Raw genomic sequence first — 72,089 nt, forward strand, 5'->3', positions numbered from 1 at the left:
AATAGTCAATTGCTCCTTCGAGGTTATACTCAAGCGACACATCCTTACTCATATTTAATAGCTCTACGAGTTCATTTTCTTCGTCTAAGACTATTGTTTCTAAGTCGCTAGACTCTAAAACAGCATTTTCGGAATAAACTCGTTCCTCTAAAGCATTATCGGCTTCGTAATCAAAAGGAAAAACTACATCGTCTAAAACGGTGGTATCCCTAATCAAATCCTCTTCCTTTTGAATAGGTGAATAATCATAAAAATTATTTGGATTTGAACTAGAATCATTATAAAGCTCAATTGGATTAATAGATTCCTGATCACTATGCCTAGACATTTCAGATTCTTCATTACTACTATCCTCATCATAGTAGTACGAAGATGATTGAACCTTATCTAAATAAGTAGTGTCTTTTATTCTAACCTCGTCCTCTAAATTAGGCAAATATTCACTATTGATATCAAGGGTAGAATTAGAAACACTATTTTGGAAATTTAGATCATTTCGAGCAGCATTAGCTAACTGTTCATTTTCTGCCTCTAGACGTGCCTGAATTTCACTGAGCATAATACTTATACGTTCACTACTCTCGTTTATCATCTCAGAATACCGTGTACACTCTTCTTTTAAACTATTCATTGCAATCAAACGTTTATACGTCCTTTTAATCCGTTGTTGGGTTTCTTCTAGAGAAGGAACCGGTTCAGAAATATCATAATCAGGACTAGTTTTTAAGTAATTTTCCAAAAACGCGTAACTAGTACCATAATGTTCCTGATTTTCTTGCTTGTAAGACCAATTCGCGTGTGGATAGTAATTGGGCTCACTATGGTATGAACCATAACCTTGAAAAAGATGGCGTTCCCAACCACTATTCCCAACATGGTCATAGAAAGGATGATGTCCATATTCAAATTCAGGTCGATAATCATTGTATTGGCTTCTATCATATCAGTTCGACATTCTTAATTGCAAGGGAATTCTACACAATCACAAACAAGGCTGACTCGACCAAATCAAACCTGTAAAATCTAGCAAACAACAAGCATGATGGCTCCACTTAGATTGTTTCTAGACCAGCTTCTAATCCTTCGAAAGGGAATTCGTTACAATTTAAGCAAACCCCTCTGGAATCAATCCGAGTCAAAGTAAGTTGAATTGAGGCGAGGGAAGCTCAGTGGAGCTTTGATACCCAAGGCCTTACCGCTATCACAAGGCGGCGCAATCACGCATTCAACTCACAAAAACCATCATGAACTTCGAAGTATGCTAAAAGAGTAACAAATATTTTTCGAACGACTTTCCTACTAAGCTCGTTACCCTATAGGTCTCATTCTAGTCAAAATTTTAAGCTTAGGTTCGCGTTTGGTTTCGTTTTCCTAAAGCGGGCAAGAAGGGAACGGTGATGAAATCCGAACCCTTATCTTATATGGCAAGTTCTTGCCCTTTACTAGGAAATTAAAGCAGCCGGTTCAGTCCTCAACATATAATCACCTTAAGGCAGACAGTAAACCCGCTGACAGTAGATTCACGGGTGTTTAGAAGTTTACCTCCCGTACCAGACGGGCGAAGAACCGCTGTAGTAGACTCGGGCCACTGACTCCGGTGTCAGTGTGCGAACCCGAGGGGCCGAGACGATATTGTAATCGTCGTCCTTCCCTGCAAACAGTTTATATTTAATTTTTTTTGTATATAACCCTTCCGTAGGGTTTAAAATTAAAATAAATTGTCCAAAGTCCAGTCCAATGAAAAGAAATACAAAAAATAATAATAATAATTACAAAAAAAAATGGAAAGTCTCTTAAAAAAATAAAATAATAATAATAATTCTCTCTCTTTTTTTTCCTCTCTTTTTTCTTTTTTTTTTTTGCTTTGTCTTTTTTCCTTCTCTTTTATCTTTTAGCTTTAAGCTTTGATTCCAAGGTCTTTAGTATCCAACTTCAAACCTGTAATACAAAGACACAACCAAAGAGACGTAAAAAGAACAAATGGAATAATAAAAAAATAATAAAAACCTAAAAATTCTACCTAAGCACAAATCCGCGTCGGCGGCGCTAAAATTTGATGGTTTTCCAAAAGTTGTTGTAGTGATAGTGGTAAAAAGATTCGTTTCAGACTTGTGAAGGAAATGAAATTTTTAGATTTAAAAAATATATATATACAAAAATATTAACAATGGGCGAGAGGTACTGGGACTAAGTATTTGGCCGAATTCACTACACGTGGTTCATTCATAAATTCTTTGACAATTTAAAACTCAATAAAATTAACATGGACTCTGATTTTGCCAAGATAGATTCTCAAAACATCGATTGTAAGTCCTAAGCATGATGTATCAAAACACCTAAGCTAAGCATACATCATCAAATTAAATAACAACCAATTAATTCAAATCATATTTCAATTTTAAATTAATGCAAAAGTCATAAAAAAGAATAAAATAAATTTACCCGTGTATGAAATTCACCCTCCTCCATCGTCCCAGTGTTGGGTTTAGCTCATCATGATAAAAACACGCTCAAAATATTTATTTATTGCTCAAATGGTGTTTACAATGAAGAGAAGAAGAGAAAATGGTGTAAACAGCTAATGTGCGACCCACAGGAAGCGTCACAAAAGAACGATAAAAGAGAAGTGATATTGTCGTTGTGGTTCTAAGACCCACATCTACGACCCACGCCTGTGATTCTGTTTCACTGTTGATAAACGACTGTCTCTGCGAGTCTGTTCTTCGTGTTCTTGGTGTTCTTCATCATCAGTAGGAGCAGAAACAGAGTTTCATCAACTCTTGATTTCTCGCTCCTGAGCTCTCCTATCGACCCCAAACTCTCGACACCCCTTCTAGGACACCCATGGAACCTATTTATACCCAACAACGACAAGAAATCACGCTCATTAACTCTCCATGATCCTCCATTACTCGGTGTTAAAAGAAAATATTTTCCGAATATTTTCTTCCCTGAAATGATTCTGCACGCGTAAACAGCTCCTGATACTCCCTTATTTAGCTTCTACACTCATCTTCAATGACTAAGTGTCATCCAAACACGAGCAGCACACATCAAACTTGCTGAAAATCCGTGAATATCATTTTCAAACCCGTGTTGCCCTGATTTCTTCCACGTGATTATCCATCCAAATTCAGTCGAAACAATCACCCATACCAGCTCTGTTATGATATATTACATCTTTCCACAAAGTTTCAGCGATTGAATCGCACAAAATCACGTCCAAATCCAATCGAGAAAATCTTCCAGTGAAGAGCAAATATTTTCCCGCCAAAATATTTTTTTGAATTTGTGAAGAAGGTCACCCCTTATCCAGTGGTCGCCCCCTTATCCGTTGCTGGAGTCCGAATAACGCATGTCCATTGGGGTGCCTTTAGTAATTTTTCTAGGGTGTTTCCAACACTTTTTCTGGGTTCCTCCGGTGCATTTCTGGGGTGTCTTTAGTACTCTATCCTAGGGTGTAAAACACCACTTTTCGAGCCAATTTCGCCGCAAGAGCTTATTTTTCCAAAAACATCTACAAAAATATAAATAACACAATAAGTATTTAATCGAGTCTAACAATACAGAACATTGAGAACAAAATAGACGCATAAATGCGTCTATTAACAATCGCCTTACGTCTCTTTCTCATTGACATCATCGACATCAACAACTTGGACTACAGGTAGTGGGGGTGGCGGGGGTACTTCGACCAACTTTGTGTAATCATAGCCAGGTTAATGTTTGTATAACTCATAACACTCATCAAGTTGGAAGGGTCTCCCATGTATCTTTAAGAAATCAATCCGTCCACGTACCATCTACAATGTAAACTTATCAAATTAGTATTCATTTACAAACATAACAACCAAAACGTTTGAAACAAAATTACTCACCGTGTGCTCGAAATTCCAACCACTTTGTCATCCTCGGTATACTTTTCCGAGAATTCCGACCAATAGCTTAATGTCTTTCTTTATAGCACATATTCGATTCTATAAACTAGTTTAGTCCCAATCATTTGGGATACCTTTCATTTTGTCGATAAATAGCGGAACAATTCAATTCCAATACTCGGTTTTTCCTTGACTCACACAAGCACTACCATCACCCGTAATTGCTATATGTGCATCGCAAAGAGCTACATCTTCCACCGTAGTAAATTTAATATGTTGCTTCCTACGAACTTTTTGTGTGGAAGTATCTGGTGTTGGTGAAGAAGACATGGAGAGTATTAGATAGAAAAGAAGAAATAAACTTAATCAAAGAAAAGAAGCAATAGAGTGAAGATGTTTGAGTTGGAGGGGTTGGTTTTATAAAATGAAATGAATCCACATACATAGAGAAATTCAAAACTTAAACGGGATCCCGTCTAAATCTAAAATAACTTTCAAATGGGGGACTGTTCCTCGTCCATAAAATTTTCGCTACACGAAGACTATCTCCCGCGTAGGTTAAGTTTTTTTTCTACACAAGTGACTGTCTCCCGTGTAGGTTTCTTTTTGCAGACGACAAACAGTCCCCCATCTAGTGTTACATTAGCACCCAGTCGTTCAGTTGAATAAGTGGGTGAACGAGTTGGTGTGGAAGTGAGCCATAGTAGCGTCTAATTAAAGTAAATTAGTAGCGTTTCTTTCATTCTAAAGGAGTGATACTATTCACATGATTTGCTTTTACAACTGCAATCACTAAAAATAATGGTGATTAAATAAGACAGTGACTAAATACGACCCACTTTTGGGTTAAATCCAACCTAAATAGTACTTTTAGAATTTTCATTTATTTTATTTTCAAAATAGCTAAACACACCCCACAAAATACATAACTCAAATCTACCAAGGAAAGATAACTAACAATTTTCTTTGTCAACCCTAAGATTTTATTTTAGGATAGTCTCCTCTCCGTTTTGCTTTGAACCCTAACAAATAAAATTAATGCTTACTAGTGGAGATTAAACAACGACATAATCAATTGATTTCTTTCATGTGACCAAACTACAATCCTCATTGATTTAGGGACAGAGTAACAATGTGAATCAAACAGTGGATAGATATGCGATTGCTATATTTTGCTCATGGGTTTTAATAATAGTGCTAACGATTTAATTTTCTTAAGGTCACTTCACTGAACACTGTTGATCGTAGTGTAAACCCAACCAATGATCTTAACATAATGGCATGTAGTTAACGATTGATGTTAATCATCTCATATAATTGATCCTTAATCTTTATTTGAAGGAAACTAATTAATCCTTAATCATTCTATTAATTTGTTGTGTGATTTGATTAAGATTAATAGTAAGTAATTAGTTAATCATAAACGAATACATATTTTTATATCTATTTCAATTTTGGTTTGTGATGGGGGTGCTGAATGCGGAGGTGGGATCCGTGAGAGTTCGTGGTTGTGCTGTCGGCGGAGATATTACAGTGGTGGTGGTAGTAAAAAAAATAATTAGGGTTGTGTTTATCTAATTACATATTTGATATGATTGTATTTAGTTAGGATTGTATTTACCCTAATTGTGGGTTGTATTTAGTCACTTCCTTAAATAATCCAAATCAAACTAATCGAAGATGATGGTGCTTTTAAAGGAGTGACAAACTAATTGTATATATAATTCGAGTACGAAATACTGGCTCCAGAATGAAAGTTAGTCCAAAAGCTTCAATTCTAGAGCTCCTGGTCCCCGGCCAATAGAAATTGAGGATTACCAATCTACGGTAATACAAAACATAACCTATCACTCCTACCTGACCAATAGAATCGAGTGTTTCCATTCTTTCTTGGAATGTTCGATACACATGAAACACCAGTGGCGATGATTACCACTCTACCTAAAGTCTAATCTCTAAACCGTACAACATTTTACTGCTTCCTTTGATTTCAATTGCATCTTCCATCGCTCAATGTAACAAATAGTGCAGAGACACGGTCTATCTTCTTCGATTTCAATTGCATCTTTTGTTATTGGATATAACTCAATCACATCTTCTGTTGCTAGACATAACTAATGACGCAGAGACGCGACCATGTTAACGGGTTCAACTGTTATTGGCAGATGCACATATTGAATCCCGTCGTTTGTTTGTAGACCCTAATCCCATTATTTATTGATTTATTTCTTTTTTTTGCTATTTTTTTACCTTATTTTTGTTGTGTTTAGGGTTTCCCTATGCTGAAGAGAAAAGGGCACTAGCGATGACCTTGCAGCTTCGAAACTGTGGGAAGCGGATATGGCTGTGGCTCACTATGCTGCTGGACTGATCTTAAACATAATTTGGTCAGTAACACTTTTAGTTTTCTGACACTATTTATTTTTTAAATTAAGGGTGTTTTATTCATCAAGTTGTGCTTAAGTTTATATATATTTGATACCTATTATGTGGCACTAGCCATGACCTTGCAGCTTTGAAACTGTGGGAAGCTGATATGAGCTTGCAATGGCTTCGAGATGCGGAAATATTTTTGTAATTAACCCTTGAACAAATGATGTTAATAGTAGATTAAGATTGTATTTGTTAAGTTGCTTTTTCTTTTATTGTTATTGTATATATTCATATGGCTAACATGCTTTTCTATCTGAAGCTATTACGATAGAAAAGCTAAGGAAAGCACAATTTATTACCAATAAGACCCTCCTCCTTGGGCTTCGTAACCTGGAATATCCTTACCATCATCTTCTTCTCTAGCTTTAGATGTATTATTAGACTCCAAATAATAATCTTGAACCTGCTGATCGTAAGTAGGTCACAATAACATCATCGCGTGGTGGTGGTAGTAAATCTGATGGGGAGGACTTGGCGATAGAACTGGGGAGTCTTTAGTACTTTCAAGTTTCATCCTAAAACGAAATATTATAGCAGTGGTAAGGCTAAAAACACTACTTTCTAAATAAATTCTATTAAAACTTAGCTATAAATAGGAATAATATAAGGGTTATTTTGTTTTTGGTACTCAAGTTTTGACCAACTTTGCTGTTTGGTCTAACATTTGTCCAGCTTGGTGTTTGGTACTTGGAAATGACGTTGACCCGCGTGGACTCGGTTTGACCTTGACGTGTCCACTTCTCTGTTAATTAATTAGAAAATTACTAAAATAAAATTAATTTTAGTAACAATGACCTGCTAAGTCCTAACGTTACACGTGTACGCTCAAAATTTCATATATCTCAACGGTGGAGAATTCTCCTAAATTTAACACTTATAACCCTAAAATCTATCGACTCATAGTCAGTTTATTCTCGCCTCAGACACAAAGTGTTTAGGGTTTATAGAGACTTTTCCTTGAAATCATTGTAGATCGAAAAAAAGCTGCAAATCGAAGTGTTATTGTTGGTGTCTTGTGGATTTGGAAGTCGATCTGTAAGATTTTGGGGAGATTGAAGTGTATTTTAACCGTTCTTCATCTTTTTCAGTGGTAAGTGTATAAAATTTACATAATTTTGTTATATTTCTTCCTTAATCCATCTATTATTAGGTGGTAAGTGGTAAGATTTCAATATTTATGTTGTTTAATTTTATCTTTTTTTCGATTGAATAATTTAGGGTTTTAAAAAATTGGGGTTTTTCGAATCTGGTACTTTTTTAATACTTGAAAAGGGGAAAATAACGTGGGTTTGTCTTTTTGATGGTGACTTTGTCGAATTTTGTATGTGTTTGACGAATTTTATATTTTAGGGTTTTGTTGCTATGCTGCTTTTTTCGATTACTTTAGTATGCAATGACTAACTGTTTGATTTGTGACTTTATGTATACAAATTTAACTTTTAGTGTTCTATTGTATGCAAAATGGATGGGTCTGAGTTGCCAAAGTTTTACCCCACTAAAGATGGTTATCTGGTGGGTACAAGTAGGTCTAAAAGGGACACTAGTAAAAATGTGAAAAGGCCTGATTGTTTGGTTGAAGAAGAGTTAGATTGGTTGTCATTATTAAACAAGTATGACAATCCAATTAGTACTACAGGACATGAACCTGAAGCAGTTACAAATCAGGTGAGAGAAGTAAATGTGAACTTGAATGCAAGTGTAAGTGCAGATGGTGGTGCTGGTGCTAATGTTGTTGGTTGTAGTAAAGATGTAGAAAAGGTTAGTGGCAGTTCAAGAAAAGTTCGTAAAGGTGGTAGTAAAAGAAAAGTTAGTAAAGGTGTGAATGCAGTTGTGTCAGATGCAGTTGTAGATTTGAGTTGTGGTGTAAATGATGAAGGTGGGAATGGTGGTGGTGTAAATGTAACAGGGAGTTATGATGTTGATGTTGATTTGAGTCAAGTGGAGTCAGTTACTCAAGTTGAAACAGATGAGGTGCAAGCAACTGAGAAAGTGGTCCACAACATGAAAGTGGTCCACAACATTGATGAATGTAACCCTGAAGAAAAGTATGTTTCTGCTGGTGAGTCTGATATAGAACAAGAGATAGAAGTCCCTGAATGTGATAAGGATGATAAAGAGGCAGACTTGACAGAGCATATTGCAAGTGTTATCAAGAAGACTGCTGAATGGAAAGATTATGTGAAAAAGACAGGCAGAGTGTATGAAGAGGAAGAGTTGAAGACTTGGAATAGTAATGTATCTATTCTGGACAAGATGTTTATTGGGCAAGAATGGGCTTCAGCAGATGAGTGTAGAGATTACATTAAAGATCAAAACATCTTCCAGAATTTTGATATTCAACAAGTGAAGAATACCCAAATTCAGCAACAATATAAATGCAAGCAGGCACCACATTGTAAGTGGAATGTTTATTGCTCTAGAATTTGGGATAAAGTCACTTCTAGGTGCAAGAAAGGTGAATTTGAGCATACATGTCATGGGAAACATGGAATCCACCATCCTTTAGCCAAAGCAAGGTTTGACTTGACTGGTCACTCCTCCTTTTTTTTTTTAAGTTATTAACATTAATATAATGTACATTGTTGACTAACTCTTTAAGTTTATTATTTTGTAGGTGGGTATTCAGAGTTATGTTGGATACTTATAAAGCTCATCCTAAGTACAAACCACAGGATTTCATAAATGAAGTGTTGAGGGTTCACAAAGTGGAAATTGGTTACTGGACTGCTTGGAGAGCTTGGCTTATAAGAGTTCCTTGGATGGTTTCAAGAAAGGTTGTAGACCTATTTTAGGTTTGGATGGGTGTTTTCTTAAAGGTAAATATGGTGGTGTTTGTTTAGTTATAATATCCTTAGATGGAAACAATGGAATCTTTCCAATTGCCATATTTATTTGTAGAAAAGAAAATAAAGAAAATTGGACTGAGTTCCTTAGGATTCTTGCTCCATACTTGAAAGAACATCCAAGAGCTCTGACCTTCATATCAGACAGAGAGAAAGGACTAACCTTAGCTGTTGAAGCAAACTTTAGTGACGTGAACCATCATCATAGGTATTGTTTCAGGCATATGTACAAGAATATGAAGAGATATCACCCAGGGCAGCATTTGGAAGCTCTTGCTTGGAATGCAGCCAGGTCATATGTGGAGGAGGATTTTAACATCAACATGGATAAGATGGCAGATGTAAGACTACAAGCAAGAGAGTATCTAGAGAGAGAACAGTCAACACAGTGGGCAAGAGCATTTTTTGACACTTCTTCAAGTTGTGAACACATCACTTGCAACTTTTGTGAGGCATTTAATGCTTGGATTTTACACATAAGAGGTTTTCCCTTATGCAAGCTTCTTGAGAAGTATCACTTGATAATTACTAGGTTGATGTTTTATAGGAGAGAACAAGGTGACACTTATGAAGTTGGAGGAGTTGTCCCAAGAGCAGAAGGTATCTACAAACTGAATAGGGCAATAGCACCAGCTTTTCAAAGAGTACCTACCAGTAAAGATGTATAGACAATTCTTGATAATAAGGGAGGTTCTTGGGTGGTGACATTGTCCAAGCACCAGTGTTCTTGTAGATATTGGGATGTCACAGGAATTCCTTATGAGCATGCTATCAATGCTTTCTTTTTTAACCAAAATGGAGATTGGAAAGAGTAAGTATCTCACTCTTTAGACTGTTCAATTTCTATTGTTAGTGTTTTTTGCATATTTGTCTTGTTTTTATTATGTCTAACTTTGGAACTTGTCTTGGTTCATATCTTGTAGGTTGCTTGATGAATACCATTTTGTGGATAAGTACAGAGCCACTTATGCAGGAATGGTTGGTCCACTGGACAATGAATCTAAATGGGTAGCAAAAGCTGACATAGCTCATAAAGTTGGACCACCACCATTTGAGAGGTCAAAAGGCAGACCAAGATTCCAAAGGAGAAGAGATGCAGATGAAGCAAAAGGTGATTTCTCTACTATTTTTGTATTGTATTTGCTTGCTAAAATAGACATAGAAGAAATACTGTTGTATTTCATGCATTTGGAGACAGGTACTAACTACAAAAAATTTGTCTTTAGGCTTTTGCAGCTGCTGCTGTACAAGAACAAGATGTAGCTGCTGAACAAGAACAAGATGTAGCTGCAGAACAAGAACAAGATGTAGCTGCTGATTATTTTGTTCCTGCAGTGCCATTTTTAGGCTTAGATGGTTGTTTTATGGCAGGACAGCATAGTGGTGGTGTTGCAACTAGAGGTGGTGTTAGAACAAGAGGTGGTAGTGTACCAAACAAGAGGGCAAGACTCACCCCTATGTTGTCTGAGCCAGAGATGGACCCTGAGACAGAGATGGAGCATATGTTGTCTGAGCCAGAGATGGAGCATGTGTATCCTGAGCCAGAGATGGAGCATGTGTTGCCTTCACCACCAAGGATAAGCAAAAGGATTCAAAGGGCTATAGGTAAGGCCCTTAATGGAATTACAATTGATCTTACTGAAGAATAATCACCAATCACTTAACTTCATCTTTTTTGGTCAGCTACAATTGCTTTGTTTACATTTCAACCTGTTTGAACAACTTAAGTAGTTTCTTTATAAACTAGTTTTAAGACTTTGTTTTCATCTTTTTGAACCATCTATGAACAAGTTATTATTATCTTTATAAACTAGTTTGTCTACCATATGTTATGTTAGATTTCTTCTTTATATATTTTCTGTATATGGATTGTTCAATAGTTGCTCAGGAGAAAATTACGCAGGAACAACAAACTAGAAATAAATAGATTAGTACTTAAAACATCTTACTTGGTGCATACATCTTAATAGGTTAATACATCTCCTCATTCATTACAACTAGGAAATACATGACCAGCCGAAATACATAGATGACACTTGATAGTTGATGATGAGCTTGAACACTCCATTGTGTCTTCTTCTTTGTGAAAATTTGGCAGGTGAAGGTTGTTGTTGAATAAGAAGATGAGAAAGTGTTTGAATTTAGCTTTTATAGAGACCAGATCGGCCAGACAGTTCAACGGTCAAATTTTGAAAACCCAAAAAATCCGACCGTTGGATGTCGACATTCTGGTACGTTATCTATATGCAGACACGTGTCTAACGTCGAAGTTAACGGCGTTAAGTAATTACATATTTTTAAAATTGAAAAAAAAAATACTAAACAGACTTCAAGGTCAAACCGAGTCCACGCGGGTCAACGTCATTTCCAAGTACCAAACATCAAGCTGGACAAATGTTAGACCAAACAGCAAAGTTGGTCAAAACTTGAGTACCAAAAACAAAATACACAACCAACCCGAAAACATCTCACCATTTCTAATGCTTTTGTATTATTTCTTATTGAGGAAATATTTGTCTCTGGCGTCTTCCATCTTTATTTGAACGTCATTGCCCGCTGATCTTCAGAAGGAAAGAATGCTTAGTGCCCCCACTAGATGGTTCGAGCTCATCAATTAAGCTTAAGAGGAAAAATGGATATTGGTGTAGGTAATGTTTAGATTGATCTTTATGCAGTTTTATGGAAATTATACTATTTCATTCTAGGTAGTGTGAGGTATTTAACTGGTTTTGTGCCTTCGAGTTTTGTTTGCCTGGAGTACCTTATAATTCCATTGACAAGCAGTAGAAGTGTTATGTCTAGATAACATCCAATTCTTGCTGGCATTTTACTTTCCTATGTTCTTATTACGTCCAAGGATTATTTGTCTGCATATATGTATGTACCTTATAATTGGAATAACAAGCAGTAGTGTTGTGTCCATCTGGCATCCAATTCTTGTTGGCATTTTACTTCCTTAGATTAGTAAAGTTTTACCTATCACAACTTTCATTTTTTCTATTCAGTTGGTTTTTCAGCCAAAGTTCGCCTATGACAACTTTCAATTTTTCCTTGGATGTTCACAGTTAGTAAAGTTTGTGTTTCTAAATTATTGTGTTTTTTAATTCTTAAATTGATATGTTAAGTATACTTCTCTTATGGATTAATTGATAGGTATTGGGTTGTTCATGAGCACTTCTTTTATGGATCAGTGTTTTGAATGAAACCATTTTTATAAATTGTTTGAACAAGGCAACAAGCTCAGCTTGCCACATAAATAAAAACCACTTGGCTTGACAGATTCTGCAATTAATGAAGAGTGACAATGTCTATGGCTGAAGTATACAATAGTTCTGTAATTTTTGTGTCAAAGAAATAGTGCAATTGCTTGAAAGAACCGGCAATGAGGACGGTTGGTGCAATCAAAATGCATCGTTGTTTCTTATGATTTAATTGCGACAAAGGTTATGGCTGGAAACTCCCCATGTTTCTGCAAATTTTTTTAATCTTCTTACTAATTTATTATTTGGTTTTGTTTGTTAGATACATCGTGATTTCTGTGCAGAGGATTTAGAACTTGTATCACTTGCTGTTTGGTGGCAAGGAGGAACAATTATTAGTGGGATTGTGGGGATCCCTCTTTGCATTATATATTTGCTTATCTAGCTCTCTTTTGTACTGAGAAACTTTATTGTATTTAGAATTTATAAAGGAAGGAGAGTGATGACGAGATTCCACCATTGAAGATGAAGAGCAGGGCGAAGACAACAGTGAAGTTGAAGAAACCTAACGTAAGTTGATGAATGGGGATCACGAGGCTGAATTAGACACTGCATTTTTGAGGCAATACTGATTTTTATAGGATTTTAAATATTTTAAATTTGTAATATATCCTTGCATTTAATTGAGGTCCGTTTATAACAACTTTGGGTTTACATGTCAAGGAAAAAAATTATGTTGAATTACAACAAATTATGTTGAATAGGTACTTCTGCAAGGAAATATAATTGTACTCATCGTTGTAGGTTTTACCCAAGGTTAGAGTGGTGCCGGCTAAATTTATGTTGTGTGTCAAATAGTTGACATTGCTTTGTGTTCAAAGTTAAGTCCACTGTTTGAATTTATTTGGTGGAATATCGGAAGCTAATGAGTTTGGGTGAAAGATTTGGGAAGTATCCCAGACTATTAGATTTTACAAGGATAAAAAATAAAAAATCACCACCTTAACTGATTTTCTTGCTGGTATAGGTCAGTGCTGAAGGTGGGACAAGACAGAAAATACGGTGCTCACTGTTATAGGTCAGTGCGGAAGCATACTGTAGAAGAACACCTTAAAAGTACATTTTGCTGCCGGAAAATATTGATTTATGAACACAAAACACTTTAATATCGAAGCATACTGATTCATGAACACATTATATAACGGTTAGTACGTTCATTTATTGTTTCGATCGGTGGCTGTGTAACAAACATGACCACCAACCAAGACCCCGTGCAACGCACGGGCAAAACACTAGTTGAAGATAATGGTGGACCAAGTTATAATCCAAATCAAACAAGTAATGGTTAAAAAGATTCCCAAGTTTCATGGCCAAGTTCATATCCAATCGGAATAAAAGATGAAGTGGGTTTTGCTTACCACCTCTCATTTAGGTTTAAATTATTTTGAATTTGGAAATAGGGCTGTAGTTAACCCAAACGTATGTTGTATTTAGTCACTGGCCAGGTGAAAGATAATGGGGAATAAAGACTTCTCAGACAGAGAGAGAAAGAAAGATAGATAGGAAAGTAAGAGAGAGGACCGTCTTTCATGTTTCCTTTCCGATTGTGGTTTCGCTAACATCGTCTGTTCCTTCTTCTGCAAGCATTTTTCTTCTATTTCAGCGAAGAATAAAGCTAGGTTTTCCATCGAGGTTCGTACTTTCCTTCTAAATGAGACTATTTATATTTTCGTTGACCCATGAAATGTTTCAGTTCTCTTGATACATTCCTAATTAAACTCATTGGCTCTCCTCTTTTAAGGTTGTGTGATTGTTTGATTTATTAAGAGTTAATTTTTATCCCTATTTTGATGTTATTGAATTATATGTTGGTTATAGTAGTACTATCTCGGTACGAGGTTGCACACTTAGTGCTATGCATTTTTGTTCCTTTTTCTCTGTTGTTGCCTCAATACAGAACTCTATACCATATGCATTTATCAAATTTGCTCATAGACCCCTGCAAAATGCAGTTATACGATGTCACATTGCACACAGTAACACTACGTTAGCACTGCTATAGGAATGCAATCAGTGCATCTATGATTTTGTTAAAAATGCCATTCACATATCATTCAAGGTTAAAAACTAGTATTTAATTTGCTTTAAATTTGAAGATCAAATTGGACAGCATGTAGATTTTAACAATTTGGTTAATTTGAATATTAATCGTGTTTCATTGGCTGGTGTTGCAACTTTGTCTTATAACTATTTTGCACATATAAGTAAACACTGTGAGCCAACATCAACGTACCTTTGACACTAGTGAGTTCCGTGTCTGCATCTGATGATTCTTCATGCGATTTCCTACATACGGGAAACCACAGCATTATACCGAGTACACATACATGTGGGAATTGCACTTGATTTAGATATGATGTTAAATGCTTACATAACCAGAGCTTACACTGAACCAGATTTAACATTTCAATTCAGCGGGATATTAAATCCTTAAGAGATAGGATGGACTTGCCATGGTTAAGTTATTCGGTAGAGGAAGGCTTTTTATGAATGCCATCAATTCTTATTCTATATGCTACACATTTCTGTAGGACCTTAACATCTATGAGCTCCTGATACATTGGAGGACACATTTTCCGCCTTACACAGCTGCTTGCTTATCACAACAGCGAGAGCTTTGCATTGTGGATTTCTTACTCCACACATACTTTCTCTGTACCGCTGGCAATCAGTATCCCCAGCAAAAACAATGTCAAATAACAAAGCATTCACATCTTCTCTCTCAAAGATGTTTACGATCACCAATGCTTTTTTAGCTCAGTCTCATTTTAGTATTTATGACATAGCTTATGCTTGTTGTAACAAGTTTACTCTCAAAGAGTGAGGATTTAAGTATTCAATAGTTAGTACAGTTTCAATTGTTGGGTTTAGTTTATACATAGTTTGGTACAAAAAGTCTGTCTTTTAGATATGGATATTGAGGCATCTGTTAATAGATCCGTAACTTGGTACGTATTTCTCTCAATTTGAAATGTGCTGATGTTTTTATTCATGAGATGTTAATACTTCACATTTTTTGAAATTAACTCTCAGACCCAACATGATCTTTAAGTGGTTGATGGAATTCTTCAATCCAATGCGTGCCTTAGTTGTTTGAAGTAACTGTTAGGACCTAAACAAATCTTCTCTGTGGCTCTTCCTGGAAGAAATAATTATGATGTGAAATGGAAATTGGGTCAAGGGGATGGCTAATGAATCTGTTGGCAGAAATTGAGATCCAACGGTTTGTGACAAGTCACGACCTGAAGATCAAGGTTAGATTGCAAATGGACACGATCTCACGACACATATTGGATTCTATCATAGAGATGTCATCTGATACCGAAGGTTATGTCTCTTCTAAAGTTGCCATTTGCTATTTAAAAAAAAAATAAATCTTATTCTTCGTATGAAGAACATTTCAGGAGGAGCAAAATTAAGTTAAGCTAGAATAAAATCTTAGAAATTATAAAAAAAAAAAGTGAAAGGGGTTTGTGCTGCTCGTGTATTCGTGTGTGAAGATATTCTTCAAATGCGTTAAGGATAGAGGATTATCTCGCTTGAATGCAATCTGATTTGTTTGTTTAAAGAGGATTACTTCGCTTGAATGCGATCTGATTTGTTTGTTTGATGTTTAGGTTTTGATTTTCCATCATTATACGTGTTTTATACAATCAATTTCGCAGTTATTGTGAAAACGAGTTTCTGCACCTAAGGCCCAAATCGTTTGTGTTTTGCCTCGAATAGAATCTGTGATTTGTGATAGATTTAGTACTTGGTGTTGATATTCCTTCGAATCAGTAACAAGATTTCCAACACTCTCAACTAGCTTACCATGAAAAGGAAAGGAAATAGGATATCTTTCTAATATTGAGGAGACAATATCTGCCAAAATTTGATCGGGAAATCCATTTTGTCCTTTCAAATTGATTTTGATCAGATATTTGTTGCCTTATGTGTCCTTGTATTCATCTGATCCTCATCTTAGTAGCGATTTCTAACTTCACCTTTTTTTTACGTTTTTGGTTCAGATGAGGTTGACCTGTCTGTAGTTAGATTGTTATCCCAATTTAAAGAAAAAGGTAATTCAAGTAAGGATATGTATAGAAGTTACAATTAACCCCTTGTTATGCATCTCATAGTTGACGTCCCATTTCATATGTAATATTGTTTCGTATAACTACTCTTGATTGCCTTGTCTGTTACTAGACAAGAACTATTCCATGATAGTTGGTAAAATTACAATGACGATGATAATCTGTTTTTTAGTGGGGCTATCCATTTGGTCAACAAACTCATAGATTCACATCCAACTCATATGCCTCTGAAGTCAGCAGTAGTACTGAACCACCCTTTACTCTAGTGAATTTGATTTTTGCAGTCCAATTCTGATGTGGAACTATCATCTGATCTATGATTTCTCGTTCAACACATATCCACAGGAAATACGTATCCTCTCTTTTAACCAGAAAGTATGACACTTGCATCATAATTCAATCTTCTTCATAGATCAGCGATTTCGTTCATAAAATTGAGTTTCATTAATATTCATCAGTTGCAGCCTCTAACAAGTACTTTGATACCAGTACCTTTGTTGCTTCCATTTTAGGGTCAAAATACTGTAGCCAATTACTTGAAGTTTGTGCACATAAAAAGAATCTTGTATTTGGAAAGCTTATACACTCAAAGTTAGTGATAAATGGTTTGGAAGAAGATTCCTTGTTTGCAACCAAACTCATCCGTCTATTCTCTGTATTTGGATATGTGTCCGAGGCCAAATCAGTTTTTAACCTGGTTCCGTTTGATAGTGTGTATACACTGAATGCTATGATCAGGGCATACTACACAAACGGGTTGCATCAACAAGCCCCGAGTCTCTTTATGAGAAGAAAATAATATACATATTCTTGCCTTCTAAAGGTTTGTGCTTTATCAGCAGATCTTCGGCTAGGTGAGAACATTTGGAAATTGTCTGTAGAAAACGGGTTTGATTTAGATTTGTTTGTTCAAAACTCCCTCATTGCAATGTTTGGAAAATGCGGAAGTTTAGTAAATAGGATTCGAGTATTTGAACTAATGCATGAAAGGGATATAGTGTCATGGAATTCGATCAACTCTGCATATATGATTGGGAAGCCATGGATAAATATCAAGATTTGGTCGGGATTGGATTCAGACCAAATCAAGTGACTGTTATTAATGCCCTATCACTATGTTCTTCAGCTGCAACTGTTGGAGAATTACATGGATTTGTTTCGAAAAAACTGATACCAATCAAATCCGACAGTCCGTAATTCCCTTATTTCTGTGTATGGAAAGTTTGGTAGATCTGAAGAAGCTCATTCAATCTTCAATGACACAGTCAAACCTGATAATATCACCTGGAATTCTTTAATCTCTAGCTATGTTCAGAATGGTTATTTTGAGGAGTGCTTTAAACTTCTTGAAGACATGAAAAATAGCGGGTTTAATTCTGACATTGTCACCAAATAAGTGAGCTCTTAGTTATGACACACTCACCAAATGATTGTTGGTTATGTACAAAATGGATCTCTGGAAATTTTATTTGCTCAAGATGGCTGCTTCGCTTCTGTTGGTACATGTGCTAAACATACATTTTACAGATTCACATCTCGTTATGACACTAGCTCAGTAGCTCTTAAATAAGGTTTGTTGGATAGAGAAGTCTAACTGACCTGATGTTGCTTCAACATTTTAGAGTAACTTGATAGTAAGGTAGGAGGGTCGGGAAGCCGACTTTGTTAAGTATACGAGGGCTAGGGTTGGCCCAATCTGACTTGGGTACTTTGTTCGGCCAAGTCTCAGACTAGCATGCTGAAGCGCTGCTTTAGATTGATAGTCTACTTCATCTAACAAAGATCTTTGACGATGTTAGTTTATTTTTGTTTTAGTGTGTTCAACATGTTTGTTTTGTTAATTTACATCAAAATCTCTGGCACAAGTTTTAGGTTATCTGGATGTGGCATAGCTCCAGTTAAAATGCGACCACTGACATCATTTGGATTTCTTCTTGTTTTGGCAGGTAATGAGACTACTATGTAGGAGCCTCGAGGTTTTGAAGATGGGAAGCGTAAACTACTTGGATGCACTTAAGCTTCAGGAGAAGCTCGTCTCTGATAGAAAACTGGGGAAAATTTCAGATACAATTTTGTCATTGCAACATCCACCTACATACACACTAGGGAAACGACGAACTGATCACAATTTGCTAGTTTCCAAGGATGAGCTCCAGAGTATGGGAGCTGAGCTTCACTACACAGAGAGAGGGGGAGACATAACATTCCATGGTCCGCATCAAGCTATCTTATATCCCATTATTTCTCTGAAAGATATAGGATTCGGTGCTCGGAAGTATGTAGAAAATCTCGAACTGACAATGATTGAATTGGCATCTTTGTATGGTGTGAAAGCTCGTGTAGGAAGCAAATGCGAGACAGGGGTTTGGGTAGGAGAGAAGAAGATAGGAGCAATTGGGGTTCGAATCTCGTCAGGGGTTACATCTCATGGTTTGGCTTTTAACATCGATCCCGATCTTAATTATTTTAAGCATATTGTACCTTGTGGAATTGCCAATAAAGGAGTTACATCATTGAGAAGAGAAACAAAGTTAGAACTTCCTAGTGAAGAAGTGCTTCATGAACAACTGGTTTCTTCTTTTGCGAAATCTTTTGGTTTTACGAACCTGATGTGGAAAGAAAATGTAGCCGACATTGTCGGGAACTTCAGAAATTAAATGAGCATTTCAAGATTGTGTCAGTCATTAATCTATGGAACCAGGTTTGGTTTTTTATCCTTATTCTACGTATCTATGCTGATCCTTTGTATAATCGATAACTTACGGGTTTGATGCAAATAGTGTTATATACCCAGTCTTTTGGATAAATCCGGAAGATGAGCATTGCTGGCTGTAAAGATTCCATAGCAGATCTTGCAGGTTGGAAAGTTATCTAGTTTTCGTATGAAGCTGCTACATACCCCACGCTTCACGCTTCTTTTTCCCATTTCTTCCCCGCAAAGTGGTACCATCTAAACCCAATATCGGGAAATGATGAACCTTTGGGGCCTGTGCCCCTATATCCACATTTAATATTGGCTTTACCTCTACTATTAGTTGACATACTTTATAACTAGGGCCAGTCAACTAATAACGGGACGGAGGTAGTATTTCACCTTACTTCCATTAATTCAAAAAATTGGCAGTTGACATACTTTATAACTAAATTTAGTTATAAAGTAGACCAGTCAACTAATAGCGGGGCGGAGGTAGTATTTCACCTTATTTCCATTAATTTAAAAAATTGGCACGTGTTATGATCATATTGGTCTCTAAATGAACGTTTGCCAGACCAATATGAACGTTTGCGGTAACATTACCGTTGTCGACTGTCTTACTGTGTTTAAAGCCTATATGAGCAGCATCTTTGCACCATTTTTCATTTCTTCCTTGTACTTAACAAGAATCAATATTGCAAAAAAAAAAATGAACTATGCGGGGTGGTAAAAGAGAATCAAGTAGCACAACAACTTTATGCTCAAAGTTAAATATAGTTTAAAATTCCTGGCGTCATTAGGGGCGACCCTGAAAGAATTAGGGGCGACTAATAAGACAAAATAAATTGAAAATACATATATATCCCTTCATAATCGGTAGTTTAGAAAAAAAAATTTATCTACCGATTGTGACTATTTTCTTCTCTTCTTTGTTTTCTTTTGAAATAATTAATTTGGGGCTACTACCACAATCGGTAGATAAAATAACATCACGAGACTACCGATTAAGTAGATAATATATGCAAGAAAACTACCAATTGTGAAAAATTGAATTGAGGGCAACCGTCTATAATCGGTAGCAAATGAACATCATATTACTACCGATTAAAATTGAAGACACAACCTTTAGACGATTAAGACCACCCATTCATTTCATTTTCTTTCTTTCTTTTCTTTTCAACTCTTCTTCTCCTCTTCTTCTTCCCTTCCGATTGTGGAGAGTAAAAATACTATTCCCCCTATTCAAACTTCAATTCATCGTCGTCGTTCATCGCTGAATTAAAAACGATGACTAATACAAATGAACCCACGGGAACTCGAGTAATTGCTTCAAATGACGACGAAGACGACGAACACGAAGAACATGAAGAAGATGAAGCCGCTCATGTAGGTGGTGGTGGTGATTCTGATAATCAAACTCTCCAGGAAATGGCCGCAATTAGGTAAGTTTCTATCGTTTTATGTGTTTATGTTGCTTCAATTTGACGAATCCATGAAAATAAATTATAGGATTTTCGGTTATTTCCCAGAATCGGTAGTTTGGATCTTCAATTTTTGCTCCCGATTGTGTCCATTTTCTAGGGTTTTCGGTTATATCGACCAAAATCGAGAGTTAATATTTATGGGTGACTCCCGATTATATATCGTTGCTTGCCATTGAACCCTAAAATTGACCTAATCGGTAGCTAGGTTTTTTTTTGCCTTACGATTTGAACGGAGGATTAGAACATGTAGGGACACAGATTCGGTAGAATCAGAAGATACTATATATAGTATTTGTCTTCCGATTTACGTAATCGTAGGTTAGACAAATTCAACCCACTACTGATTATGTAAGTTGTATCATTCCGATGCGATTCGTCTACTCAAACCCACTGTTGCACCATCAAAAGTATTGAAATATTGGCCTTTAGACGGTGAATGTGAAAGGTTCAAGACAATTATAGCCAACTCGGGATTATCTACTGTTGTCGAGAACTCAATGTTGGAACATGATCGGGTCGTGATATCGGCTTTTGTGGAGAGATTGTATCCCGAGACTGACACCTTTCATATGCCGTTTGGGAAGATGACCATTACTCCAGATGATGCGAGGCAGATTCTTAATCTCAATGATCATGGTGTGGCTGTCAAGTATGAGTACACAAAGCAGTTAAGTTGGGAACAACTTTATGATTTGTGTAACAAGTGTTTTGGTTGGGATAAAGACACATCAGACATTGAGTTCAACATGTCATTCTCTTACAAAGTTAGACAGTTTAACATGAGTCAGTTGATCAAGATGTTCAAAGGCACTGCCGAGAAAGAAATGCAAGGACCGTTAAGTGATGCCGAAGTGGATGCGGCGGCCACCACCTATCTCTTGGTTGTATTGGGATGTGTCATATTCCCGAATACCAGTGACAACCGAGTAGATGCCAACCTTCTACAACTATTGCATAATCTCAATAAGGTCGCGGACTACTCCTGGGGCACGACAACTATTGCATTCTTGATGACAGAGTTGAGAAAGGCGTCGAGGCTTAGAACTAGCCAAATTGCCGGGAACGTGAGTCTATTCCATGTATTTTCTCAACTCTATTAATCCATTGATCGTTATGTTTTTTTTTCTAATTTAAGAATCAATTTCTAATACTTGGTTTGATATATATGTAGATATGGATCTATGGAAACTACCCCAGTCTGAAATTGGCAGATGTGAACCCAGCGTGGGAGAGAGGTACACCGAGGAACAAAGTATAAGTTCAATGACAACCGTTCAAGGACAAAGGAGCAGCAGTTGGTTAGCTTGAGGGAGAAATTATACTCACTTAAGGCCTCAGAGGTATGCTTTGATCCATACAAGGAATACCGAGCTAGTGGACATATAGCGGGTCGTTTTGAGTTGTCCCATTATTTTGGACCGTTGTGGCATCCCACAGGTTATGTGATGTACAATGGCTCCAGGTTGATGCGACAACATGGTGCTTTCCAAACAGTACCATGGCATCACATTAATGGCAAGTTCAAGTTGGACGTGGAGCATAGCGAGTCTAACCAGGACAACATCAAGGTGGTTTACTCTGGTACACCATCTGTTGTTGATCACTGGGATAAGAGGATGTACCACTTGGTGAACACCGGGAGAGCTGTCAACCGAGGTGATGAAAATGCTCCAGGATGTATGGAGTGGTACCGGGAGCATTCACATCTTCGTGTACTCCGTGATCTTAAAGCAAAGACGACCTCGATGGCTTCCAATACAGATGTATCATCAAAGAAAAACCCCCAGGTTATGATAAACTGGTGCGTATGGTTATGACTTTTCCCTATAATATTACGATTCAATTTATTAAGTGAACTCCATTTGATGTTTTTTCAGTTAAAACATGTGAATAGGTTCAAGGTTTTGCCCAAATGGTGCGCTGATTGCATAACGGCTGGACAACATGTGCCAATTGAGAAGATAAAAAAACACAGGGAGATAATTGATAATGTTGATAATAAAGAGTGAAAATGCGGGGGTCTAACAACCACACCCAACAATTCATTTGGCAATCAGAGATGACTTACTCCAATACACTTTCTAGAGAATCAACTAGACAGTCAGACTCAATCTAGAATAAAGTATATCAAAGAGTTTAATATCTTTAACTCTTAATTCAATACGCAATCAGCAAATAGAAATCTGCGAGCCCGATTGAATAAGAGGAGTAACCAAAGACCTATGTTCAAGTATCAAGCAATGTAAATCAACAACCCAAGGTTGGATATTCTAATTGATTGATCTTAACGCACAACCTGTGATATTTCATTTATATAACAAAATATAATGCGGAAAAGAAATAACACAGACACCACAATTTTGTTAACGAGGAAACTGCAAATGCAGAAAAACCCCAGGACCTAGTCCATATTGAACACCACATTGTATTAAGCCTCTACCGAAACTAGCCTACTACCAATTAACTTCGGACTGGACTGTAGTTGAACCCTAATCAATCTCACACTGATTCAAGGTACAGTTGCTCTCCTTACGTCTCTGATCCCAGCAAGATACTACACACTTGATTCCCTTAACTGATCTCACCCACAACTAAGAGTTGCTACGACCCAAAGTCGAAGACTTGATAGACAAATCTGTCTCACACAGAAAAGTCTATAAGATTGAATAAATCTGTCTCCCACATAAATACCCAAGAGTTTTTGTTCCGTCTTTTGATAAATCAAGGTGAACAGGAACCAATTGATAAACCAGACTTATATTCTCGAAGAACATCCTAGTATTATCAATCACCTCACAATAAACTTAATCGACTAGAGAAACAAGTTATCGTGGAATCACAAACAATAAGACGAAGTTTGTTTGTGATTACTTTTCTACCTTGCCTATCGGAGATATAAAATCTCGATCCAGTTATTTCAATTACAGTCAACACGATAGAAACAGCAGGATCAGATCACGCAACTACAAAGATAATAGTTGGGTCTAGCTTCACAATCCCAATGAAGTCTTCAAGTCGTTAACCTACAGGGTCTCGAGAAGAAACCTAAGGTTAAAGGAGAATCGACTCTAGCTTATACAACTAGTATCACACAGGAGGTGTAGGGATTAGGTTTCCCAATTGCTAGAGTTCTCCTTTATATAGTTTTTCAAATCAGGGTTTGCGATCCAAGTTACCTTGGTAACAAAGCATTCAATATTCACTGTTAGATGAAAAACCTGATTCAACCAAGCTAATATCTTTCAATCGTTAGATCGAACTTAGCTTGTTACACACAAATGAAATGTACCCTCATTTAGGTTTATGTAACCGTACCTAAACGTGTACACTAGGTTGGTTCACAAATAGTTAACCGAGGTTAGCCATATGATTATTCTCATATCATCCTTATTCATCTTAACCATAAATAGTTCAAATGACTCAAATGAAACTAGTTAAAGAGTTGTTCAATTGTTTAGAAAACACAATTGAAACCAAATCGGTTTGATTCACTTGAATCAATCATGGACATTATAGCCACTGTTTGCAAAGATTGCATTCCTTATGATATAAATGTTTAAGTCCATGAACTGACCGATTTAACAAAGTAACCAGCTTAAGTATGTGTACGGGTATGCGTCCTTAAGCAATCTGTTTTTTGAGTTTGTAAAGTTTCCAAACTCAGCAGAAATTTTCGGTTCGAAAACTTCCGCCAGTATGCGTACCGGTACGCATACTTAAAGTGACTAGTTTAGGAGTTTGTAATCCCCAAACTCAGCAGATATTTTCGGTTCGAAAACTTCCGCCAGTATGCGTACGGGTACGCATACTTATCTTGTCTCCTTCACCAATTTCGTATACACGCATATGCATACTCTTGGCTTCCGGTTTATGGATTTATACACTAATGTGCGAACACACTATATATGCTTATATCCAAAGATGGTTACATAATCAACTCTTTATTTCAATAATTGAAATATTCTTCTATAATGACAATAGCTGTTTTCACACTATTAGCATCAAATCAATTTTCAAGATATTGAAATAATCATTATCAAAACATTCCAAGTCTTACACCAAATGATTGTATCACACAAACCATGTAGGATGTTACTCGGAAGTTTTCTCATGATATACGATGAATTGGTCGAAGCGAAAGCTTACCAACACATATTTCGAGAAATATGTAAGAGAGATATACTCAGCTCGAAATCTCAAATGTGTATAGAGAAAACTATATCGTAACACGACTTATGTCTCAATATAGGAGATAGTAGAAATAAAATTTTCAAGTGATAGATGAGTTCAAGTCTCCACATACCTTTTGTCGAACAAGTTCCGCAAGCTCCCCTTAGTAGTTTTTCGTCTTCAAGAGATGAACGTCGAGAGATCTAAGCTCAACTACATTATCTATGTCCTAGTCCGAGACATCTATAAATATGCTAGAAATAAAGACTTATAGTTTTGATCACTAACATTGACAAACATGCTTGAGATAGCAACGCATGCGAGTTCGACCGAGCAATGCTCTAACAAGTTCTGTACATGTAAAACTATGGAATAATGATGTACTAACTAAACACGCTGTCAACACAAGTAGATCCAATACGGGTTCTCATGTTTTTGACACAAGGTCAAGATATCGGAAGAATCTTCTTTCTAGTCATATAAAAATGAAGATAGAAAGCGTTGACAACCCTGATTATCATCATTATTTTGATTATATCACTAGGACTGCTCACAAATATCAACCAGAAATGTTGCATGAGAATCTCTCTGCACATCGTGCCACTTGGTAACAAGATTGGCATTATCCCATAATTTTTATAAAAAGGTATGAGATTTGTCTCCATGATAGCTAGGGCTATCATACGGACATCGTTTAATGGGGACCCTGATCCAGTGGTCGGAAGGCTCCGGATGGAGTTTTCAATTGGACGGTTTAACAAATATTCAGAATACCAATTTGTTCTATATGTAGAATCTTACCATGTTTACAAACAAGCCTTTTTTTTAGCTATCCTCACTGAAATCCAAGGCTTTGGATTTTCCCACCAATACAACCCACCTTTGATTCTACTTATATAAACGGACAAGCGAGTCTGTCCGTCTCTATTTCTTAAGTTTTGAAAAAAAGTTTCCAAGTTCACCCCTCAAGCAAAGTTAGTTACCAACTATAGTTAGCCTTATTTGGGCTTCAGAGGTTTACCCGGATAGGAAACGGATAGTATCCCAATTCTTCTATCCACTCAGTATTTCTCTTTCAGTTTCTCTATTCCAGTTTCTCCTCCCCTTCTTGTATGTATCTTTGCAGAGATTCAGAGATGGATGGGTATGAATTCATTAAATCCAATCCAGACGGTATAGGTATGTATTTGTATTTAATTTTTCGTTTATATCCGATAGCAGGTTGATTGTAATAGCAATTCTTTGGTGTTTGAAACCCTAACCCTATTTTTACCATTAATACCCTAATTCTCGTGCTTCTCCTTTAGAATTCGGTGGGATTTGGGAATTGAATGGAATCAGATTTGATTTGTAATTAGTTGGTTCTCTGATTCGGGTTGGAACCAAATGGAATCTTATACCACACTGCATTATCATACTAAGGACTACACATCTCAGCTGGAAAAATTAGTTGTAGTTTCTGGACTACCCAGTTGATACACTGTATGTTGAACTTAGGTCTTGTTCTGTTCCATGAGATTGATTTGAATTTTTTTATAATGTGTGCAATGTAAATGGAAGAGAAAATGAAACCCATCCTTCATTGTTTTGTTTTTGGTCTGTAGTTAAGTTTTAAAACCCCCGTATCTTTTAACCACAGGGTGCAAGAAACTCAATACAAAAAGAATATGAATTGCATCAGCTAAGTTTGATTTGTTTGTATGAATGGTTAGGTGGTGACGACAATGATGTGGTTAATGTAATTTTGTGATATGGTGGGGGAATCAGCGACCAGTCAGGCGATGAACCCAGTAAATGAGACCCCAGTAAATGGAGATCGTGTCATCCGGTATATTTAGAGGTTTTCTTTCCCTTGATTACTGTAAGCACTGGTGTCTCTAATGGTTACTGAACATATACATTATTTTGCAGCAAAGGAGCTGGGCCAAATTCTGGTGGTCATGTACAAATGTGAAAAGGTGGGGGTGGAGGATTTTGTGATAAACATGCTCGGTATGTTTAATTCAACGTGACATTTTAATCAGATGTACATTCATCATGCACTTTGTAGATTCACACTATAGAAAAATAATATCTATTTTCAGAGTTAAATAGAATGTTTAGTAAGATTTAGGTTCACAATTTGCTTAGATCTTTAGTTAGTTGGAACAAAAAGGTCTATATAACTTGAATTTGGGACCTGACGGAGAGTTCATCGGGAAACATAGACGTACCCAATATGGGAGACACCATCTTAGACGGCAGAATTATTACTAGCCAGCCATACACTGAATTTCGTTGACGATTGCTCAATTCGTTTTGGTATATTCTTAACATATGACTTCTTGTGTGCAGTATGATTCCATCTTTACAGCGGTTTGTTTTTTGGGCTACTTGACGCACTTATGGTGTACATAATGCGTCGACTTTTTGGAATATCTGGCTGGGTTTTTTGGAATATTTGGCTGCTGATTAATGTAAGAAGCTCAATTTTTTGTATCTACCTGGATGTGAGCTTAACTGATGTCAGTCGTATATATACTAACGTCTACAGAAAAATCAAATGGGGATTAGCATACTTGTGTAGGTCGCTAGTCGGCAGTAAGAGTTAACAGTTTATCAATTATGTTTAAGGATGTTTCTCAGATGTTTAAGCCTGTGTGTTCACAGATGTTTAAGGATGTGAAGCATCGTACAACTAATTGTTGAGGTTTTCCTTTTAACTTGTACAAGAAACTTAAAGATAATTTTAAGTCCAGATTGAACATCACTCTGTATTAAGCCGCTACAGACACTAGCCTACTACCAATTAACTTCGGGCTGGACTGTAGTTGAACCCTAATCAATCTCACACTGATTCAAGGTACTGACGAGGTGTCGAACTCGCAAAAATAAATTCCTTACTTCTCTTTAAACTAACTAGTAGTATACGGATAAGCAGGTTCGTTCCTAAGGGAGAGTTGAGCTAAAGTTGTCAATTCAATTTCTGAATATTAATGCAAATATGAGTATGAGAATGATCAAGGAATCTTTCTCAGTCACGAAACTTGAATCTTATCAGTATAGCTATGTTTCTGCAAAATACCCATTATTAATAACCCTAGAATATTTAGTACACTCAAATATCCCGCAATCTCTTAATTCACCGGACACGGAAGCGCTCGACTACTGGATTCTACTTGCCAAATTTCCTAGAAGTACGCTCTCTAGGTGTGACTTAAACAAATGCATTAAGTTCCGTGAGATAGGTTATTCCTAGTGACAAATACAAAGGCTCGATTCATCTACTAGTGTCATTCAATACATATGAATATTTAACAAAGTCGCATCGTCAATATTCATATATTGCTACTTGTATCAAGAGTCTCTAGACAATTACAGGTGGAAGAGGTCTCAACTATCATTAAATCATCCATAAATCAATTTAATTTGCAACTTAAACGATTCACAAATAACTCATACGCATTATTAGCACCGTAGAGAATGAACAATAGCGAGACAAATTGCGAGAAACAAGCAGTTTAAATATCAAATTGAGTTCATGTTCCGGACGTTGAAGTCGTCCCTAATCAATAATGTTTAGCTACCGGAGTTCATGGAAAAGAAACAAAAGATAAATATATGGAACGGAAACAAGCAAACCAAACGGCAGCAACAGGTGGACTGGTGGAACTTTATGCGAACATGTAGTAGTACGGCAGCAGACCAAAGAAGCTCGCTACTGCTGGTATTGGACCTGTGGCCTGGTAACAGTGGAATGGTGGCGGCGAAGTAGTATTGCTTGATGCTGATGTAGTTTCCTGCGAACAGGTGGAGTGCTGGTGGTGGATGTAGTTGATGTTGTGGATGGAAGATGGATGTGAACTCCAGCTGCTACTGTTGATGGTGGTATATCTAGTGGGTGTATGAAGGTGGTCTTGGAACGGAATGGTATAAAGTGCTGGCGATGGATGGATGCAATGGATGTATGCAGATGAGATGGGGAAGTGCAGGTGGTGATGGTAATAGTTCAGCGAGCAAAAGCTCGCTGAAACTAGGGTTGTGAGCAGCTGGTAGAAGGTATGAGATATATGTAGCTTTAGGTTAACCCTTTTTATAACTCTACCTTGTCTTGCAATTTCGAATCTGAAGCACCTCAATATTCCAAAACCCTACAGGCCTCTAAATCTCACCCCTTTTATCTTCAATATTCGACCAACAATATCCATAGAAATGGACACACAAACCTTGTCCTTATCAGCCCTGAAATCATCTCAAACCCGTCAATGCAGTCCATGTTTAGTCACGGCAAACACCCAAACCAACAAACGTCTCTAGACTGCCATTAAACCATGTCTACAGAACAAGAACACGGTTCAGTCCAGATGCACTGGTGACATTGTCTTCTGCCAAAAGACTCGACCCAAAGTCCATACACTCGATCCATACTGAGCTGTAGACACCCATCGTTTCTTACTCTTCTTGATTCAACAAAACACTTCGAACACGCTCACAAAATGGACAACGACCATTGCAGTTCTTTGCCTGATCTTCTACATAAAACCATGACCAAAATCTCACGAACTACAGCTGAAATTCATCTCAACAACTTGCAGTATCTCTTCCATAACTCAGCCAACTTCTCTGTCTCGGTGTTGCTCCCTGGACCCTTGATAAACACCAAAAGAACCATGGCTAATAGATGTAGAGAATTAGACTGGAACAACATTCAGCCACTTAGGCCTTTTATCGAACATTTGATAGGTGTAAACTGGTGGTCTTGTTCTTTTCTTTGTAGCTTGATTCTGCCTTGAACTCAACTGAAATTCGAACTCATTCCATGCACATAATTCAACTCTGAAACAAGCCCACCAGGGGGTTAGTCGTGAGAGAGTTTGAGAGATTTTAATGTATTTAAATCCCCAGGGATTTAAAGGGAGTGTATGAGAGTCTAGATAATTTTGGGGAGTTCAACCCTAACTCCCCAGAAATCTCTTGTTTTTTGATAGATTTGGTTCAAGCAAAAAAACGTCATTAAACTCCCTCAAACTCCCCCAAATTGTAAACTCCCTAAGCTTCTAGTGTTTTACGACTAACAAGGAGTTTAAGAGATTCTATTCAAATCTCTCACCACTAACAGGGAGTTTTTAAGAGATTTGGAGGTATTTGTAGAAACTCCCTAGAAATCTCTCACCACTAACAGAGATTTTAAAAGATTTTGACAAACTCCCCCACGACTAACAGGGGATTTTCCAACTCCCTAGAAATACATCAAAATCTCCCATGACTAACACCCTGCACATCTCCTAATCATTCATCCATTCTAAAACATTTCAATTCTTAGCCATTAATCCACCACAAGTAACGGCAGTAAACCATCTTCTTGTTCCCTGCAATCTCTCGGCTAAAGCTTCTAAAATCAGTTCATAACTGGTATCCAATCTTCTGTTTCATCTTGGCTTAAAGTATCCATATTAACCCTTCAAACACGAGCCTGGAATCATTGCTCGTCGGCGGTGAGGACTTGGTGCAGAGCTCATTGGGTATAACTGAGATGGGACATGACTGAATTAGGAGAGAAAATCTCGACCTATGTTTAGTCCGTAGGTTATAGAAGTTGGTGGCAGCCCTTAGCGAACTGTCTGTCTTTAGTAAACCTTCAGATGGTTGTCCCTTATCCTCTGTTGGGCTCCCGATAGCACTTGCCTTTAGAATGACATTCTTTTCCCTTTTGCAGTTGTTTCTTATTATTTTACTCGAATGACTCCAAAACGTCTACAACGTAAAAACAAAGCGTAAGATACAAAAATACAAGAGAAATAACTAAGAAAAGCAAAAGAAATTGATATTCAAAAGATGTATTTTAGGCACTTATCAGGTACAGTTGTGCTCCTTACGTCTCTGATCCCAACAGGATACTACGCACTTGATTCCCTTAGTTGGTCTCACCCACAACTAAGAGGTGCTACGACCCAAAGTCGAAGACTTGATAGACAAATCTGTCTCACACAGAAAATTCTATAGGATTGAATAAATCTGTCTCCCACAGAAATACCCAAGAGTTTTTGTTCCGTCTTTTGATAAATCAAGGTGAACATGAACCAATTGATAACCCGGACTTATATTCCCGAAGAACAGCCTAGTATTATCAATCACCTCAGAATAATAATCGACTAGCGAAGCAAGTTATTGTGGAATCACAAACGATGAGACGAAGTTTGTTTGTGATTACTTTTCTATCTTGCCTATCGGAGATATAAAATCTCGATCCAATTATTTCAATTTCACTCAACACGATAGAAACAACAAGATCAGATCACGCAACTACAAAGATAATGGTTGGGTCTGGCTTCACAATCCCAATGAATTCTTCAAGTCTTTAACCTACAGGGTCTCGATAAGAAACCTAAGGTTAAAGGAGAATCGACTCTAGTTATGTAACTAGTAACACACAGGAGGTGTGGGGATTAGTTTTCCCAGTTGCTAGAGTTCTCCTTTATATAGTTTTCAAATCAGGGTTTGCAATCCAAGTTACCTTGGTAATAAATCATTCAATATTCAACGTTAGATGAAAAACTGATTCAACCAAGCTAATATCTTTCAACCGTTAGATCGAACTTAGCTTGTTACACACAAATGAAATGTACCCACATTTAGGTTTATGTAACCGTATCTAAACGTGTACACCAGGTTGGTTCACAAATAGTTAACCGAGGTTAGCCATATGATTACTCTCATATCAACCTTATTCATATTAACCATAACTAGTTCAAATGACTCAAATGAAACTAGTTAAAGAGTTGTTCAATTGTTTAGAAAACACAATTGAAACCAAATCGGTTTGATTCACTTGAATCAATCATGTACATTATAGCCACGGTTTGCAAAGATTGCATTCCTTATGATTTAAATGTTTAAGTCCATGAGCTGACCGATTTAACAAAGTAACCGGCTTAAGTATGCGTACTTAAGCAACCAGTTTTGAGTTTGTAAAGTTTCCAAACTCAGCAGAAATTTTCGGTTCGAAAACTTCCGCCAGTATGTGTACGGGTACGCATACTTAAGGTGACTAGTTAAGAGTTTGTCAAAAACCAAACTCAGCATAAATTCTCGGTTCGAGAACTTCCGACAGTATGCGTACGGGTACGCATACTTAACCTGTCTCCTTCACCAATTTCGTATATACACATATGCATACTCTTGGCTTCCGGTTTATGGATTTATACACTAATGTGCGAACACACTATATATGCTTACATCCAAAGATGGTTACATCATCAACTCTTTATTTCAATCATTGAAGCATTCTTCTATAATGACAATAGCCGTTTTCACACACTATTAGCATCAAAGCAATTTTTAAGATATTGAAATAATCATTATCGAAACATTCCAAGCCTACATCAAATGATTGTATCACACAAACCATGTAAGATGTTACTCGGAAATTTTCTCATGATATAAGATGAACTTGCTCGAAGCGAAAGCTTACCAACACATATTTCGAGAAATATGTAAGCGAAATATACTCAGCTCGAAACCTCAAATGCGTATAGAGAAAAATATATCGTAACACTACTTATGTCTCAATATAGGAGATAATAGAAATAGACTTTCCAAGTGATAGATGAGTTCAAGTCTCCACATACCTTTTGTCGAAGAAGTTCCACAAGCTCCCCTTAGTAGTTCTTCATCTTCAAGAGATGAACGTCGAGAGATCTAAGCTCAACTACACTATATGTCCTAGTCCGAGACATCTATAAACAGGCTAGAAATCAAGATTTATAGTTTTTGATCACTAACATTGACAAACATGCTTGAGATAGCAACGCATGCGAGTTCGACCGAGCAATGATCTAACAATCTCCCCCTTTGTCAATTTTAGTGACAAAACTATCAGTACATATGGATTACAAAAAAGATAAAAAATGTAGCTTCTCATCCACATGCTTGATCTCCTTGGCATCTTCAACGCGACTCGAAATCTTCGTCACTTCCAAGTACTCCATGATCCTAAATGGTGTAAGTTCAGCATCACAGTTGTTGGAGATCCGTAGCTATAACAATAAGAAAACAAAATGCTCTCAATCATTGTTATACAGTGTCATAGTATTTCATAGTATTATTACACAGCATCAAAGTTCACTTGTATCACAACTTTGACAACAATACTATGGTGATACGTATCACTCCTCCTTAGTCAATACATATCTCAACATGAAAACCACTCCCCCTTACATAATGATCTGTAAACCATATGTATTTGTAGTGTGAACTACACATTAATTCTCCCCTTTTTTGTCAAAAAAATTGGCAAATGTACGAAAATTAGTGGGATTCTAATGAAATTTCCACGGAGATACTTCATGACCAAAAGGTGTATTAACATACCAACAAATTTAGATGCAATCATAAAGCCTAATCTAAATGCATTCATCAAGGAGTTAATAAAGATACAAGATAACCCATAGATATTCCACAGTCGCACTCCCCACAAAGGTTTGGCAATTAAGCACAAGTTCAAAATGAACTCTCCCCCATAAAATGTCATTACTGAAGGAACAACAAAGGTGAGCTTACTTTCACAAGAAAAGAAGGATTTCTTTTGGACAAACAAATCACATGAAAAACATGAATTTGAATCCAAAAATATTCAATTGAAATAACCACAAGGGAACCCATGGTTAGTTCAATCGAAAAATACAACAAAATTAATCACAAGAAATCCCATGATTAATTTAATTGGAATACACAACCAAATTAACCACAAAATGATCAATTCAATTGGTCATGCTCGACATAAGAGAACTTACAGAGCAACAACTAAAATAACCAAAAGAGAATGATTAATTTAGTTGGTTATGCTCGACATAGGGAACCTTACGGAGCAACAACTAATTTAATCATAAGAGAATGATCAACTCAGTCGGTTGTGCTCAACATAAGAAACCTTATGGAACACACAATATATGCACAAAAATATGGATCAGAGGTCGACCAAATACTGTGGAATAGACAAGGATTCATCCTATTTTCCATCACTATTTGCACAATGACATACAATAAGCTTCATCCTTGTAAACAAAAGTTTTATCCTTTCTTCCATCAAAATATGACATAAAAGTCTTTAACTTTTGTAATGCCAAAATTTCATTCTATCTACCATCAATACATTCATATCGACATAATAGAGATAACTTTTGAACAAGTATGGGACAGTCACATGTTCACGGACGTAAACAACATATCCCATAACAATTTGCAATATATAAAATCATAAAGATTAAAATTGCAAAAATCATCTTCCAAAACACTTAGAATTTAAATAAATAAATCTAAAAACATGAAGATGAAAATCGTTGGACATAGATATGTGTACTCACAATAATGACTATTCCAAACCCTAGTTATTCTTCTAAAAAACATAAAAAGAAGATTTACTAGACATAAGAAACATCTCTCAAAACAACGGAAAGATTAGTCAACATCTTCATCATCCAAAACCATAAGAGTGTCTTGAATCCTATCCATGTCATCCTTGATATCCGGAAACTTGGTAGCAAGTACAAGTAGTTGCTCTTGAACACACCTTACTTTGGCATTGATCTTACAAACATCTTTGTGAATTTGATGAAGAAGGTTCATGGAAGAGGAATCACATGAGCCATCAAGTGTGTTGAACCTCTGTCTCTTGCAAGCATTCTCCTTCATGCGATTGAAGGTAAAAGGTCGGACAAGTTTGGGAGAACCAATGGAGTTCCCAATTGGATCTTTATCGAAAGTGCGAAAAATTCGCTCAATCAAGCAAGGAAATCCTAGCTTCTTGTTGGAGGATGTCGTCGACACCATTTGAAAAATGATGAAACCACAAATGTCGAGACTTTGAAAATCCAACACAAGGAAATATACCAATCCCGCAAACTCACGAATCCAACGAGAATTCTCAATCGTGGAGGGACAAAGATTAGATATTCTAAGTTTAGCAAAAGACGTAAAGGCAAGACTAAGATCATTGGTAGGAAACTTACCTTCATTCCAAGCTACACTTTTACCACATAGACCAATGGAGATGGTTTCGTAAGAGGGACGTTCATGACAAGGTCTTGGAAGGCGATAATTCCCAAGAGGAATATTAGTAATCTTTGAAATTAACTCTCTAGTTACATGAACCCTTTGTCTATTAACCATGGTCTTGAATTCCATGTCTTCAAGATCAACATCATAAATGTTGGCATAAAAGATTCTAGTAAGAGTATCAAATCCTTCACCAAGACCATCAAAGATGTTTCCAAGCTTAAACTTTTCAAAACAAATTAAATCCTCTTTATAATCACTAGAAAAATCCAATTTCTTTTTTAGAATAAATCCATTAGATGAAATTCTTTCAAAAGCTCGAGCACAAGAATCATTGAAAAATCTAATCCTAAGAGAATCTTGATCTATAGGAGGATCCATGCTAGAAGATGAAGAACCCAAATTTTTTGAAATCCTTTTTGAAGCTTTGAAATTCATCATGAGATATAGAAATTGGAAGGGAAAACAAGAGGAAGTCACTTACTTGGAATGAACCTTGAACACCCCTTTGTCTTATTTTCCTCCTAGGAATTTAATGGAGGAATTTCATGAACCCCAGAAAGTTCACGTACGCAGACTAATGGGACGAAGAAGAATGTGCGCGTACTTTCTTCTTTATATACCCACAAATGGGTTTGGACCTGTTTATGAACCGCGACCCACAAAAGGAATGTAGGATTTCCTTTGATGTTCACACACCAAGGTAGAGCAACCCGTGAAACCACAATTTGAGAGAGGAGACGGATGCAGTAGAAAACTTACTTAATTATTCTAGAATGACAGAATAACCTTTTAACCCAACTATTCACAAATCAAACCATTTCTTGCCCCATCTCAAGATATATACAAACTAGGTATCACCGGGGCCTTACGGTCCCGACTCAACATTTAGTATTGGCATATTGATATTTATTTATGGTAACTAAGTATACATGTTTTTCGTTTATGGAGACCTTCTTTTATCTGTATTACACCATTCACTTTACATTTTCAATCATAGTTTAGACCATTATCTATTTACTTTGGCAAAGAAGATTCCTAACATGTTGTCTATTGCCTTTGTATTACCTAATTTACTATGAGAAACTAATATGGATATCTTGAATCAATTGTTGATATGAATATCTTTTAACAATTATATAGGGCTTTTAATGTGTTTCATAGATCTAATTTTTATCTACTAATATCAACAAAAAAAAAAAGTGGACAGAAGGCACCAAAGATTTAAGGTTATATTATTGTTATTACTAAGAGACCTCATGGCTTTGAATCTTTAATTTTTTTGAAGTTATACGACAGTTATCCATCTGCATATCCTATTATTTATTTAACTGGTTTTTCAAGTAAGTAGTTATATCCATATAGGTTAAAGATCATTTAATGCCTAAGCGGAAAAATAAGGTAGGAAGAACTTATTATGGAAGATTTTGAATTAATTAACGCAGCAAAATGAAATATTCATCTCCATTCATAATTGTTATATTTCTACCAAACGGGTAAATAAAATTGTGCATTTATGAAATCACCAAAAAATACCCATTATCGTCATTTTCATGCATATGCATCTGTCAATCAGTAACATAAAGAAAAACAACAGTAACAACAACTTTGTTCTTTACCATGATATTGTCTTTCACTGCAGTGCTCCCTCTTGTCATTAAAGAACTGAGCAAGTCTCCGAGCTATTTAGAATTAAGTTTATGTACCATTTTTTTTCCCTCTCTAACATGGTTGGTCATTTTTATATAAATTTACATTTATAGATGTATGACCCGACTTTCTTTTATGTCCTTTTTTTCCAGAACTGGATCTAGCATATTCCATAATAATTAGGATCTCCAATTGGTGAACTCTAAATTATCTTGCGATAATGAATAACACTCAAGTTTTATGTTGAAGTTTCCCATGTATACAAAAGCACCCATGACCTTTAAAAAAAAATACATTATCAAATTTTTATCCAAGACTGGTAAATGCATTTGACGCATCATATTATTGAATATGTTTTCGAAATAATGTCGAACGGTCATCATTGTCGTGATACACTATCATAGCCTGATTTACTTTCCCACGACAATAATATTTTTCAGAATGTTTATTCCCATATAAATAAATTTTTATCAGTCTTCCATTTATCATATATTCCAATGCAATGTCCACAATGTAAACTTGTAATATCAATTTCTCCAAAATAGTGACAAACTATGTTTCGAATAAGAATTTGATTTAGAACATTATATGTTATTTTTGTACTTTTATTGCTATCTTCATATGATGAAATACAAAAAACCTTTGAATAGTTTGATATTAAAAGTGTATCGGTGGTTTAGATATATGAATGTTAATCATAGATACACAATTGATTTCTTTCAGACGTAAATGCATAAGTAAGGGTCAAATAAAAATTGAAACTTTAATAAAAAATATTGCGTCTGAATGTATTCCTTAACTCTAATCTCACCAACCTCTGATAATTATACCGCGTCACACAATTTTCGTGACTCAATAGAGGGTTCTATCTTGATATATGTTTCGTGAAAATACTTCAGAATATTGTATAAACATACGACAATATTAAAAAAAAACGTATTAGTGAAGAATAGTGTGAGATTTTAAGTTATTGTTCGACGATGGAGTTTGTCTTTTGTAAGTTTCTACAAATTTAAGTCATATTACATTATTGATCGAAAATTTCACACATGGTATGCATACTTGTAGATGGAGGAAAACGGTTCGCCGGTTTTTCAGGGAATTGAAGAGACGAGCGTGTTTTCGAGACTCCTCAACCGAGCAAACTGTTCAACCTCACACAGATGCACTGCAAAGGGAGTGCTTAGATTCGAGAGATCAATCTGTAGGACTCCGGCCTAAACCAAGTCAATGGTCGTTCCAGAGTCAATCGGTCGCAAAGAGGGAGATGGGTTGATCTGTAGGAGGGAAGCTGAGAATTGTTTGGGATCAATGATGATCAAGGATTGTGGATGTGTTGAATGTTTCTGCAAGTTTTCTGTGAACTGATGAGTTCAAAGTAAGTTCTGTTCGATTGATGGAATTTCTGAGAGTGATGACTCGAAAAATTGTCTTGTTTCAATCATGGATCCAGAGACTTATTTATATTGTCAGAATAAACACATTGATCCCTGTAAGTGTGACGGTTTCTTGAGTGAAATAGTGGGAAAGTGGGAAATCGTGGTGAAACCAGTTCCAGGTCGTGCGGAGACTTGGTTAACCGTCCACCCACTACTTTGCTAACTCCTTCAACCGTTTACACAACTTACTCACATTTCTCATCGTGGATGAATCCACATGCCGTAGACCGCCTGACCAAAACCCTAAGTAATATCCCCCCAAGCGACGTGATTGATGTCTCACGAACGTGGAGTCTGCAAAGCAGACGTGTATTTGATTAGTCAGTTGTTGACTGATTAGACAATGAGTCTAAGTTTTGTTGAATCGAGCATGAGTGATCGAATGCTCGATGATTCATGGATTGAACATGTTAGACGTTCTTAGATATTGCTCGTCTGAGAAAATAATGTAAATTCAAGCAACCGATCATCTGAATATCGAGATCAGTATTTGAGCAACTAAGCAAGTATTACTCAGTTCGATGAATTACTGAATATTGATAGTTGGATCAATATTCGAGCAACTGAGCAAGTATTGATCAATTCGACGAATTACTGATAAATTACTGAATATTGATGGTTGGATCAATATTCGAGCAACTGAGCAAGTATTGCTCAATTCGACGAATTATTTACTGGTGATGTGACCCAATAAAATATTGGTAGGCTACTGAATATTATATAATTAATCCAGATGTTGATTGCTGGATCAACATAAATTTATTAGTGTTTGAACTTGCTCATAATGATGAATTCGTTGAGCGTTTGTTCGAAACCCTAATTTCTGATCTATTGTTCGTCAATTGATGAATTGCTGAAAATAGGTCATGAGTGAGGGAGGGACCGACCACATGGGATAATGGACGACCATGTGATTCCCAACTGCTAGAGTGAGCGTGCACCAGGGTTCTGTGTTTGACCAGTTGGTGAAAGAATGATGATTTAAATGTCGGTTTCATCATTTATTTAAATAGTGCTCGATTGAGCATTAGGTGATAAAACCTAATTATGGAAAAGTGAAGACCGACCAAGAGGGCATGAAACCGGCCCTTGGTGGTCATGGGACCAGCGGATGGTTGTTTGAGCAAATTCCAAGTTGGTTGGAAAGAGTTTGGACCCAATATGAGCAATTGAGCAAATTAGGTCAAAATTATGAGAATGTGTGGGACCGGCTCCTTGCAAGCCTTAGGGCCGGCCTTGGTCGGTCAAGGAAGCATGTTGTGTCTCCACAATGTTCGTGTATCAGTCCTGAGAGTTTCAGTATTTTTTGATGTGCGTTTGAGCAATATTTTAGATTTTCAGAAGAGTTCGATCTTTGACTGAAATTCTTGATTTTGCTCGAATGAGCAAGTAAAACTTTGCTCGTTTTATCAAAATTCAGAAAATATTAAAATAATGATATTTTAATATTTGACATGAGTATCCTAGTCGGTCATGTGACCATTTGAGTTTTTGGCTTTTTCATGGTTTGAGCAATATTTGAGAAAATATGAAGAAACCATGATTTTTGCTCAAACTGAGGAGTTTCATGAGATGAGAGAAATAATAATTATGAAAGATTAGGGATTGTAAGGTGTGGGACCGGCCACGGCTAGGGCATGGCCGGCCGGCTAGGTTGCCCGGTCCCGCAACACCTTTCCCTATTTTATATTATTATTTTCCATGAAACCGTGAAACTATGGAGAAACCATGAGTTTTGTTGAAACGGAGAAGTTTCATGAGATTAGGGAAATAATAATTATGAAAGGACAAGGGATTGCAAGGTGTGGGAACGACCACGGCTAGGGCATGGCCGGCCGGCTAGGTTGCCCGGTCCCGCGACACCTTTTCCTATTTTATATTATTATTTCCCATGAAACCATGAAAATATGGAGAAACCGTGAGTTTTGTTCAAACAAGGAAAGTTGCTAGAATAAAGGAGTTTTCATGAGTTCATGAAAATAACAAAATAAGGAAAAATAATGGAAGAGGCATGGGACCGGCCACAGCTAGGGCACGGCCGGCCAGCCGATGGGCCTGGCCCATGAGCAACTCTTTTTATTATTTTAATATTATTATTTTCTCTCTCCTGTTTTGTGTAGGATTCCTCGTTTGTCCATATTTTCGAATGCTCGTTCGTTCATTCGGGTGCTCGGTCGTGCATCATTGAGTACAATTGCACCATTTTCTTGGGACTTACTCCGTGATAGTCCAGATGCCCGATTGTTGAGTATTTATTACTGATTTATGAAATTCAGTGGAGAATGATTCATGAAATTGAGTAATAAAGGTGAGTAGTTATTTATTATCAATTCATAGGATGAACCGTGGATTCGACCATGAATTCGGAATAATAAAATGAGCATTACCATTCCATGGGATCGTGGATTCGACCATAGAATCAAAGTAATAAAATTATCTATTACCATTCCATGAGATCAGCCGTGGATTCGATCATGAAATCAGAGTAATGAGATAAGATAATTATCTATTACCATTCCATGAGATCAAGCCGTGGATTCGACCATGGAATCGGAGTAATGAGATAAAATATATTATCTTCTAGGAATTCGGTGGTGAATGTCACGGTAGAATTAATCTATTACAGAAGGGATATTAGCCAGTTAAAGCGTCATACCCGTTCTGAAAGGTGCATAGTCAGGAAACAGCGAGTGTCGCCGAAGTCCTGAAGGCGTTTATTCTCTCAATCTTACGGAGAACTACCTAGATCTATACACAGTCTCTCTACATAGTCAGGAAACAGTGAGTGTCACCGACGTCTTGAAGGCGTTATTGCTCTCAATCTTACGGAGAACCGCCCAATCGTTCTTCTATGTAGAGGGGGTCTCTCTCATGTAGTCAGGGAACAGCGAGTATCACCGACGTCCTGAAGGCGTTAATGCTCTCAATCTTACGGAGAACCGCCCAATTATGTTATTCTACATAGAGGGCATGATGAAATGCGAGGCATCGAACCCTCAGCTAGTGGAGGCTTTTCGAGAAACATATTCATCATGGCTCGTAAAATATGAATCGTCACATGCCTGAAAGCCGTGTCAGAAACATGCAGTATCATGATTTTACGGTTTTGACCTTTGTTGAAAATCCACCATCAACAATACTTACAAATCTTGTTTACTTAGAAACACTATTTAATTTCATAGTGTAGGGTTAGCCCGAGTTTCATAGTTTATAAGCATATGACTGAATATCTTTTTTCCCTTTTATATATATCCTTCCTTTCTTAAAAAAAAAGTTTTATATAAAATCTCCAATTATTAATATAACCCAAATGAGTTTTAGTTTTAATGAAACTTGATTTTCTAATATACGGCTTACTCAAATATGGTTTTAAATATAGGAGTTTTACATATAATCACACCTAATATTATTTGTGCACGTATGTAAACATAACCAAATTTAACGGGACTTGTCCTAGATATATTTATACTATTTTGGAACAATAAACTTTTATTAGTTGAATATGATTTTATACGAATTTTAGTTTTAGCAGTACTCAACTTTTTTTATATATTTCATCCCATGTATGATTACCGACAACGCATGGTTTCAAAAGGTTATAAAAGCTAAAAATTAGTGATTTGATTAATGTCAATGGATGGGCGGAGTGAAGTCAATGCTTGTGACTTATGAGGCCAGTAAGGATTATTAGTACACATCTTCAAATGCATCAACGTTTGTGAATCCTAGTATTCTTAGTTGGTTTGCAAGGAAAGTGTATTCTAACTAAACTATTTGCCAAATATGTTGGTTTGAAAATAATTCTTATAGACAATGTAAAACAGTAAAATTTGTTATTCTTAATCATAATCCAGGAAACTTAGTTTATGTCATCGATTATTACTGCGACTCTACTTTAACGACAGGGAATCATGTATTTCCTGCAGTGGATACAATATAAATATGGCAAGTTATTCAATTCCACATCCTGAAAATGTTAGTTCTGGATATGTGTTATACTTTTCACTGTTCTATCTCAAATGACTTAGGCGAGCGATATTCCTCATACTGATGGAGACGATATCATCCGCAATGATTGGCATAGCTTTCATGATCCTTGTCTTGGCTGGAGAAATGTTTACGCTTTCTCCTTTACAAACAGTCATGAAGTCACACTATTAGTGAGCTACCTCTTTTCTCTTCACATTAATTGCAGGTATCTTCACATTAATTGCAGGTGTTGTAGTAGGATCTAGTTTTAACTGGATACCATTAAAAAGTGAACACAAAATTTTTTAGAGTTGATTGTCAAACTAAATGAAGAAATGTTGGATGCTAACCGGAACTTCATTGATTCTTATTGTGTAACACTGATTCCTATCACATTTTATCAACCGGATTATCTGATTGCATCATAAATTTCAAGATCCCTCATAATAACTCAATATCTCGTTCATAAACCGTATACCATTTTTGGAAAGCAAATTCCAATTACAGATTATAGCTAAATTTGGGAGGTCAAGGACAAATGTTCATATCATGTGTGTATTACCAGTTTTATTTTACAACCTCAATGGACTGCCATTAAAAAATGAACACGGGAATTCTGAATTTTGGATCTTACGTACTGTATTGTAACTTCCACTGAGATATACTTGGTCGTTCCCATGAGTGTTCTCTGCAACTTAAACCAAATCTCAAAATAATAATTATGATTCCACTTTAACCTTTGTGAGGGGTGCATTCTTCACTATCCGGAAATTGTGATGCATGTCTTAAAATTTTTGACGTCAAAATTCGAGAAAAAGCAAATTCTTGACAATCATAAAACAAATTAAATGCTTAACTAACAAAAAGTAAAGCAGGCATTCAATAAAAAATTATAATGTAGGATGCATAAAAATCAAAAGTATACAGGTAAGAGTTTTTGTCGAAGTTGCATCCTTGTGAACCACGACCATGTTGCACTATAATCATTAACGAATGTAAAGGAAAAAAGAGATCCAAATCAATGAGGACGGAAGTACCTTTATGCATGTCATTACGATGGGATCCGCGCAATTACTCTTCATTAAATGGGAGTACCTCACAGGCATCCCCTTAAAGGGTTACTAAGCGCATAGAATCTACCTCCTTTTCCATCACACAGTTACTTCCTTTCTTGGACAAATTTGAGCTGGGATTATGCTATTTTCACTTCAATATCAAAAAAAGAGAAGCAACAAATCTACATTTGCTAATGTTAGGATCGTTGGTGTTCTTTTGCTACAGAAACCAAGCTAATATATGGCATGTTATTTAAACATACCTATGTGGTGCACCATGTATTGCATATGTAATATTTTTATCGAAAGCATGTAAGGTTTTAGCCTACTCAATTAAGTGTGCTATCTGTGGGAGTCGAACCCACAACTGCATGAGAACCATGTGCTCTACCATTTGAGTTAAGACAACAAAAAATCATTTCCTAATATAAGTGGGAATTCGTATAATGACAATTGAGCGCACTTCATTCATACAAATAAAAGGATACAAAAGTAGAGAATTTACCTTTAGCTTACTTATAATAATGTAAGCAGTCATCTTCAGCAACAAAGTCATGAGCAGCTTTCCACCTTTGGCAAAGTTGAGTGTAGAGCTCCTGAAAGTTGATTAATCAAATTAAAATCCCATTGACAGACCTCCTAGGGAAGCAAATGTTAATAATATAGACCATGTGTTTTCCAAATAAGCAACGACATCTTAGCAAAAGAGATTTTCTTATCGCTAAACCAAAAAGAAAAGAAAAGAAACGAAACAAAACATAGATTCTCGCATAGTTTGAAGACCCATGAGGATACAATATTATTTATCTTATGTCTCTTCTCTAAACCTGTCAAAATATGGAAATGCAAGTATTTATTAGATTTCCTCCGAGCATTTCTCAACAAATAATTAGCGAAAAGAACTAATTACTACACGATCGAAAGTTGAAATGAAAAGAGTGAAAGAAGCTTAAGATGGAACAACTGCAATATGGTTTCATCTCCCCCCTTTAATGAGAGCAATAGATTCTTAAGCTTCACTCTTTATAGGCGTCAGATTTCCTGTGGTACAAATTCAGTCGTCAGATCTGAGCTCATTTCGAAAAATATTCCCGTGTGAACTATTCAGGTTAGCCGTTAGATATCATTCGTTTTTATATCTCATCTGTTAGATTGGAAAGGACATCTGTTAGATATGCCAATTATTTTAGGGGTGTGTTTGAAATCATAAACATGTATAGGGACATTAACATAGAACTGCCCTACTCCTTCATCGTTTTTCCTGCAATTCTCGCTTTTCTAAATCGTCTTCACGGTTGGCGGACCTGAAATTGGACGACGTGCATTGCACGTGCACTCTCCTTGTTATCTTAATGTCATCATAAAATACTCACTGTGCGATTCCAAGCTATAAGTTGGTCATTTGTGGATGCCAGCTAAGGAGAAAAAAAATCTTGAAACTGTTTTTCTTAAAGGAGAGAAATACGGTGGGAGACGCCACACCATTGATTTTATAATACACACTTTCTACTGGGTCATCGCCGAGAACATAAAGATTGTCTTCATGTCTTTGTTCTTGAGTGATGCATGGCTCGTCATTATTTGCATAAACGACGTCATGAAGATCTAATGACTGGAAACTACTAATGCGGATTCAAGATATGAAACATTGGCTACAATTACCATGATTCTATGGAATAATAATTTCTCATAAGCTCTACAATTAGTTGGACAGTTCTTTGGTTAACCATCCACATTTGTCACCATGCTGATCATCTCTAGAAATGAAATGTTGCTACTCAGAAAATTTATTAAAAAATTAAAAAACCAATGTAAAACCAAAAACCCATTTAAGAAACGAACAAACAAAGTTAAAAGAGTAGAGTTTTTGCGGCCAGAGCAATGTTGAGAGACCACAACCTAAGAATTGTCAGCGCTGCAAATTAGAATCAGCAAATGGTCCAAATCTAAATGAGTTCGCGGAAAATATTAAACCTCTCTCCCATGCAGAGGGGATTGAGTATCAGCAGTCAAGTGTCGAATGTCCAAAAGGATGACTCGAATTACTCAAACAACAAGCAAAATAGTATTTTGTTTCATGAAGAGCGCATTATATTATTGATGAGGGTCCTTACCTACTATCATGGTTGCAAACTCCTGATCGTCTCTCTTAAATTCTTCTTCTTCTTAGAATCTTATTAAGGTAGGAGTAGCAAAGATTTGAATTACTAAAAGAAGAAGAAGGCCTGCCGAAACAGAAATAAATAAGTTGCTGCAGAAACATGTCGGTGGCCCTAAAAACAGTGCTATCCTACAAAATCCAAAACAACAAAATCAGAAAACAAAACTAATTGACATCTTAAAAATTATTTGGGATTTGATATAAGCAGAAGCGACCCATACCTGTTAGATTTAATGATTCCAAAATTGTCGACTTTGCACCCAGTTTTGTCAATGCAAATCAGTGCATTGTGCATACCTCTTTTAAAGGTGCATCTTTCCTCTTCAGGTCTGTCCTTGTACGATGTGTCTAATATAACACAAAACACTGTATTTCAGGCCTAGCACAAATAATGAAGTATTCATTGTTATCATCTAAAGCCATACATTGTATGTTTAATGGCTGTGCGTTGATTTGCTGTCATTTTAGATTACATATAGATGCACTAATTATGATAGTGCTGCGCAAAGATGATGACATGCCGTATAAGGTTATCCTGGTAGTGCAGATAGGCTTAAAAGGCTAGGTGTGTGGGTAACATAAAAGTGGCTCTGACCAAGGTCATTATTCCTCTTTTTTTCCTTTACTGTGTGCAGCTAAATCACCTGGTTCTCATCCTTTTCCTCCCGGCGCTGTTGCACTACCGTTCTTTGGCGTGCTTTCTGTGCAGATGAGCGGGATCCCTGGCAATTCGGACAGCAAACAAACATAATAGAAATGAGGTTAATCATAAGTCACAAAACCATACTTTGGTTTTAAAAAACAAAACGAAACCATACTTTAGCCCTGATAGCTGAGACATGTAAATTTGGTTTGTTGCCCATGCTGTCCATCACCGTCAGTGAGTTGTAGTTTTTGTTTTATTTCTTTCTCGCGACGTATCTTCTCCTGACGTGTTTTTTATGCTTCCGATCTGGATCGCTGGCATATCAAAATATAAGCCAAGTTACACATCAGAGATTAGAGGTATCCATAACCATTAGCAACATATGCAACATGCAATTAAATTTAATCCCAATTTAATTGGAGCTACCCATAGCCATTAGCAAATTGTTCTTTTCCTTTTAATAGTAAATCTTGGGATAGCATGTATTGGATTGCAACGCCCTAGAGGTACTATTGTGATAATGCAGATGAATACCAATCGTATTGATCCCAGTAACTACAATTTTGAGACACAAATAAATTCAGGACGTAAAATCTTGATTGAAGTTGAGTGAGAAACTGGAAGATTTTCCATCGACAGCTTCTAGTTAAGATGCAAACGAAGATAAGCTTCCCATTGATCCATCAATTCCGAAACAACGAAAGAAAGAAAACCAACAAATTTCAATACCTAATCTGTTTGCAAATAAACCTATGGAACAAAAGAGGACACCCCGTTTATCACTCAATTCGGTTTTGAGATATAAGTTTTCCCATTAATAAGTTTAGTTTTTCCATTAATAAGTTAAGGTCGATTCATAAATTAATTGAACCCCGGGATAAAAAAAATCCATGTCTCTCCATTAACATGGGGATTCTAATTTTGTGGAAACTTATCCGCTAATTCTAGTTTGTTTTGATAATTCCTTAATAAATTAAAAAAGAAAAAGGAAAAAAAGGAGCATACCATTTGTTGATGATGTCCATTTGTTGTTGATGATGCCTCTATCTCTAAGCTACTGAACCTTTACTTTTAAGGTTGAGATGATCATGATTTGATGGCATATCTGCTAAATCGCTGAAAAGAAGAAAAGATGGGTATCCAAAGGATTTAGGTTTGATTGATGATAACGATATCTGTGAAAAAATTATTCTGAATATTTGTTAAAAACGTCGAAAGGTATTTAAAATACTCGACGTATATAAAAGTGGCAGGACAGAAAAAAAAAGAAGAAAAAAAAAAGAGCGATCGTCAATGAAATCCAAAGGTTTGAGTCAAACCTTATGGAAGGAATAGGTATTGGTCAATTAATATTGACCGACTGTGTCAAATCGGCCAACCTAGTTGGTACTGAAAATATAATTTTAGCCCTCAGCAGTAGTTAACTCAACCACATATGAAATGGGTAGAGTAAACCATTCAGAATCCGATCCGAATTGGTTTTCTTCCTCTTCTTTATATATTCAATCTCCCCCTGTTTTTCTCCCTCTCACTTTACTCTTTGCCTAAACTATTCATACCCGTAGCAGATATGGACGGGAATCCTCCAGGTAATGCAAAATTACTTTTCTTCTTTCACTTGTGATTATGTTTCAATTAAGCGTGTGTATAGTTTTCTGTTGATGAAGGTAGTTATATTCAATCGAACCCTAATTAGTCTGCCTGTGGCAAGGCATTAATTAGGGTTTTATTGTAGAAATCAATTAGGGTCAGTGTGAAATTGTGAAAAACATAGTTTTAATCTTTATATTTATGCTTAATCTGAATTGATTAGAAAGTTAAAGGACGTAGAACTTATTGTGTTTTAATTTGAGCTCTTTTAATTTGGATAAAATTAAAAACGATGATTGGGTAAATTAGATAGAAGCTTCTGCTATCAATTGGTTTTGACCTAGTGGATGAAGGTTTAATTAGAGTTTTGTACCAGGAATTTTGCCTGATGGGCAACTTAATGAACTGAATTTGGAAATAGATTAAACTTAGAATTTACTGATAATTAAGAGAGAAGAAGCATTGTATTGGTCTCTTTCTTTCTGTTGGATAAGTTTTAAGGACATGTTGGTGATCTTAGAAGCGCATTTTGGTTGTGGATTTGATGCCCTAGTTAGTGTAGGAGGCCTATGGTATCTAAATGCACCAACGTTTGGACATCTTACGTTAATGATCGTAAGAGTTTAGTGATGCAAATTATGCAATGTGACTATACTGTGGGGGTTCTCTTCCATTTTTTTCGAGTGAATCCTATTACGGTTTACATTTGATGTCTTCCATTGATACTGAAGAGAATTGATTGTTTCTTACTTGTTGGTAAATGATTCAACCAAGCATGTAGCAGTTCCATTCAAGTAAATGATTGGTATATTTGCTTACCCAGATAGAATGGTGTTTCTAAAAGTGGGAAGTAACTGTAGAATATTTATGATAGTTTTCTTCCTATTAGTACAACACTAGTCATGCGACTATTACCATACAAGCTCATAATAATAACAGTGCCAAGAATAGCTCATGTGATCCACCGGCTAATTGGAGTACAAGGATACCCGAAAGGTAATAACAATTCATCCTATTTTTTTAACACTACAGACTGGCTTACTTACCTGGTTAAATTTACACGACCCTCCAACATAGTTACCCATTAAAAGATGTAGTACCTTGAAGAGTAAGGTACCCGTTTAAATTATACTACTGTCTTACCGAGGTACCCAATATGTTTTATAGGGAAGTTTGAAAGACGATATGCACTACTTTCCTAATTAAACTGAACTTCGCCGCACACACTATGCCTGACGAGGCTGGTTTCTCAATACTGATCCCCAATTTGTTCTTGCACATATGGATGCCTAATGAGGGTGTTCTTGCCAAACAATTACACTGTTTGATTGAGGTATATTACAGTCTTGTACTTTTATTTTATTAGCTGACTTCAAATTTTTTGGTAATCATGTTTGAAGATACTATGTAATAAACAGGGGCATTGATGCACCACATAACCAAACACCCTATGGATTAGAGTCGAAGGTAGAAATTACTAAGTTGTTTCACGGTAAGTGTTTGGTTGTTCATGTTTACAGGTAAGATCAATATGCGGACTCGTTAAAAAAGGTAGGAACTGGAACGGGTCAGATTATGTATGTAGCATCAGCTGTATTCTCCCATGCAGGATTCTTATTCATTTGAGCAAGGGCGTATTCGCTGCCTATAGACATTTTGAAATGATAAGTCGGTCAATTTCATCCGTTAATCACGATGGTATTATCTTAGCTCCACTGAACATCATATCTCCATCAACATTACAAACATGAACGTTAGTAATAGCTTCCGGCTGGTAAGCAAGAGTTTCTCACCTTATCCTATATTCTTTTCATCTTAATTCTTAAGCTATCGAGTCGAGAATATATTACTACTGATTTTTACATTTGTAATATGTAGTATGAACTTTCTTCCAACTGTTGTTGTATCGTTACTGGTCTTTAAATGGATGCTTAATCGATACGACTTATATAAATGAAATTATTGATGTAAATAAATACTTTCTTGTGTTTTTTTTGTTGGAATTTTATTAATTTGGCCAAATTTTCCATTCAATGTTATTAGCAAAACTTGTCAGTAATTGCAAATGTGGTAATTTATCTTGGGCTCAACAAATATGAACATATCAGGGCTTGATTTAGACGTTCATTAGCTAGGATTGACCACTAGCATGAAACTAAAATATGTTCCAAACAAATTTATACCACCATCTGAATTTCTCATTTTAAGTTATACAACCGTCTGAATCAGTTATAGTTGTAACTTGTACTATCATCTGAACAACATAACTAATTATATATTTAATGCGATCGTCTAAGTGTTGTACCCAATTTATTTTATACCACACTCTTAGTTTCGTACCCAATTTATTTTATACAACTATCTTTGTTATTTACCCATATTTAGTTTATAAGACACTCTTAGTATCGTACCCAATTAATTTTATACGACTATCTATCTTATTTACCCAATTTATTTTATTCCACCGTCCGAGGACCAACTAACGATCTTTCAGTCAAAATCACATACTCAGTTAGGCGATTGTCTGCTACTACTAACTGTACCAGCAACCAAGCATACCATGTGACCTTATTCAGTTGCACATCAAGAGAAATTTGGATTTCTTTTGCAGCAACTACAAGTGCCGAAATGTATTCTTCCATTGAACGAATTAAATAAGGCGGAAGTATTACACATCGTTAGTAAAATATGGTTCTAACAAATTCAGCAGTTTCTCCTTTGTGCAAAGCCAATCTTGATGGTTTATGTTTGCCTTGGCCTTTTTAATTGTATGGTCATATTGTTCTGCACTTGCAAAACTAGGAAAAGATGATTGAAAAGGAAAAATGGAAAAGTTGATTACTTATAGTACTTCATTGATAACGAAAGTCTCCATAGTTTTTTACCACTAACATTGCAAAGAGCGCTACCAAAAATACACATTAAAAATTAATAGTAAGGATCAAAGTTTGGACATGTGCAACGAGAAGACACTGTGAAATTACAAACTGTACTCGTGAAATCGAAACCAACTGAAAATTATCTTTAAGTTTCTTGTACAAGTTAAAAGGAAAACCTCAACAATTAGTTGTATGATGCTTCACATCCTTAAACATCTGTGAACACACAGGCTTAAACATCTGAGAAACATCCTTAAACATAATTGATAAACTGTTAACTCTTACTGCCGACTAGCGACCTACACAAGTATGCTAATCCCCATTTGATCTTTCTGTAGACGTTAGTATATATACGACTGACATCAGTTAAGCTCACATCCAGGTAGATACAAAAAATTGAGCTTCTTACATTAATCAGCAGCCAAATATTCCAAAAAACCCAGCCAGATATTCCAAAAAGTCGACGCATTATGTACACCATAAGTGCGTCAAGTAGCCCAAAAAACAAACCGGTGTAAAGATGGAATCATACTGCACACAAGAAGTCATATGTTAAGAATATACCAAAATGAATTGAGCAATCGTCAACGAAATTCAGTGTATGGCTGGCTAGTAATAATTCTGCCGTCTAAGATGGTGTCTCCCATATTGGGTACGTCTATGTTTCCCGATGAACTCTCCGTCAGGTCCCAAATTCAAGTTATATAGACCTTTTTGTTCCAACTAACTAAAGATCTAAGCAAATTGTGAACCTAAATCTTACTAAACATTCTATTTAACTCTGAAAATAGATATTATTTTTCTATAGTGTGAATCTACAAAGTGCATGATGAATGTACATCTGATTAAAATGTCACGTTGAATTAAACATACCGAGCATGTTTATCACAAAATCCTCCACCCCCACCTTTTCACATTTGTACATGACCACCAGAATTTGGCCCAGCTCCTTTGCTGCAAAATAATGTATATGTTCAGTAACCATTAGAGACACCAGTGCTTACAGTAATCAAGGGAAAGAAAACCTCTAAATATACCGGATGACACGATCTCCATTTACTGGGGTCTCATTTACTGGGTTCATCGCCTGACTGGTCGCTGATTCCCCCACCATATCACAAAATTACATTAACCACATCATTGTCGTCACCACCTAACCATTCATACAAACAAATCAAACTTAGCTGATGCAATTCATATTCTTTTTGTATTGAGTTTCTTGCACCCTGTGGTTAAAAGATACGGGGGTTTTAAAACTTAACTACAGACCAAAAACAAAACAATGAAGGATGGGTTTCATTTTCTCTTCCATTTACATTGCACACATTATAAAAAAATTCAAATCAATCTCATGGAACAGAACAAGACCTAAGTTCAACATACAGTGTATCAACTGGGTAGTCCAGAAACTACAACTAATTTTTCCAGCTGAGATGTGTAGTCCTTAGTATGATAATGCAGTGTGGTATAAGATTCCATTTGGTTCCAACCCGAATCAGAGAACCAACTAATTACAAATCAAATCTGATTCCATTCAATTCCCAAATCCCACCGAATTCTAAAGGAGAAGCACGAGAATTAGGGTATTAATGGTAAAAATAGGGTTAGGGTTTCAAACACCAAAGAATTGCTATTACAATCAACCTGCTATCGGATATAAACGAAAAATTAAATACAAATACATACCTATACCGTCTGGATTGGATTTAATGAATTCATACCCATCCATCTCTGAATCTCTGCAAAGATACATACAAGAAGGGGAGGAGAAACTGGAATAGAGAAACTGAAAGAGAAATACTGAGTGGATAGAAGAATTGGGATACTATCCGTTTCCTATCCGGGTAAACCTCTGAAGCCCAAATAAGGCTAACTATAGTTGGTAACTAACTTTGCTTGAGGGGTGAACTTGGAAACTTTTTTTCAAAACTTAAGAAATAGAGACGGACAGACTCGCTTGTCCGTTTATATAAGTAGAATCAAAGGTGGGTTGTATTGGTGGGAAAATCCAAAGCCTTGGATTTCAGTGAGGATAGCTAAAAAAAAGGCTTGTTTGTAAACATGGTAAGATTCTACATATAGAACAAATTGGTATTCTGAATATTTGTTAAACCGTCCAATTGAAAACTCCATCCGGAGCCTTCCGACCACTGGATCAGGGTCCCCATTAAACGATGTCCGTATGATAGCCCTAGCTATCATGGAGACAAATCTCATACCTTTTTATAAAAATTATGGGATAATGCCAATCTTGTTACCAAGTGGCACGATGTGCAGAGAGATTCTCATGCAACATTTCTGGTTGATATTTGTGAGCAGTCCTAGTGATATAATCAAAATAATGATGATAATCAGGGTTGTCAACGCTTTCTATCTTCATTTTTATATGACTAGAAAGAAGATTCTTCCGATATCTTGACCTTGTGTCAAAAACATGAGAACCCGTATTGGATCTACTTGTGTTGACAGCGTGTTTAGTTAGTACATCATTATTCCATAGTTTTACATGTACAGAACTTGTTAGAGCATTGCTCGGTCGAACTCGCATGCGTTGCTATCTCAAGCATGTTTGTCAATGTTAGTGATCAAAACTATAAGTCTTTATTTCTAGCATATTTATAGATGTCTCGGACTAGGACATAGATAATGTAGTTGAGCTTAGATCTCTCGACGTTCATCTCTTGAAGACGAAAAACTACTAAGGGGAGCTTGCGGAACTTGTTCGACAAAAGGTATGTGGAGACTTGAACTCATCTATCACTTGAAAATTTTATTTCTACTATCTCCTATATTGAGACATAAGTCGTGTTACGATATAGTTTTCTCTATACACATTTGAGATTTCGAGCTGAGTATATCTCTCTTACATATTTCTCGAAATATGTGTTGGTAAGCTTTCGCTTCGACCAATTCATCGTATATCATGAGAAAACTTCCGAGTAACATCCTACATGGTTTGTGTGATACAATCATTTGGTGTAAGACTTGGAATGTTTTGATAATGATTATTTCAATATCTTGAAAATTGATTTGATGCTAATAGTGTGAAAACAGCTATTGTCATTATAGAAGAATATTTCAATTATTGAAATAAAGAGTTGATTATGTAACCATCTTTGGATATAAGCATATATAGTGTGTTCGCACATTAGTGTATAAATCCATAAACCGGAAGCCAAGAGTATGCATATGCGTGTATACGAAATTGGTGAAGGAGACAAGATAAGTATGCGTACCCGTACGCATACTGGCGGAAGTTTTCGAACCGAAAATATCTGCTGAGTTTGGGGATTACAAACTCCTAAACTAGTCACTTTAAGTATGCGTACCGGTACGCATACTGGCGGAAGTTTTCGAACCGAAAATTTCTGCTGAGTTTGGAAACTTTACAAACTCAAAAAACAGATTGCTTAAGGACGCATACCCGTACACATACTTAAGCTGGTTACTTTGTTAAATCGGTCAGTTCATGGACTTAAACATTTATATCATAAGGAATGCAATCTTTGCAAACAGTGGCTATAATGTCCATGATTGATTCAAGTGAATCAAACCGATTTGGTTTCAATTGTGTTTTCTAAACAATTGAACAACTCTTTAACTAGTTTCATTTGAGTCATTTGAACTATTTATGGTTAAGATGAATAAGGATGATATGAGAATAATCATATGGCTAACCTCGGTTAACTATTTGTGAACCAACCTAGTGTACACGTTTAGGTACGGTTAGATAAACCTAAATGAGGGTACATTTCATTTGTGTGTAACAAGCTAAGTTCGATCTAACGGTTGAAAGATATTAGCTTGGTTGAATCAGGTTTTTCATCTAACAGTGAATATTGAATGCTTTGTTACCAAGGTAACTTGGATTGCAAACCCTGATTTGAAAAACTATATAAAGGAGAACTCTAGCAATTGGGAAACCTAATCCCCACACCTCCTGTGTGATACTAGTTGTATAAGCTAGAGTCGATTCTCCTTTAACCTTAGGTTTCTTCTCGAGACCCTGTAGGTTAACGACTTGAAGACTTCATTGGGATTGTGAAGCTAGACCCAACTATTATCTTTGTAGTTGCGTGATCTGATCTTGTTGTTTCTATCGTGTTGAGTGCAATTGAAATAACTGGATCGAGATTTTATATCTCCGATAGGCAAGGTAGAAAAGTAATCACAAACAAACGTCGTCTCATCGTTTGTGATTCCACAATAACTTGTTTCTCTAGTCGATTAAGTTTATTGTGAGGTGATTGATAATAATAGGATGTTCTTCGAGAATATAAGTGTGGTTTATCAATTGGTTCCTGTTCACCTTGATTTATCAAAAGACGGAACAAAAACTCTTGGGTATTTATGTGGGAGAAAGATTTATTCAATCTTATAGACTTTTCTGTGTGAGACAGATTTGTCTATCAAGTCTTCGACTTTGGGTCGTAGCAACTCTTAGTTGTGGGTGAGATCAGTTAAGGGAATCAAGTGTGTAGTATCTTGCTGGGATCAGAGACGTAAGGAGCGCAAATGTACCTTGAATCAGTGTGAGATTGATTAGGGTTCAACTACATTCCAGTCCTAAGTTAATTGGTAGTAGGCTAGTTTCGGTAGCGGCTTAATACAATGTGGTGTTCAATATGGACTAGGTCCCGGGGTTTTTCTGCATTTGCAGTTTCCTCGTTAACAAAATTGTGGTGTCTGTGTTATTTCTTTTCCGCATTATATTTTGTTATATAATTTAAATATCACAGGTTGTGTGTTAAGATCAATCAATTAGAATATCCAACCTTTAGTTGTTGATCTACATTGATTGACACTTGAACATTGGTCTTTGGTACCGTTCAAGTAACTCCTCTTATATTCAATCAGGCTCGCAGATTTATATTTGCTGATTGCGGATTGAATTAAGAGTTAGAGATATTAAACTCTTTGATATACTTTATTCTAGATTGAGTCTGACTGTCTATTTGATTCTCTATAAAGTGTATTGGAGTAAGTCCCCTCAGATTGCCAAACGAATTGTTGGGTGTGGTTGTTAGACCCCCGCATTTTCAATTGGTATCAGATCTGGCAAACACGTTAAAGACCTTACAAGTCTGTGTTTGTAGCGATCTGAGGATGAACGATATTGTCTCTGATAAACACAATACCAGAAATAAAAGTTTTGTTCCCTTAAAGTCTATTAAAGTGAAAGATTTGTCAATATCGAATATAGAAGAGCCTTGTGTTCAAAAGAAACAGATGCACATTGACAAGTGTTTTCCTGACTACCTTACGGACGAGTCTGACTCTGAAGTTGAAAGGAATGCAGCCAAAGAGAGTGATGTGGTTCTAAAACTCGCTAGAATCCAGGCTGATAATGTCAACCGGTTGAAACATAAAGTCAATGCCCTTGTTGGTATGGAAAGTGAGCGTGACTCTAGTTTAAAGATTATTCAAGAGGAAAATCTCAAAAAGGATGCTTTGAAAATTGAACATCTCTTAAGAAAACTCTCTTTTGAAGAGTGTTCAAAAGAGTCCGCCATACCAACTGCTTCTGATTTAACTGTAAGAGAATCAGGTTCAGAAGCAAAACTGAAAAACCTTTTTGTTAAAGATGTGCCTGTATCTTCTCCTAAACAAGGAAATCCCACATCACACAGAAGGAAGAATTCTCTCAACAATGGTGTTAAGACTGTTCTGTCTAATCACTCAGGTGATCAGAAAGTGTGTCTCTTTTGTGATTCAAAAGGGATTCTGCTTTCACCACTACTGCCACCAGTTCCATCTTCCAGTTCGACCCGATTTCAGTTCATATCGAACCCCGATTTTTTTTGTTCCATGTTCAATCATTGCCTTTATCAAATCCTTGACGTTCCCAACTCTGTTTGACAACATCTTCTCCAAATGACAATTCTATTATTCGTCTTCAACACACCTGAGATTTAATTCTCAAAGGTGTAACTGACATTCGTATGTCTAAACCAATTGGTTTTAGTAGTCACCCTGTGTACCCCACCAGGAAAGTCAGTTCAAGGTGTTCCTCGAATGTTCAAACACATAACAGTCTTCCTAAGATATTTCGACGAAGAAGAACTCATGGATATTCTTCTGACAAGAAGGGAGATTATGTTGCTTTTGATGTGAATAAGGTACCATAAGAAGGAAGCAATGGGAAATTGGATGATAACCTAAAAAGGATAATTGAAGGATATAAAGAAATTATCAACAGGCTGTCAATTTCCTCATGCCAAAATTCTTCAGGTAAGAATCATCACTTTGCACTAAATTTTGATGATAACAAGTGATATGATAACTGAAAATGCGGGGGTCTAACAACCACATCCAACAATTCGTTTGGCAATCTGAGAGGACTTACTCCAATACACTTTCTAGAGAATCAACTAGACAGTCAGACTCAATCTAGATTAAAGTATATCAAAGAGTTTAATATCTCTAACTCTTAATTCAATCCGCAATCAGCAAATAGAAATCTGCGAGCCTGATTGAATATAATAGGAGTTACTTGAACGGTATCAAAGACCAATGTTCAAGTGTCAATCAATGTAAATAAACAACCAAAGGTTGGATATTCTAATTGATTGATCTTAACGCACAACCTGTGATATTTCAATTATATAACATAATATAATGCAGAAAAGAAATAACACAGACACCAGAATTTTGTTAACGAGGAAACCGCAAATGCAGAAAAACCCCGGGTCCTAGTCCAGAATGAACACCATACTGTATTAAGCCGCTAAAGACACTAGCCTACTAACAATTAACTTCAGACTGGACTGTAGTTGAACCCTAATCAATCTCACACTGTTCAAGGTACAGTTGCACTTCTTACGTCTCTGATCCCAGTAGGATACTAGGCACTTGATTCCCTTAGATGATCTCACCCACAACCAAGAGTTGCTACAACCCAAAGTTGAAGACTTGATAGACAAATCTGTCTCACACAGAAAAGTCTATAGGATTGAATAAATCTGTCTCCCACAGAAATAACCAAGGGTTTTTGTTCCGTCTTTTAATAAATCAAGGTGAACAGGAACCTATTGATAAACTGGACTTATATTCCCGAAGAACAACCTAGTATTATCAATCACCTCACAATAAACTTAATTGACTAGCGAAACAAGTTATTGTGGAATCACAAACGATGAGACGAAGTTTGTTTGTGATTACTTTTCTATCTTGCCTATCGGAGATATAAAATCTCGAGCCAATTATTTTAATTGCACTCAACATGATAGAAACATCAAGATCAGATCATGCAAGTACAAAGATAATAGTTGGGTCTGGCTTCACAATCCCAATGAAGTATTCAAGCCGTTAACCTACAGAGTCTCGAGAAGAAACCTAAGGTTAAAGGAGAATCGACGCTAGTTATGCAACTAGTAACACATAAGAGGTGTGGGGATTACCTTTCCCAGTTGCTAGAGTTCTCCTTTATATAGTTTTCAAATCAGGGTTTGCAATCTAAGTTACCTTGGTAACAAAGCATTCAATAATCACCGTTAGATGAAAACCTGATTCAACCAAGCTAATATCTTTCAACCGTTAGATCGAACTTAGATTGTTACACACAAATGAAATGTACCCTCATTTAGGTTTATGTAACCGTACCTAAATGTGTACACCATGTTGGTTCACAAATAGTTAACCGAGGTTAGCCATATGATTACTCTCATATCAACCTTATTCATCTTAACCATAACTAGTTCAAATGACTCAAATGAAACTAGTTAAGAGTTGTTCAATTGTTTAGAAAACACAATTGAAATCAAATCGGTTTGATTCACTTGAATCAATCATGAACATTATAGCCACGGTTTGCGAAGATTGCATTCCTTATGAATTAAATGTTTAAGTCCATGAACTGACCGACTTGGAAAAGTAACCAGCTTAAGTATGCGTACTTAAGCAACCGGTTTTGAGTTTGTTAAGTTTCCAAACTCAGCAGAAATCTTCGGTTCAAAAACTTCCGCCAGTATGCGTATAGGTACACATACTTAAGGTGACTAGTTAAGAGTTTTGCCAAAACCAAACTCAGCAGAAATTCTCGGTTCGAGAACTTCCGCCAGTATGCAAACGTGTACGCATACTTAAACAGTCTCCTTCACCAATTTCGTATACACACATATGCATACTCTTGGCTCCCGGTTTATGGACTTATACACTAATGTGTGAACACACTATATATGTTTATATCCAAAGATGGTTACATCATCAACTCTTTATTTCAATCATTGAAACATTCTTCTATAATGACGATAGCCGTTTTCACACACTATTAGCATCAAAGCAATTTTCAAGATATTGAAATAATCATCGTCGAAACATTTCAAGCCTACATCAAATGATTGTATCACACAAAACATGCAAGATGTTACTCGGCAATTTTATCATGATATAAGATGAACTTGGTCGAAGCGAAAGCTTACCAACACATATTTCGAGAAATATGTAAGCGAGATATATACTCAACTCGAAATCTCAAATGTGTATAGAGAAAACTATATCGTAACACGACTTATGTCTCAATATAGGAAATATTATAAATAGACTTTCCAAGTGATAGATAAGTTCAAGTCTCCACATACCTTTTGTCGAAGAAGTTCCACAAGCTCCCCTTAGTAGTTCTTCGTCTTCAAGAGATGAACGTCGAGAGATTTAAGCTCAACTACACTATCTATGTCCTAGTCCGAGACATCTACAAATAGGCTAGAAATCAAGACTTATAGTTTTGATCACTAACATTGACAAACATGCTTGAGATAGAAACACATGCGAGTTCGACCGAGCAATGCTCTAACAATCTCCCCATTTGTCAATTTTAGTGACAAAACTATCAATACATATGGATTACAAAAAACATAAAAAATGTAGCTTCTTATCCACATGCTTGATCTCCATGGCATCTTCAACGCGAATCGAAATCTTCGTCACTTCCAAGTACTCCATGATCCTAAAGGTTGTAAGTTCAGCATCACAGTTGTTGAAGATCCGTATCTATAACAATGAGAAAACAAAATGCTCTCAATCATTGTTATACAGTGTCATAGTATTATTACACAATATCAAAGTTCAATTGTATCACAACTTTGACAATAACACTATGGTGATACGCATCACTCCCCCTTAGTCAATACATATCTCAACGTGAAAACCACTCCCCCTTACATAATGATCCGTAAACCATATGTATTTGTAGTGTGAACTACACATTAATTCTCCCCCTTTTTGTCAAAAAAATTGGCAAAGGTACGAAAATTAGTGGGATACTAATGAAATTTCCACGGAGATACATCATGACCAAAAGGTGTATTAACATACCAACAAATTTAGATGCAATCATAAATCCGAAGCTAAATGCATTCATCAAGGAGTTAATAAAGATACAAGATAACCCCTAAAAATTCCACAGCCGCACTCCCCACAAAGATTTGGCAATTAAGCACAAGTTCAAAGGAACTCTCCCCCATAAAATTTCATCCCCGAAGGAACAACAAAAGCGATCTTACTTTCACAAGAAAGAAGGATTTCTTTGGACAACCAAATCACATGAAAATATGAGTTTGTATCCAAAAATATTCAATTGAAATAACCACAAGAGACCCGTGGTTAGTTTAGTCGGAAAAAAAAACAAATTAATCACAAGAAAACCCATGATTAATTCAGTTGGAATACACAACCAAATTAACCACAAAAAGCGATCAATTTAATTGGTCATGCTCAACATGAGAGAAACTTACAGAGCGACAAATAAAATAATCAAAAGAGAATGATTAGTTTAGTTGATCATGTTCGACATAGGGAACCTTACGGAGCAACAACTAAGTTAGTCATAAGAGAATGATCAACTCAGTCGATTGTGCTCAACATAAGAAACCTTATGGAACAACACAGTATATGCACACAAAAAAAGTGGATCAGAGGTCGACCAAATACTGCGGAATAGACAAAGATTCATTCTATCTTTCATTACTATTTGCACAATGACATACAATAGACTTAATCCTTGTACACAAAAGTTTTGTGCTTTCTTCCATCAAAATATGACATAAAAGGCTTTAACTTTTGTAATGTCAATAGTTCATTCTATCTTCCATCAATACATTCATATCGACATAATAGAGATAACTTTTGAACAAGTATGGGATAGTCACAGGTTCACGGACGTAAACAACATATCCCATAACAATTTGAAATATATAAAATCATAAAGATTAAAATTGCAAAAATCATCTTCAAAAAAAAAATACTTTAGAATTTAAATAAATAAATCTAAAAACAATGAAGATGAAAATCGTTGGACATAGCTATGTGTACTCACAATAATGGCTATTCCAAACCCTAGTTATTCTTCTAAAAACAAAAAAAGAAGATTTACTAGACAAAATCAAGGAATTATCAATGGAACATTTCACTTATTCTGAATACTCTTCTCATATTCCTTGTATTCATCAAGCTCGTCTTCGATTAGATCAATCCTGGATTCAAGATTATCCATCTTTTCTTCAAGTCTTTTGGAAGAGGATTCAAGTTCACTCTTCAAAGCCTGTACTTGTTCTAGGACAAGGTTCATGGTTAAAGAGAGCTTATCAAAGTGAGAGACAGAATGATTGCCATCACAAGAGGAATCATGCTTGCTAGAGCACATCTCATTATCAGAAGAATTAAAACGAACCTTCTTAGAAGGGAAGAGAACGGTCCAAACATCACTTTCCTTGCTTGAAAGACTTGATGAGGACATGATACAAGAAAAATGAAATGCTCATATCAGGAGAAAGACTTCTTCTTAAGAATGAATGAAGAAGGGGAATAAAATTCCCAAAGAGACCTTTGACCAAAACCCTAATAGAGTTTGCATATCCCTAAGGAAAAAGGTCTTTACAGAGAAAAAAAAACCGTTCACGTACATAAACAGTTATTAGACTGAAGATTGAAGAGCAAAAGAAACAGAATCAAAATAAGGTATTAAACAGACGCATCACAACCCTCTTGAAGTTTATGATTCTTGTTTAAGAGAGAAAGACAAGAACCATCTCAAAACAGAACTACAGATTTTAATCCTTCCAATCCCAAAACAGACTGGGAGACTTCCTACGAAGGGGTGACAAATTTATTTTTCCTTGTTTTTGTTTTTCCTTCAGGAAAGACGAGTTAATCACATCATCCTTTCCCATTTTTAGTACATTGAATACCTTGTTTGTTTTTTTCGCAAACTATGAATAGCTTTGGAAATTCCTTTTGAAATGGATAAAGATTTCCTGGAAAGTCTCATTTTCATCTTCTGAAAACAAGGTTTAACGGAGGAGAAATACTCTTGATCTTTAGTGCATACAATTTCTAGATGACCCTGATTTCCACACATGGGGACCAAACTATTTGGTAAGTCCTTGTGATTTTCCAAATCATACTTTTCAGATTGATTTGAGAATGGTATAGAATCAGGGGAAATTTGTTGATAATGCTTAACGGAATCAATCGAAGGAGTTCGATGTTTCGTATTAGTATCACAAATATGAGTGATAATAATTTCCTGTCTTAAGTTAAACAGTTGAAATTCCATATCTTCAATATTTTGAAACAAGTTTTTCTCTTCCAGTTGAAACACTTCTGGAGAGGTAAGATTGTGCTTCATGGAATAACCCGGACTGTTAGGTGGACAAGTGTGGTTATCAGCAAAGAGGTTAAGGGAACTATCACAGATATCGTCTTCAGGAAAGTAGTCGAGAGTAGCCATCCATGCTTTAGTTAACTCACTTAACTTCTCATTTGAACTTTTGGAAGTATCATGAATACTTCTGTAACACTTAGAACAAGATTCATGATCATAGTTTTTCTGAACTTTTCTATCATTTTTCTTGACTATCAGGGATTTCTTTTGAGACTTTCTTTTATTTTGTCTAAGAGTTTTCTTAAGTTGTTGTATAAACAGTGACAGAGTTGAATTAAAGCAATTCTCATCCCGTATATCAATCAATTTAGGATGTCGAGACTTTTCATCAGCTGTAGCAACATGATTGCTTAGCAGGTGACGCTTTTCTCTTTGACAAAGTTCAATATCGAACATCTTAAGCTTTCCAACAAGAGTGTTTCTGGAAAGAGTATTAAGGTTATTTCCCTCAACGATGGCATGCTTCTTAGAATCGTATCTAGATGGAAGCGATCTGGAAATTTTCATCATAATGTCCTTTTCAGGAATAGTCTTACCCAATGCAAAGGATACATTAACAATTTCAGAAACTTTTTGATTAAACTCATCAAATGAATCTTCATATGCCATACGAAGGTTTTCCCAATCGGAATTAAGGTTTTAAAACCTAGCTTCCTTCTCACTGGTATTACCTTCGAATACGGTTTCTAAGATATCCCAAGCATCTTTAGACCTAGTGGCATTCAAACAGTCGGAGTTTTGCTTTGCAGCAAGTATCTCGGCAGCATTGTATTCAGCAATGTTCTTTGGAACGTTCACATTCCCTACTGCCACAACGGGAGCATCATAGCCATTAACTACATACAACCCATGATTGAAAATCACGCGCTTGAAGAAAGGCACGCATAAAAAATTTCCACCATAAGTAATTAGAGCCATCGAAGACTGGTGGTACGTTTATAGAGATAGCACCTTTGTCCATATCAGATCGCTACAAACACAGACTTGTGAGGTCTTTAATGTGTTTTCCTGCTCTGATACCAATTGAAAATGCGGGGGGTCTAACAACCACACCCAACAATTCGTTTATCAATCTGAGAGGACTTACTCCAATACACTTTCTAGAGAATCAACTAGACAGTCAGACTCAATCTAGATTAAAATATATCAAAGAGTTTAATATCTATAACTCTTAATTCAATCCGCAATCAACAAATAGAAATCTGCGAGCCTGATTGAATATAAGAGGAGTTACTTGAACGGAACCAAAGACCAATGTTCAAGTGTCAATCAATGTAAATCAACAACCAAAGGTTGGATATTTTAATTGATTGATCTTAACGCACAACCTGTGATGTTTCAATAATATAACAAAATATAATGCGGAAAAGAAATAACACTGTTAGAGCATTGCTCGGTCGAACTCGCATGCGTTGCTATCTCAAGCATGTTTGTCAATGTTAGTGATCAAAACTATAAGTCTTGATTTCTAGCCTACATAGCTAAAGGTCTAGGACTAGGATAGAAAGTGTAGTTGAGCTCAAGACTCCGCCAATCATCATACAAGACGAAGTACTACTCAAGGAACTGGTGAATCTTCATCGACTAAAAGGTATGTGGATACTTGAACTTATCTGTCACTCAAAAGTCTATCTATCCTATCTCCTACTCTTGATACAAAGGTCGTGTTGATGTATAGACTTTCATTATACACATTTGCTATTTCGAGCCGAGTTTAACTCGCCTATCTGTTTCTCGAAATATGTGTTGGTAAGCTTTCGCTTTAGCCAAATTCATCTTTACCTAGTGACGAATGTCATGTTATGTTTCAATCACTTTGAAAATTGCTCTGACGAAAAATGGTATGTGAATAACGGCTATATAACGTCCTCTGAGAATGTTTCAATGATTGAAATGAGAGTTTAGGTTATATAACCATTGATAGGATATAAACATTGTTGTGGAAACACATATATGTATAAATCCTTATTCCTTGAACCAAAGTTTGCGAACTTTGTTGATCAAGAGAAACGGAATGTGGCGTGAGCCAAGTCCGCGAACTCAGTCCGCGCACTGGCGGAAGTTCTCGACCCGAGAATTTCTGCTGAAGTTTGTGAACTCCTTCTGTGAGCTTAAGTCCGCGAACTGAGTCCGCGAACTTGAGCAGGTTATATCTGAAACCGGTTGTTCTTGAACTATTGTTTATTTAAACTAAGGAATTCTTTTGCAAACCGTGGATATAAAGTTCATGAACCGATTCGAGTGAATCAAATTGTTTTTGCTTCGATTGTGTCTTGTGTAGTCACATAAGATCTAAGCAATTGAACAACTCTCTAACTAGTTCATTTGAGTCATTTGAACTAGTTATGGTGAAGAAGAATATGGTGGATATGAAAGTGATCATATGGCTAACCATTTGGTTAACTATTGTTGAACCAACGAATGTTAATGTTTGGGAACAGTTCGTAAACCCAAAATTGGACATTTCATTTGTGTGTAACAAGCTAAGTTTTCAATCCAACGATTGAGAAATATTAGCTTGAATCTAATCAGGTTTTCATCTAACGGTGAATATTGAATGCTTTGTTACCAAGCTAACATTGATTGCAAACCCTGATTTGAAAGACTATATAAAGGAGAACTCTAGCAACTGGTAAACCTAATCCCCACACCTTACGTGTGATACTAGTTGCATAGCTAGAGTCGATTCTCCTTTAACCTTTGGTTTCTTCTTCTAAAACCAGGTTTACGACTTAAAGACTTCATTGGGATTGTGAAGCCAGACCGATACTACTTTTCTTGTAGTTGTGTGATCTGATCTTGCATCTTATATTGTTAATTGGCTCGAGATTTATATCTCCGATAGGCAAGATAGAAAAGTAATCACAAACACTTCGTCTCATCGTTTGTGATTCCACAATATCTTTTTTCGCTGCGTCGATTAAGATTATTATGAGGTGATTGATAATACTAGGCTGTTCTTCGGGAATATAAGTCTGGTTTATCAATTGGTTCTTGTTCACCTTGATTTATCAAAAGACGCAACAAAACTCATAGGTATATTCGTGGGAGACGGATTTATCTATCACCGTAGACTTTTTTGTGTGATACAGATTTATTTATTAAAGTCTTCGACTTTGGGTTGTAGCAACTCTTAGTTGTGGGTGAGATCATCTAAGGGAATCAAGTACGTAGCATCCTACTGGGATCAGAGGCGTAGGAGCATAATTTTACCTTGGATCAGTGTGAGATTGATTGGGGTTCAACTACAGTCCAGGACGAAGTTAATTTGGAGTAGGCTAGTGTCTGTAGCGGCTTAATACAGTGTATGTTCAATCTGGACTAGGTCCCGGAGTTTTTCTGCATTTGCGGTTTCCTCGTTAACAAAATTCTGGTGTCTGTGTTATTTCTTCTCCGCATTATATTTTGTTATATAATTGAAATATCACAGGTTGTGCGTTCTTCAATCAATTAGAATATCCGACCTTTTGGTTGTTGATTTAAATTGATTGACAGTTGGATATTGGTCTTTGGTACCATCCAACTTATCTCTCTAATATTTGATAAAGACTCGCTGATTTCTATTTGCTTGAGTATATATCAAATCGAGAGATTGAGATATAAACTCTTCGATATACTTTTTATCTAGATTGAGGCTGACTGTCTAGATTGGAGTTTGTCCATACAGATTGCTAAGCGAAATATTGAGTGTGGTTTTTGTACCCCCACTTTTTCAAACACATACACCAGAATTTTGTTAACGAGGAAACCGAAAATGCAGAAAAACCTCGCGACCTAGTCCAGATTGAACACCATACTATATTAAGCCGCTACAGATACTAGCCTACTACCAATTAGCTTCGGAATGGACTGTAGTTGAACCCTAATCAATCTCACACTGATTCAAGGTACAGTTGCGCTCCTTACGTCTCTGATCCTAGAAAGATACTACGCACTTGATTCCCTTAGCTGATCTCACCCACAACCAAGAGTTGCTACGACCCAAAGTCGAAGACTTGATAGACAAATCTGTTTCACACATAAAAGTCTATAGGATTGAATATGTTAGAGCATAGCTCGGTCAACCTCGCATGCGTTGCTATCTCAAGCATGTTTGTCAATGTTAGTGATCAAAACTATAAGTCTTGATTTCTAGCATACATAGCTAAGTCTCGGACTAGGATAGAAAAGTGTAGTTGAGCTCAAGGACTTCATGGCGATTCATCATACAACGACGAAGATCTATACAAGGAACCGTGGAACTTCATCAACAAAAAGGTATGTGGAGACTTGAACTTATCTATCACTCAAACGTCCATCTCTTCTATCTCCTACTTCTTATGAGACAAAAGTCGTATGCTATATAGACTAGATCATACACATTTGACATTTCGAGATGAGCATTCATTGCTTATCTTTTATCTCGAAATCGTGTGTTGGTAAAGCGTTTCGCTTTGATCAAGTTTATCTTCACCTAGTGACGAAAGTCATGAAAAGCTTCAATCACTTTGAGAATTGCTCTGACGTGAATCGGTCTGTGAATAACGGCTACACAACGTCCTCTGAGAATGTCTCAATGATTGAAATGAGAGTTTAGATTACATAACCATGTATTCCTTGAACCGAAGTTTTCAAACTTTGTTGATCAAGAGAAATCGGGAGGATTGTGGAATTGGCTTGCCAAGTCCGCGAACTGTCGGAAGTTCTCGACCGAGAATTTCTGCTGGGATTTTCCAAAACTCGTTTGTGTGCTAAGTGCGCGAACTCAGTCCGCGAACCCAGTCTGAGAACTGACGGGAGTTCTCTTTCCGAGAATTTCTGCCGAGTTTGGAAAACTCAACCGATTAACTTAAGTCCGCGAACTTGTTTGTGAACTTAAGAGGTTATAATCTAAAGATGTGCTCTGAACATGAAACATTAAATTACTAAGGAATGCTTTATGCAAACCGTGGCTATAATGTTCATGAGCCGATTCAATCGAATCGAATCATCTTTGTTTCAATTGTGTCTTGTGTAGTTACATAAGATCTCATTGCAATTGAACAACTCTTTAACTAGTTCATTTGAGTCAATTGAACTAGTTATGGTGAAGAAGAACAAGGTTAATATGAAATGCTCATATGGTTAATATTTTGGGTTACTATGTTGAACCAACATACACGTACACGTTTGGGCATGGTTTTAACGAACCCAATAAACGTCTACCCAAGTGTGTGTGACAAGCTAAGTTTTTTATCTAACGGTTGAGAAATATTAGCTTGAATCTAAATCAGGTTTTCATCTAACGGTGAATAAGGATTGCTTTGTAACTAAGGCAAAACCCTGATTTGAAGGCTATATAAAGGAGACATCTAGTATTGTGCAAAACTAATCCCCACACGTCTGTGTGCTACTAGTGCGCCCGCTAGAGTCGATCTCCATTAACCTTTGATTTTCTTCTCTAAAATCAGGTTAACGACTTAAAGACTTTATTTGGATTGTGAAGCTAGACCGATACTACTTTATCGTAGTTGTGTGATCTGATCTTGCATCTTCTATCGTACGAGTACAATCGATTGATTGTCTTGAGATCGTGAGAGTTCTCCGATAGGAAAGATAAAGAAGTCACAAACATCTTCGTCTCACTGTTTGTGATTCCTCGACAATCCGCTTGTGTAGTCAGGAAGGATTGTAGAGAGGTGATTGATTAATCTAGGTTGTTCTTCGGGAATATAAATATAAGACCGGATTATCAATTGGTTCCTGTTACCTTGATTTTATATCTAAAGACGGAGCAAAACCTAGGGTTTATCTGTGGGAGACAGATTTATGCTCTTATAGACTTTTCTGCGTGAGACAGATCTGTTTATTATCAAGTCTGTGATTTTGGGTTACATCAACTCTTGGTTGTGGGTGAGATCATCTAAGGGAATCAAGCGCGCAGTATCCTGCTGGGATCAGAGGCGTAGGAGTACAACTATACCTTGGATCGGTGGGAGACTGATTGGGGTTCAACTATAGTCCAGTCTGAAGTTAGTTTGCAGTAGGCTAGTGTCTGTAGAGGGTTAATACAATGTGTATTCTATCTGGACTAGGTCCCGAGGTTTTTCTACATTTGCGGTTTCCTCGTTAACAAAATTTCTGGTGTCTGTGTCATTTCTTTACCGCATTATATTTTATATAATTGAAATAATACAAGTTGTGCGTTCGTGATCATCAATTGGAAATCCAACCTTTGGTTGTTGATTGATCCTTGGACATTGGTCTTTGGTACCGTCCAAGTATTCCTTGTATTTGATAAAGACTCGCTATTGTTTCTAGCTTGAGTAAAAATCAAATCAAGAGAGAGATATTAACTCCTTGAGATACTTTTATCTAGATTGAGTCTGACTATCTAGTTGATTCTCTAGCAAAGTATTTCAGAGTTAGTCCATACAGATTGCTAATCGAAATATTGGGTGGTGTTGTTAGACCCACGCTTTTTCAATTGGTATCAGAGCAAGCAAACACGTTTAAGACCTAACAAGTCCGTGTTTGTAGAGATCTGACTCTATGGACAGAGGTGCTATCTCTATTAACGTACCACCAGTCTTTGATGGCTCAAACTACTCAGCATGGAAAGTTACAATGTGTGCTTATCTTCAAGCATGTGATTTTCAAACCTGGGTATGTATTGTTGACGGATATAATCCTCCGGTTAATACAAAAGTCGATGTATCTATACCAAAGGATGTTGGTAGTTATAGTCCTGAAGAATCTCTTGCTGCAATGCAAAACTCTTTTGGGTTAAGTGTTATCAGACAGGCCGTTACCCCAGATCTTCAGTACTATGTGGCTACTTGCACTAAGTCTAAAGAAGCCTGGGATATCTTAGAAACTGTATTTGAAGACAAGAGATACGTTTATAAGAAACATGCCATCAATGAAGGGAACAACCTCAACACTCCTTCCATGAATACCGCCTCTGGACAGGTGACAATTCGTGATCCAAATTCTGTTCAAACATTTCCATTCAATGCTATTTCCGAGACAAGTAAATCCTCTAACTTATCTTGGTCTGATGAGTGTCGTTCATCCGGAAACCGTGGTTAACAGAAAGGATCAAGGATTTCATGAAGAGGAGCATTAGATGTGATAAACATCCACTGTCAGATATTGCTTCTAAAGATTCTATGGAAGATAAATCTCCTTGTGTCGACATCTTGAATACGTCTGTTGAATGTGAAGTTACAGCTCTCGCAGCAGAAATCTCCATACACTCAAAATCTGATTCAGAAATTGAGTCTGACACAGAGATTTTCGATTTCTTGAACAAAGAGGTCCTTCAAGAAAATCTTCAATTAAAAGCTTTATTGAAGAAACTGGAATCTTTAATCCAAGTGAAAGATCTTGAGATAGACTGTCTTAATGATCAACTCACCAGGACCATTTTTCTAAAGGAAAAAGAGATTAATACTCTCAAAGATGATCTTCAACGATTATCTGGAAGTTCTGATAAAATCTCAGCAATGTTATTTGGTCAGAAATCCTTTGGAAACACCAATGGTTTAGGATTTAAGAGAAAAACTGCATATATCGACAACTATGTTCCTAAGTGTCATGGGAAAAGAAAGGCTAGGAGTTGTAATAAACATAAGGCACGTCAACAAGACAAAGGTTCGTCGGGTTGTTCGTTTTGTGGAATTGCAAATCATGTTCAAAACACGTGTTGGAGATTCAAGCAGAGGAACAAGAGAATTTCTAAACTACAAGAGAACATGCAAATGCTGAATCTGGGTAATCAAAGGTCGTGCATAACCAATACTTCCAGAATCAGAAGAAGGAGGAAACCTGTTTTTGCAACAAGCCTTGACAAGCAAAGGGAGCATCTGGCTCACTTTGTCTCTGACTGAGCTCGGAGACGCGTGCGTCCTCATTCTTAGCTTGAGAGGATTGAGGCTCTGCATCTTGTGGCTCAAGTATGTATCTTTGTTTGTTAAATATCTTGCTAACAATATTGTTTGTGGATCCTTAAACTGTGGAAGACTGTGTCAAGGATTAGGATGTGACCTTTTTAAATATTCTTCTTTCTTCTCATACATTTTCATGGCTCCTGTACCTAGAAGCACTTCTAAAAGTGATCCAGTAGAAGCAGTCAACGTGTACCTATACAAAGGAATTACTTCCTCAAGGATGATAAAGAAGAAGTCTATAATCAATGAGTTTTTCAATAACAAGAAGGATTTTTCTGTAGATACCCTGAGAAAGATCTACAATACCTAGTAAGTCTTCTTTTTAAATTAGTTGGAAGAATAACTAGTGCTTTGAATAGCGATGATTGTGACTACACATAGCTATTTTTGTTTTCATCTTCTTATGTTACTTTTTAGGTTTATCGTTATTAAATTCTAAAATTTTTTGGAGGATGATGTTTATTGCAGTATTTTAATGGTTTGGGATATTGCAATATTTTTATGGGATATGTATTGTTTATGTCGGTGAACTTGAAGGTCCCATATTGTAGTCAAAAGTAAAGTCGTTCATGAATCGGTATTCGTATTGATGAAAGGACGAATGGACTTTTGACATTTACAAAAGTTAAGCCTATGTAATCATTAATTTGATGGAAAATAGGATAAAATCTTTTGTTCAACAAGGATAAAGTCTATTATGTCGTAATGATGGAAAATAGAATAGATCCTTGTATGTTATCCACGGTATTGATCTTCATTGATCCATTTTATTATGTTTTACCGTGAAGGCTCCATTGTGTGTCTTATGTTGAGCACCTTACAACTAAGTCGATTTACCTTGGCTTTGTTGGGTGTTCCATAAGATGCTATATGTCGAGTATAAGAACTAAACTAATCAACTAGTTTGGTTATGAAGTTTGTACTCCATAAGTTTTCTTTCTTATGTCGAGTACATGTACGGTTAAGGTTGTCATATTCTATGATGAACTTAGTCGGGGTTCCATAAGTTTTTTTTTTTATGTTGATCCCAAAATAATTTAATTGATCACTTCGGTGATTAGTTTGGTTATTTGTATTCCAATTAGATTAATTATAGGTTCTCTTGTAATTAATCTAGTTGAGTATTCATATATTCTACAAGTTCTTGTGTTGAGTATATGAAAGGCTACACTATCATGTTCTTTGGTTAATGTAGTCATATATTCCGTAAGTTTTTCCTTATGTTGAGTATTTGAACGGTTAAGTTAGTCATCTCCGTGTGATTGACTTAGTCGTAGCTCCGTGAGTTTACTTATGTTGAGCACTTTCAATTAAATTGATCACTTTTGTGGTTTGATTTAGTTGCGTATTCCAATTGAATTAATCAAGGGTTTACTTGTGGTTAATTTGGTTGAGCTTTGGATATAAAAAATCATTCCTATGGTTTTTGGTGTCCAGTATAAAATCCTTCTTTTCTTTCGAAATTAAGGTCGCTCTTGTTGTTCACTCGGGAATGACATCAAATGGGGGAGAGTTATTTTGAACTTGTGCTTAATGGTAATATCTTGCGGGGAGTGCGGCTGTGGAATTTTATAGGGGTTATCTTGTATCTTAAAACTCCTTGATGAATGTTGTTAGCTTCGGCTATTAGATTGCATCTAAATTAAGTTGGTATGTATTTTTCTTTTGGTCATGAAATGTCTCTTGTGGAAATTTCATTATTAACCCATTCTTGTACCTTTGCCAATTTTATTGACAAAAAGGGGGAGAAATATTGTAGTTCACACTACAAATACATATGGTTTTCGGATCATTGTGTAAGGGGGAGTGGTTTCCATGATCGAGATGAAGTATTAACTAAGGGAGAGTGATACATATCACCGTAGTATTATTGTTAAAGTCGTGATACAATTGGACTTTGATGTTATATAATAATACTATGACACTGTATAATAATGATCGAGACTCTCGATTTCTCTCATTGTTATAGCTACGGATCTTCAACAACGATGGTGCTAAACTTACAACCTTTGGGATCATTGGAGTACTTGGAAGGACGAAGATTTCAAGGAACGTTGAAGATTAGACTATGGAATAGGAGCCACTAAAGTTTATCTTTTTTGTATTCCATATGTATTAATAGTTTTGTCACTGAAATTGACAAAGGGGGAGATTGTTAGAGCATAGATCGTTCAACCTCGCATGCGTTGCTATCTCAAGCATGTTTGTCAATGTTAGTGATCAAAACTATAAGTCTTGATTTATAGCCTACATAGCTAAG

At 36.3% G+C, this 72,089-nt stretch overlaps 2 protein-coding genes and 4 long non-coding RNA genes across 13 annotated transcripts; 4 read left to right on the top strand and 2 right to left on the bottom strand.

Moving 5' to 3' along the window:
* The first annotated feature begins 9,675 nt into the window (after positions 1–9,675).
* Positions 9,676–10,803, top strand: LOC113355921. The gene is made up of 3 exons (XM_026598909.1): positions 9,676–9,965; positions 10,078–10,265; positions 10,381–10,803. Exons 2-3 carry the CDS (start codon positions 10,248–10,250, stop codon positions 10,801–10,803), a joined length of 441 nt encoding a protein of 146 aa, XP_026454694.1. The 5' UTR covers positions 9,676–9,965; positions 10,078–10,247.
* A 3,043-nt stretch (positions 10,804–13,846) lies between these two features.
* LOC113310224 (octanoyltransferase LIP2, mitochondrial-like) lies at positions 13,847–19,210 on the top strand. Its single transcript, XM_026558824.1, has 2 exons — positions 13,847–14,046; positions 18,437–19,210. Exon 2 carries the CDS (start codon positions 18,440–18,442, stop codon positions 19,145–19,147), a length of 708 nt encoding a protein of 235 aa, XP_026414609.1. The 5' UTR covers positions 13,847–14,046; positions 18,437–18,439; the 3' UTR covers positions 19,148–19,210.
* Positions 19,211–25,882: 6,672 nt separating this feature from the next.
* Positions 25,883–27,585, top strand: LOC113334598. Its single transcript, XR_003352876.1, has 4 exons — positions 25,883–26,018; positions 26,552–26,667; positions 26,751–26,831; positions 27,174–27,585. It is a non-coding gene; the product is annotated as an uncharacterized LOC113334598 (long non-coding RNA).
* Positions 27,586–42,078: 14,493 nt separating this feature from the next.
* Positions 42,079–47,031, bottom strand: LOC113310233. Of its 8 annotated transcripts, XR_003341037.1 has the most exons (7): positions 46,797–47,011; positions 45,964–46,105; positions 45,790–45,867; positions 45,367–45,493; positions 45,099–45,274; positions 43,490–43,580; positions 42,808–43,115 (listed from the first exon to the last, which is right to left on the bottom strand). It is a non-coding gene; the product is annotated as an uncharacterized LOC113310233 (long non-coding RNA). The 8 variants fall into 8 exon arrangements; XR_003341044.1 differs by adding an exon at positions 42,079–42,201 and having other exon boundaries at positions 42,967–45,274; positions 46,797–47,031; XR_003341042.1 differs by adding an exon at positions 42,208–42,617 and having other exon boundaries at positions 42,967–45,274; positions 46,797–47,030.
* A 218-nt stretch (positions 47,032–47,249) lies between these two features.
* LOC113310253 lies at positions 47,250–49,384 on the top strand. Its single transcript, XR_003341046.1, has 2 exons — positions 47,250–47,380; positions 48,902–49,384. It is a non-coding gene; the product is annotated as an uncharacterized LOC113310253 (long non-coding RNA).
* Positions 49,385–50,287: 903 nt separating this feature from the next.
* Positions 50,288–52,082, bottom strand: LOC113334604. Its single transcript, XR_003352877.1, has 4 exons — positions 51,947–52,082; positions 51,298–51,413; positions 51,134–51,214; positions 50,288–50,791 (listed from the first exon to the last, which is right to left on the bottom strand). It is a non-coding gene; the product is annotated as an uncharacterized LOC113334604 (long non-coding RNA).
* Positions 52,083–72,089: the final 20,007 nt, after the last annotated feature.

Source organism: Papaver somniferum, chromosome 1 (genome assembly GCF_003573695.1).
Source record: "Papaver somniferum cultivar HN1 chromosome 1, ASM357369v1, whole genome shotgun sequence".
Lineage (NCBI taxonomy): Eukaryota > Viridiplantae > Streptophyta > Magnoliopsida > Ranunculales > Papaveraceae > Papaver > Papaver somniferum.

Excerpts from the sequence above, each read along its gene's own strand:
- LOC113310224 (XM_026558824.1), top strand. The coding sequence starts at position 18,440 with ATGAGACTACTATGTAGGAGCCTCGAGGTTTTGAAGATGGGAAGCGTA.